General features: G+C 39.7%; 3 protein-coding genes across 3 annotated transcripts; 1 reads left to right on the top strand and 2 right to left on the bottom strand.

Moving 5' to 3' along the window:
• Nucleotides 1-16,567: 16,567 nt before the first annotated feature.
• Nucleotides 16,568-17,209, top strand: LOC133534119 (uncharacterized). Its single transcript, XM_061873208.1, has one exon. The coding sequence runs from the start codon at nt 16,568-16,570 to the stop codon at nt 17,207-17,209; it is 642 nt and encodes a 213-aa protein (XP_061729192.1).
• Nucleotides 17,210-40,627: 23,418 nt separating this feature from the next.
• Nucleotides 40,628-44,168, bottom strand: LOC133534118 (uncharacterized). The gene is made up of 3 exons (XM_061873207.1): nt 43,091-44,168; nt 41,424-41,547; nt 40,628-40,835 (listed from the first exon to the last, which is right to left on the bottom strand). The coding sequence occupies exons 1-3, from the start codon at nt 44,166-44,168 to the stop codon at nt 40,628-40,630; spliced, it is 1,410 nt and encodes a 469-aa protein (XP_061729191.1).
• Nucleotides 44,169-46,586: 2,418 nt separating this feature from the next.
• On the bottom strand, nt 46,587-47,974 carry LOC133534117 (uncharacterized). Its single transcript, XM_061873206.1, has one exon. It carries the CDS (start codon nt 47,757-47,759, stop codon nt 46,632-46,634), a length of 1,128 nt encoding a protein of 375 aa, XP_061729190.1. The 5' UTR covers nt 47,760-47,974; the 3' UTR covers nt 46,587-46,631.
• Between the last annotated feature and the right edge of the window lie 24,115 nt (nt 47,975-72,089).

Here is a 72,089-nt window from a genome sequence, read left to right as displayed (position 1 = left end):
ATATGGGTCCAAATAGTATGTATAATTCATTCTTTCACACTTTTATGGATCATTATAATGCGATATTTACTTCAAAATCGGTCGTAGTTAGTGGTGCATCAGTTTTTAGTGAGTGGGCTACTGCGGACTTACATCAACGAAGACGTGCACTGTATGCCTTGTATGAGGAACGGCGGTTTAACACGAGTGATGAATTTAAAGAACATGTCAAGCAATATTCGAAAAAGTTTAAAATAGATTGTCATATAGCTAAGCGAAATTATCTAAGTCAAAGAATAAAAAATAGTCCCAACATTATTAAAGCAACCTGGAAAGTAATCAATGTGGAGACTGGTCGCTCGAAACACAGAGTGAATGATTTTAAACTAAATATTGATAACAAAATTATAGATTCCAATTTAGAAGTAGCTACAGAATTTGAAAATTTTTTCACTGACGTACCAGTTTTCACAACTAAGGATTTAAATTCATCACCCTCATCCGCTGTTACTCTATTAAAAGATAACGCTCCAGAGTGTTGTGGAGATTTTCATTTTGAACGTGTTTGTACCTCCGATGTAGTAAAGGCGTTTAATTCGGTTAATGTCAAAAAAACGAATGACCTCTGGGGAGTCTCTGTCCATGCTGTCAAATCCTTAGTAGAAATTATAGCGCCTGACTTAGTAATTATATTTAACAACAGTGTTGATTGCGGCGAGTTTCCTGATTTAATGAAACATAGTAAAATAACTCCTTTATTTAAATCGGGTAGCAACTCTGACCCCACTAACTTTAGACCGATATCTGTGCTACCAACGTTCAGTAAGATTTTTGAAAAATTAATTCTTTCTCAATTAGTACGACATTTTAACGTCAATAATTTAATGCATAATAAGCAGTTTGGTTTTACACGGGGTCGCTCGACAACCGATGCTGGTGTTGAGCTAATTAAGCATATCTTCGATGCCTGGGAGGAGTCACGAGATGCTATAGGTATCTTCTGTGATTTGTCTAAGGCCTTCGACTGCGTTTGTCATGAAACATTAATCAGGAAACTACACTATTATGGAGTTAGAGGAGCGGCACTGGATTTACTTAAGTCCTACTTAAATGGTAGAATACAAAGGGTCGATGTGAATGGACAGCGATCACCGGGGTCATTGGTCTCTATGGGTGTACCACAGGGGTCAATATTGGGACCTTTCCTGTTCCTTATCTACATAAATGACTTGCCATTCTTTGTAAAGACCCACCATGATATAGTATTGTTTGCAGACGACACTTCACTTATTTTCAAAGTCAAACGACAGCAACAAGCTTACAATTATGTAAACGATGCTATTTCAAAAGTAGTAAATTGGTTCAATGTTAATAATTTATTGTTAAATGAGAATAAGACTAAATGTATTAAGTTTGTCACTAGTAATGTAAGGCATGTAAAAACAAGTGTCATTATGAAGGATGAGGAATTGGAATTAGTTGATAGTACAGTTTTTCTTGGTATAACTTTAGATTCTAAACTCCAGTGGGGTCCCCATATTGCTACTCTTTCGAATAGACTGAGTTCTGCAGCTTTTGCAGTAAGCAAAATCCGTCAGTTAACTGATGTCAAAACAGCTCGATTAGTATATTTTAGTTACTTCCATAGCATTATGTCATATGGTATTTTACTGTGGGGTGGTGCTTCAGATATAAATACCATTTTTGTTCTGCAGAAGAGGGCTATTCGAGCAATATATAAAATGAACCATAGAGACTCACTGAGAGATAAATTTAAGGAAATTGACATCATGACAGTGCACTGTCAATACATTTATGAGAATATTCTGTATGTGCATAAAAATATTGCCGATTTTAAGAAAAATTGTGACATTCATAATATTAATACTAGAAATAAACATAAGTTCGCCGTGCCCTTCACTCGGCTCCATATAATTAAAAAATCATTCATGGGTAATTGTGTGAGATTTTATAATAAACTTCCAAACCATATTACTGAGTTACCAATTAATAAATTTAAGAATCATGTAAAGCGTAAACTTATTTCTAAAGCTTATTATACCACACAAGACTACATGAATGATAAAACAACGTGGGATTAATTGTGATTCGAAATGATTAATTATTTATTATATTTGAATAATGATGATGAAATGGATATTCCAATGCATGTATTTCCTTTGTTGTTTTTATTATATTTGTTTGACATTTAGAATTTATTCTAGAAACAATCTAGACTAGTATTTTTTATACATTTTTTTTTGCATGACTATATTTTGTGAAAGTTTTAGTATTAAATTTGATCTATGAATTATATTCATTAGTATTATATATGGAATAATATTTACAACATCAATAAATTGCTCTGATAATTAGATTAAGATAATTATATGTAATACTGTCTTACTATTCATAAGTGCTTGTTGCTAGGCCTACATGAATAAAGTATATTTGAATTGAATTGAAAAGGTATTTACTAGCTATATGAGTAATCTTAATGTAAAGTATTAAAAATATATATATATATATATAAAAAAAACAAAAATATTGCCGGTTTTCGAACCAAAATAAAATAATAGGGATTTCTAAATAAGAAAACAAGAAAAATAAACCATCTTCGGTTTTGTGATGTATTCTATTTTTATACTGGCAACCTACCGGTTGTCACTGTTGCCGCTAGAATGTATGTAATCTGTCATAGGAGAGATCGCAAGTAAAAAATAGCATTATTTCTGGAAATTGTGTTTTTATTTAAGAAGACTTATTATTGGCGACGAGATGGCTTTAATAGGAAGTATAGAGCATTTTAATCCTGAAAAAGACTTTGCCGATTACAGTGAAAGAATGGAGCAGTTTTTCATTGTAAATAGTATTGAAAATGATATGAAGGTTCCGATGTTAATAACCTTAATCGGGCCAGAAACCTATAATGTATTGAAAAACCTCGTTTCACCGGAGAAACCATCGCAGAAAACTTATACAGATTTAATTGAAGCCCTTACTAAACATTATGTTGTCAATAAATCTGCAATAGCTGGCCGATACGAGTTTTACATGTGCAAACAAAAAGAGGGCCAAAGTGTTAACGAATTTGTAGTGGAAATAAAAGGGAAAGCGGCTTTATGCAAGTTTGGTAGTTTCTTAAATGAGGCATTACGGGACAGGTTGGTGTGCGGATTAATACAGGAGCATTTAGTAAAAAAATTGTTAACGGTGGGAGATGGCTTATCATTTGCAAAAATTGCGTCAGCTTATGAAAGTGCAGAAAAAGAAACCAAAAACATTCAACCGGTAGGAAGTGTGTCAGCAATCAAGAAGCCAGTCCCAGGACAGAGTCGCACACCAGTGCATGTAAATGTACGTCCTCCAATGAAATATAGAGACAACATGCAGGGAAATGATAACAGAAAACAAAACATAAAAGAAGAAAATCCTCATTATGCCAGAGAATGCAGCCGTTGCGGGGGCAGTCATACTGCGGACAGATGCTTTAAGAAGACTTGGACCTGTTACAATTGCCAAAGGCAAGGGCATATTGCTACTAAGTGTCACTTCCGGCCGGCGGGGGAAAGGAATGTACTGAGACAGCTGGATGAGCAGGACAATGCGGACAAAGACCAGGATGGAGAAGAAGTCATTCTAGGAAGCATTCAAAACATTGACAGTGGAGATGAAGAAGCGGCATGGTTACCATTGTGACTAGGAAATCGAATCTCTCTTAAGATGCAAGTGGACACAGGAGCATGTAAATCAGTGATACATTGTAAGGATTTTAAGAAGTATTTTGGTGAAAGTGATTTAAGAAAATGTAATACTAAATTAAAATCGGTATCAGGGGAGCCATTAAAGGTTTTAGGAGCTGTGAAATTATGGGTGAAAAATATAAAAAAAGGATTGTTTTTAATAGTGATTGAATGTGACAAATATTTTGAGCCGTTAGTTGGTAGAAACTGGTTAAGAGTTATTTTTCCGAAATGGCAGAGGTATTTTGAGATTAAACGGATTGAATTTGATGGTATGGATAAAAAAAAACTAATTCAAGATATTAAAAAGAAATATGCAAAAGTTTTTGAGAAAGATAGATCTTCTCATATTTTGAAATTGAAAGCAAGTCTAAAACTTAAGCATGGAGCAGAACCTATCTTTCACAAAGCTTATACTATACCTTATTCAAAGAAAATAGAAGTTGAAAGAGAATTATTAAGTTTAGAAAAGGCTGGTATCATAGAAAAGGTAAGGCATAGTAAATGGGCTAGTCCAATTGTGGTGGCACAAAGAGCTGACAAAAAAATACGTGTTTGTGTTGATTATAAAGTGACACTAAATCAAGTACTGGACAGTGAACACTATCCGTTTCCAATACCTGAGGACATTTTTACTGAATTGTCTGGAGGTAGTGTTTTCTGTGTTTTGGACTTATCGGGTGCATATCAACAGTTATTATTAGAAGAGGCCTCTCGTGAATACATGACTATTAACACCCACTTAGGCTTATTTCGACCAACCAGGTTGCAATTTGGAGTTTCAAGTGGACCCTCTGTGTTTCAGTGTGCTATGGATCAAATTTTAGAAGGATTAGGGAATGTCAAGTGTTTTATTGATGATATTGTAATAAAGGGCAAGAGTCTTTTGGATTGTTATCAGAATTTAGAAGAAGTGTTGAAACGTTTACTATGCTACAATGTAAGAATCAATTTAGAGAAGTGTCAGTTTTTCTCAAATGAAATTAAATTTCTAGGCCATATTATTAGCAGAGATGGGGTTAAACCATTACCAGAAAAAGTGGATGCTATCTTGAAAGCACCAGAACCCAAAACAGTCACTCAGGTGCAGGCTTATCTTGGTTTACTAAACTACTATGGGAAATTTTTACCTAGGTTATCTGAATGCTTGACACCTATCTATAATTTACTAAAAATGACACTCCATTTAAATGGACAGAGAGTTGCCAAAGAGCTTTTGAAAATAGTAAGAAATTATTACTAGAAAATCAATTAATAGTACATTATGATTGCAATAAAGAATTATTTCTAACATCTGATGCTAGTAAATATGGTGTGGGAGCAGTACTTAGTCATAAAATTGATGGTGAACCAATTAGTTTTGCATCTGGTACCTTAAATAGTGCACAAAAAAATTATTCACAAGTGGAAAAAGAAGCATTAGCCATTATTTTTGCTGTTAAAAAGTTTCATAAATTTTTGTATGGCCGTAAGTTTGTTTTGGTAACTGATCACCAACCTTTGAAATTCATTTTTGATCCTCTAAAGCGAATACCAGTAACTGCTAATGCTAGGCTTCAGAGGTGGGCTCTTTTATTGTCGGGTTATAGCTATGAGATTAGGTATAGAAAGGGCACATTACTGGCTAATGCTGATGCATTATCACGCTTACCCCTACCTGAAGTAGCCGTGGCGACTGAAGAAATAAGCTATTTGAATTTTTCTGATGATTTACCTTTAAACTTTAAAGAGATTGCATATTGTACTAAGACTGATCCAATACTGAGAAAAGTTTGTGAATACGTGAGTACGGGGTGGCCCAAGAGTGTAAGTGAGGACTCACTAAAACCTTATTTTGTAAAGCGAGCTGAGTTGTGTGTAGAGCAAAAATGTGTATTATGGGGTAGTAAAGTAATAATTCCATTAAAATTAAGGTCAAAAGTACTAAGTAATTTTCATGAATCACACCAAGGGGTGGTACAATCTAAGATGATTATGAGAGAATTCTGCTGGTGGCCGAATATGGGTCAGGATATTGAAAATTTAATTTTGAGTTGTGACATCTGCCAATCTTCTAGAAGTTTTACTAATGCATGCTCACTAAGTTCCTGGAAGCCTACAGAGAGTAATTTTGAAAGGGTTCATATTGATTTTTTTTATGTTAAATCGACTACCTATCTATTGATTGTGGATTCTAGATCTAAATGGTTAGATGTACATATTATGCAGGGTACCACAGCCCCACAAGTTATTGAAAATTTATGTGAGACGTTTGCCTTTATAGGGATACCAGCCCAATTAGTTAGTGATAATGGTCCCCCTTTTAACTCTAGGGAATTTGTAAGCTTTTTAAAAGCTAATGGATGTGAAGCACTCAAGACTCCTCCGTACCATCCTCAATCCAATGGATAAGCGGAACGGACCGTTTTTACGGTAAAAAAAATCTTAACTAGATTAGAAAACCTTAATCCTAAATTATCTAGAGAAGTGCGGTTGCAGAACTTTCTTTTTACTTACCGAAACTCACCTAATGCAACTGGAATGTCACCTAATGAAATTTTATTCAAACAAAAACCTAGAACAAGATTTGATTTAATGAAGCCACATAATATAATTTCTAGAAAAACAAAAAAAGAAAATAGAGAGCGAGTAGTAATTAACTTTAAAGTGGGGGATAGAGTATGGTGCAAGGAGTTGAGTAAAGGAACGGGTTGGGTCAAAGGAATTGTTTTCAAGCAATTGAGTGCGGTTAGGTATGTAGTAAATGTTGAGGGCATTCATAAGTATTACCATGCTTCCTCCTTGAGGCTTTGTTTTAGCCCGAGTGTAGAATACGAATCAGACATATCTGTTGAAAATGAAACTAGACCTGAAACTTTGAGTGAAGAGCCACCAGTTCAGCCTTTTATCGAAGATAATTTTGAAAATAGAGAGGAAGCTCTAGATGCCAACTCCAATGGTGAAAACGCTAGAAGTGCAGTACCAGAGGGTAGTCCAGCTGCTAGAGAAGTAGAAGAGGGAAGGAATGTTAATGTGGAAATAACAGCCAGCCCAACTTTAAGGAGGTCATCTAGACCGCGAAGAGCACCGGATAGGTTAAATTTGTAATTAGGGATTAAGTTAAAATTTAAAAAGGGGACGAATGTGATGTATTCTATTTTTATACTGGCAACCTACCGGTTGTCACTGTTGCCGCTAGAATGTATGTAATCTGTCATAGGAGAGATCGCAAGTAAAAAATAGCATTATTTCTGGAAATTGTGTTTTTATTTAAGAAGACTTATTAGGTTTAGTGCCGCATTTTGGCCTCTGCTTTGTTCTCGGCAGTCTGGCGACTCCTCGCCTCTGTCTCTTTCTGTGGACACGTTGCAGGGTGTCCACCTCAGCCGCCTCTGGTTCGGCCAGTGTTTGGTGCTGGCCGTCGCCCAGCATCTCGTTTATGTAGGCTGTGTACTCGGCCTCATGCTCTGCCCAGTGCCTCAAGGAGTCGAGCGCCTGGACCAGCTCCTCCTTTTCTTGGGTACTGGTGGGTTCCGGTGGGACGGCTCCCTCGCTGGGTTCCGAGTGGACGGGTGCTTCTTCGCTTTTTATGTGCATGAGTCCATGGGTTTTCTGTCGCACTGCTTTATGCTTCTGGCATACGTCGCATTTCTTCACATAGTCCACTATTTGTTTTCGCATCCCTGGCCAATAGTGTCTTTGTGCTATTTTTTTTATGGTTTTGGCCCTCCCTAGGTGGCCTGCACTCGGTACATCGTGGCTTTGTTTTATGACTTGTATTCTATCTTGCTCTGGTACGCATATCTTCCATTCTGAACTCGGATCTGTTTGTTGATATGCCTGGTTGTGTACCTTTTTGTACAACTTGCCGTCCTTCATGCAGTAGTCTTGTGATCGGTCCGTGCCTTTCTCTACTTGCATTCGTTTCCTGTTGTACCAGTTATTTTCCTCTGCTGCGCATATAGGGTTCCTGGACAACTCATCGGCGATACGGTTCTGTTTTCCACTTCGGTACCTTCCTTTTGGTGACTTCTCGCATTGTTCTGATTCTCGTTCGAGTAACGCATTTAATTCTTTTTTTTATAATTCGGTTGCTTTAATTGCTATGACTTCTGTGCGGGTATTTTCTGGTGCTGTGGTGGTTTGTTCCTCGGTGTGTTTTTTGTTGTATCGCGGTTCTGAAGCATTTTCCCCGCTGGGTTCGCTTTGAGTACTTTTATGTACGTCGTCGTCTCCGTTTTCCCCGGCGGAGTTATCACCTGCCCACGTAACTGTCATGCCCGTTCGTCGTAGAACGTCCATTCCTACGATAATACACGAAGCTGATGGCAGGACGCGAATCCAGTGCTTGATTCTTGCGCCCACCAACACGTTTTTCTTTACATGTGCTCTTGCACCGTTTGCGAGTGTCACTTCTCTTTGTACTTCCTTTTCCATCGCACCGTTTTTCATACACTCCCTGTATGTCTGTTGATCGATGTATGTGTTTGTTGAACCTGTATCCACTAGGCAGCGATATTCTTTACCCATTATCTGGACTTGTTCGTAAATTCGGTTATCTTCTCGGTCACTTGCAGCTCCTACGGCTTCGTTTTTCCCCCACTGTTTCTTCTTACAGCAATTCTTGCTCAATACACCCAATTTTCCACATTCACTACAAAATATACTTCCACTTGACCGGCATTCTTTGGTTGTATGTCCCGACCTCCCGCACGACCAACAGCACGTTTTTGCATCGTATCTGGGGTTTATCTTTGTCTCGCGGCCGCATTCTTTTGCATAGGCCTGCGACTGGCGAAGATTCACGGATCTCGTTGTGGAACTTGATTGTTCTATTAGACGAGATGCCCCTTGTTCGTCCTGCGAGGTCATGTCTTGGTCGGTATTGTGCGACTTTCTGTCCATAATAAATTGGCTGTCATATGTTGCCATCGTTATGTTTTCGTACTCGTTAGCGAGTTGTAGCAATCCGGACAGGTCTTTGTAGTCTTGCTTCTTGATATATAGTTTATAGTTTCTCTGCATGTTTTCGTGGATGCGGTGCAATTTTTCCTTTTCTGACAGGTTTCCATACCTTCTCATTAACGTTTGTAGATCTGTGAGGTAGTCCGTGAAGGTCTCTTTGTATCTTTGTTTTCTGGCCACGATTCTTGTAACCAGGTTCTCTTCATAATTAACAGGAAAATAGTAAAGTTTAAACAATGCCATGAACTCCTCCCATGTGTTCCATGTATCGACATTATTTCTATACCACAGTAAGGCTTTCCCTTGTAGTATCCGGGGTAGGGCGGTTAGCACATCTTCTCTCGCTATATCACTAGCCGATATTAGTTCTTCTAACCTTTCCGTAAATTCGACGGCATCGTTGGCCCCGGGTTGAAATGTGAGGTTCCACTCCCTTATTATTTTCCCTATGTTCTTGGATCCGTCCTTCTTGTCAGGTGGGTCCATCTTCACGGCTTGCTTTTTGTCCGGTGTTTTAAATTCGTCTGACTTACTTTCGTCGGCTTCCTTCACGGCTTTTTTTTTTTTTTTTTTAATTTATTGAATAAACAAACAATTTACAGTCTAGAATTTAATACAAGACCCATCGTAGGCAAAACCTTGAGGAGGTTTGTGTGCCGATGGGGAGTTCAGAGAACAATACATATATTAATGTCTTATGTCTAATCTAAAAAAAAAAAGAAAACATTGTAGGATTCTTAGTATAAGTAGCTTGTGTCGTTTGATTTCAATAAGTGCGTTTTAATTAAATTTTTTATATGTTTACCATTTAAGTACTTTACACGAACATCTTCTGGCAAATCGTTTAATATTTTAGGTAATATATATGTATACAGCCTAGTGCCATATATGTTATTATATTTGGGTTTACAATATTTGTTTTGTCTCTGTAGACTTCTTAGTTTTGTACATCTTTTGTTTACTTTTAGTTTAGTAACATAGTGATATTCTTCAGTTAGTATGGCTAGTTTACACTTATTTTGCTTCTACTAGTAACTTTCTTATCTGCTCTACTGTCAACCCTCGGTTTGTATATTTCTGTCGGCGGCTTCATGGACTAACTCTGGTTTCTTTAACTGGTAGATCCAGGCTGTTGACATTGGAGCGGTGTTTTTACGGTTTGGTGCGGTCGACGCGTCGGGATAACTAGGTCTTACTGACCAGTGCTCTCGCGGACCGGGGGCGGTCTAGGATAGCGGCTTCGACTTACCCCAGTGCTCGGTACGGACGGGTTTGGCTTTCTCGGTTGCCGTTGCTAAGCTGGCAGACGGTAGACGGTGGCTAAGTGACGGGATTATTCTGTAAAAAAATATTACTTACGCCCTACACGGGTGGGTGGGACGCGTCGTATATCAATCTGTGTCTTAAAACTATCCTCCTAAGCTAGCCAAAAACTCCTTTAGTGAGTTTTTTCGTTGGGCGCCAAATGTGATGGTTGTCGCTGAGGGCGAACCATACATATCCTTCAGCCTGAGGGGCTTAGTGAAGGTTTCCAGGCTAACTCAGGGTATGGAGGATAAACTGATAGCAAACACAGGTTACACTTAGCTAAATGGCGTCTTTCGCGCCCTTTATTATTATCAAGAACCTTATACTTAACTAGCAAGCTATATATACACGGATATCATTAAATAGAACCGGCGTTACGCGATCGGCCCGCTGGCCCTGGATACGGTGGGAGATCGGAATGTTCCCCGGGGAACGGGGTCAGGGATAAACCTGCGGCTATCTACGCGAGGACACGCGCGGCCTATTCAGGTTTAGCGGAATCGGGGCACTGGGGATAACCTTCCCGGCTAACTACGCGAGGACACGCGCGGCCATGGAAAGCTATACTACGGGGGAAAGGAAGGAAGAGTCCTGCGGCTATCTACGCGAGAACACGCGCGGCCTATTCAGGACTCGGCCCTACGGGAAGCCCGGGACGAACGCGAGAACGCACGCCGCCACACCGGGCTGAGCAGCCGTTGTTTCCAGCGCGGGCTCGAAACATCGACTGGCTAACGCTTCATGGTCCGCGCCGCTTATATAGGTGCGCGGCGCCAGTGTCACGCGGCAGGGGTGTGATCGCTGCTCTCTGCCCGCCGCGCGTCGCGCCCCGCCGTTGCGTTGTGACGTCGCCGTGACGTCACAAATTGTTAATACGTACTTATAGTTATAATTATCTTTTTCTAAGGGTCCTAAAATATCTAAAGAAACTCTTTCAAAGGATGAGCTTGGTGTTGTAGTTATCGCCATTGGCTCCTTAACGTATTTATTTGTGTGTTTGTTGTGTTGACAATGTGCACATTTTTTTACGTATTCGTATACATTGTGGCTCATTCTTGGCCAGAAGTAATGTTGTTTTATATTATTAAGCATTCTATTAACCCCCGCGTGGCCACTGGTGGATCATGGAAATCGTTTAAAATAACTCTTATTTCCTCTTTATCATATACTGTTGTTTATATATCAAAATAAGTTTAAAATATAGTTCCTAGCGCCATCTAGTACAGGCATGTAACAACATATGTCTATGCTAATCTCTGCTCTTATGAAATAAAATCCCGTTACTTGTCAACCGTCATCCGTGTGTTTCATTACTTTCTTTAGAGGTTATGGGCGTTTTCCCGTATTTTTAATAAAAAATATTAGTAATTGTTAGTGTTTTTTTCGTGTTTAGTGCGTGAAAATGAGTTCTAATTTTCTGACGAACGTGCCGAAGCTTAAGGGTTGCGAAAATTACGACGATTGGGCGTTCGCAGTAGAAAATTTGCTGATACTTGAAGGCGCGAACAAGTATCTGAAAGAAGAACCTCCAGCAGACGGGACTGCAATAACAGCAGCAGCAGACACTGCAGACGCAAAAGCACGAGCGAAACTGATTTTGACGATTGATTCATCGTTATTTGTGCATATAAAGAATGCAAAGAACACGAAGCAATTGTGGACAACGATGAAGACTTTGTTCGACGATTCAGGATTTTCGCGGAGGATTATTTTGCTTCGTCATTTAATATCCATCAGACTGGAAAACTGTGAAAATATGACGAATTATGTAACACAAATAGTTGAAACCTCGCAGAGATTATCCGGTACAGGTTTCGAAATCAATGATGAGTGGGTAGGTTCATTGATGATAGCTGGTTTACCAGAACGATTTATGCCTATGATTATGGCTATCGAGCACTCTGGAATCAGTATAACGGCAGATTCAATTAAAACCAAATTACTCGATATGGAATCAAGTCAAGTATGTGAAACTGAATGCAATTCAGCATTAGTTACAAAAAGTTATTTGAAGAAGAAGTGCAGCAACACTAGCATAGCAAGTAGGGATTGCAATCCGGTCCGGCGGATCCGGTAATCCGGCCGGATCCGGCACTTTTCAGGAGCTACCGGATCCGGTAAAAATCACCGGATCCGGACCGGATCCGGTCAAATAAAAAAAAACGCCTAAATACAGCACGCACTGTGCGGTTTAGATGAGGAAAAGGCGACGGATGAGATACATCAACTTGAACAGAGCATAAAACGAATGAAAAAGTTTAAATTTAGTTAAATAAAAATATATTTATTATGACGATGACTGGGAACAGAAGTTGCCTTTCATGTTGGTGGCACGATACGACGATTACATAAATACTGTAATAGAAGGAAAAATTAAACGATGGAGATGCCATGGAAGGCATTTGTAATTTATGCTAAAGAGAAGAAAAGAGTGTCATAATGTTGTGATAGGAGATTAAAAGTAAACAAATGAGCAGGATTAAGTCGGCGGAACTCAACTGACTAGAGTTGGGCTAATCAATATGTGTTACATGTGTGAATGAATATAAGATTGTAAGTTTGTATTGAAAATGAATGTATGAAATGAAATGATAACATTGATAATCTTTATTTTACATCGATTATATATATATATATATATATATATTGTTTATTTTCTATTCAAATTTGAGAGAGAATCTTTTGTATTTACAATTTCATCCAATCTTATGCAATTTCCTTAATGGTACATGCTACTCTACGTCTAGCCAATTCTTTATTTGATCCATGTAACTTTTCTTAAGGAGTCCCTTTCCGCGATGGATTTCAATCCTACACTCTATTATTTTTCGCATGAGATCGTCGTGTCGTGTTCCATTCCCTATAATTTGACCAATATACTTTTCTGTAAATAAAAAAAGGTATTTTTTTTAAATCATACAGACTACTATTTTCTTGGGCAAAAATGAGGGAAAATTTAATATCATTTTGGTTAATAGTAAAATATCTTATTTTCTTACTAGAATGGATGTCAACGTTACATAGAATTCAATCAAGGAACAGTTACGAAAACTTGTCATTTCACGGAGTTCCAATTCCCACCCCACATCCCATTACCGGGCTTTGGAAACTAATCAAATTTATAATTGTAAACGAAAATTTGAGCACTTGTGAATGGTTATATATGTTATAATATAAATGACCGATCTCATATTTGGGTTTTTAAGTGATATTGACAAGGTCACACTTTTTACTACTAAGGGTTATTTTATTGTTAAGAAGTTATTTATTAACTTCAAATTATAGATTTAGGAATACGTATTACGCAAAAAACTAGAAAAATATGTCATTTAATTAATTTTGATATCCCTATACCAAACCGGATCCGGTCCGGCCGGATCCGGCCGGGTTATGGTCAAAATCCGGCCGGATCCGGCCGGATTGAAAATCAATCCGGTTTGCAATCCCTAATAGCAAGCATAGACAACAAACCTCTCAAACGTCAAACTCAAATGTAAACACGAAGAACCTCACCTGTTATAAATGTAAAAACGCAGGCCATTATCGAAGCTAAATCCACTGTTAAATGAAAAAACAGAAAAGAAAAAGCAGACTAACGCGTTTAGCATCGTTTTTCTTAGTGGAGACTTCAATAAAAGCGATTTTTATGTGGATTCCGGTGCGAGTCAGCACTTTACGGCGAATGAAGCTTGGCTGCAAAATAAAGAGTTTTCGCCGGATATTCCAGACATTATTGTAGCAAATAATACGAAAGTACCTGTTTTGTGTTCCGGAGATATGGAAATTACGACAAGTCACGAATACGAAGTGAACGTGAAAAATGTCCTGTGCGTGCCAGTTATAACCTTTGAAAAGTACTGGTACACGGATATCAAATAAACTAAACAAGCACTATCTTAGTAACCGAACACCTGTCCTGTTCACGTCAACACATGCTGGCCCTGTGAGAACCCCGCCGACCGACGTTGGCGGACGGTGCCGATAACTCTGGCGCCACTGTGACAGTATGCGTTGGCGAGGACTAGAATCGTAACAACAATTCAACTACTTATTTAATGATTATCAATATTATTATATTACCAAATCTATGATAAACTGTAATAAATAAAACAGTAATGTAACGATTAATTTAGTTAATAAATTATCTATAATTCTAACAATATTTCTATGCACCTTCATAAGGCTAGGCCATAGGCTAGTCTAGTAAGTATTTAAGTCGTCGATAGGATTTCAACATATTCAGTGAAGACGAACTGCCTACTTGTTAACATTTACAACTTATAATAAAACCAAACTTCTGGTGATGGGTAGGACATCAATTTCAAATGAGTTTGTAAAAGTACCTCATTCTCAAATGATGAGAAGTATTAGTATATTTTCTGCACCAACTGTTCCATTAACTCCAATGGCAACAATAAATATTTTATTTATGTATATATTCATGTATTCCTACCTTACCTTCTAAATATTTAATTGGAGTGCAATTGTTGAGGTTAAGAACAGTAATTTAACAACAGAAAACAGATAAATTGAAGAATCAAACTAAGGACTGAAAGTACCTACATTAGGATGTAACTACATACTCACGTATCCAGCAACTTTAATTTGATGCTTTTATGAAACTTGTTCTAATTTAGCTGTTCATTATTTTTATTGTTAAATTGTTCAGTATCAATGCAAGCTACTCGATATTATTTTAAGTTTAATAGTCATATTTCAATAATTAAAATAATAATTTTGGTCACTTAAATTATGGATTACTGAGCAAGCTTCGTAAATGCCCAATCAGTACAGTGACTTGGTTGACATTCCAATCGCTTAACAAGTAACCATTTGACCGTCCAGTCTAACTACCAGTTGCACCAGCCACAGTTGATGGACTGGCTAACATCACTCAGTAGTAATATTGCGACGACCGGTTTTGCCTAGTGGGTAGTGACCCTGCCTACGAAGCTGATGGTCCCGGGTTCAAATCCTGGTAAGGGCATGTATTTGTGTCATGAGCATGGATATTTGTTCCCGAGTCTTGGGTGTTTTCTATGTATTTAAGTATTTATAAATATTTATATATTATATATATCGTTGTCTAAGTACCCTCAACACAAGCCTTATTGAGCTTACTGTGGGACTTAGTCAATTTGTGTAATAATGTCCTATAATATTTATTTATTATTATTTATTTATTTAATATAATAAAAGTATAAGTAACCTATGAAAGCCATACAATAAAATTTGAGTATGGGAAGCCATACAATAAATTTTGCGAACACTTTAACAGTGACAGACGGTTTGGTGCAACCAACCTTCTTGAGGTCAGGTTATACTGGTTTGTGCGTTAGTACAATAATATTGATAGCTAACAAAATTGTACATAGATCTTTAATCAGCTGCCGAGTGTTGTTATAACGTTAATGTGAATATAACTCGCAAACGTAGACATGTCACTGGGTGGAATAAGTACGTGCGGGGTGCTCACGAGAAGGCTCGGCTTTGTTTTGGGAGTTGGTTAGTGCACGGCAGACCGAACTCTGGACCCGTGTACAGGGAGATGTGTGAGTCCAGACGTGTGTTTAAATCAATATTAAAGTGGTGCCAGAATAATCAAGAACGTATAAAAATGGACATTTTAGCTGAACAACACTCAAATAAAAAGTTCCGTCAGTTTTGGAAAACCACTAACAGATTAAACCCTAGGTCGAGCCTTCCCGTGAGTGTAGCGGGAGTGTGTGATCCCGTCGGCATAGCAAATGTGTTCCGCTCTCATTTTAGTGTCAAATCTCCACTTGGGACGGCGACGCCGTGGGTGCCTAGTGCTGAGGCTGTCAGTGGCGATCTGAAAGTGGTATTTACCGCGAAGGAAGTGAGCGAGGTCATAAAGGGAATGGTGCGAGGCAAGTCGCCGGGCCATGACAGCCTCAGCATTGAGCACCTGCAGCACGCTGGAGCTCATCTGCACAGGGTGTTGTCAACGTTTTTTACTTTGTGTCTGAGCCACTCATATTTACCGGAAAAGTTGATGCGTACTACAGTGGTTCCTATAATTAAAAATAAAACTGGTGACCATTCTGATGTTAATAACTATAGACCAATTTCTCTAGCCACTGTCATTGCTAAGGTGCTTGATAGTCTTCTTGGTAAGCATTTGGATAAGCACATTAAACTCCACGACGCGCAGTTTGGCTTCAGGCCAAATCTTTCTTGCGAAAGTGCTGTCCTGTGTCTCAAGGAGACTGTGAAGTACTATACTAGTAGAAAGACACCAGTATTCGCCATTTTCCTTGATTTGTCAAAAGCCTTCGACCTTGTTGCCTACGACGTACTATGGAGGAAATTAATGACGGAAACTACCTTGTGTACCTGGAGAAATAACATCCTTGTTTATGCATTGGTATTATAATCAGAGCAACTGTGTAAGATGGGCACGCTATTTCTCCGATGAGTACAGGTTGGAGTGCGGGGTGAGGCAGGGGGGGCTAACCTCTCCCACGCTCTTCAACCTTTACGACAACGCGCTGATCGAGGAGCTCAGCAGTACCGGTATCGGCTGTCATATAAATGGAGTCTGTGTAAATAATATTAGTTATGCGGACGACATGGTGCTGCTGAGCCCCTCGAGTGGCGCACTGAAGAAACTGCTCAATATTTGTGAGTCCTATGCGGTGGCCAACGGACTCAGATACAATGCTCAGAAGAGTGAGTTTATGATGTTCAAACCAGATAAAATTCGTTATACTGATGCTCCTGAGTTTGTACTTACTGGTGTAAAACTACATAGGGTAGACAAGTTCAAGTATCTGGGTCATTGGGTCACCGCGGACCAAAAAGACAATGCTGATATAGAGCGGAAGAGCAGGGCGCTGTCTGTCCGATGCAACATGCTGGCCCGTAGGTTTGCAAAATGTACTGAGCAAGTAAAAATTACACTATTTAAAGCTTACTGCCAGTCATTCTATACATGCAGCCTATGGGTTAACTATACGCAGAAGGCATACAGCGACCTGCGAGTACAATACAACAACGCTTACAGAGCGTTGTTGCGGCTGCCGCGCTACTGCAGTGCTTCTGCGATGTTCGCAGAGTCGCGCACGGCGGGTTTCGCCGCCATTATGCGCGCGCGCTGCGCCTCCATGATGCAGCGCACACGCGACAGCCGCAACACGCTCCTGTGCGCTGTTGTTGATCGCTGGGACTCGCCAGTGTTGAAGAGGTGGATTGGGCTCCATGCTCTTACATAACATTATTTTTATTTCTATGTTATACACTAACACTAGTTTCTATGTTTTTTTTTTATGCTTTTATGTAATTACTAACAAAATATGGATCCTTGGTCTGAATTAAAGATAATAATAATAATAATAATCAGAATATTATTTTGAAGCAAATATAACTACTACAAGAAATAAATAGTTAGCTATTTATATAGACATCTCCATAGTTTGTAAATTGCTTGTCACAATCAGACTACAGAGCACTTACCTAGTTCCATTGCACGGGACTAAAACCCTTAGGTATACTTCTCAGTTCTCATCACTATTTTCCATTAGTCAAACTTATTCCAAATTTCCAAATTTCCTCCAAATTTACTCTCAATGCGTAATTAACGATCTACCTAAGAGTATCGGCTCCATAAATCGGGACTTGGAACACATTTCCAGTTGGAGCAAACGCTATGGGCTGAAAGTTAATCCGTGTAAGTCGCAAGCTATAATTTTAGGCAGCTCTCAACTCATTTCTCGGATTGACTTTCTTAACTTACCTTTCATAGTGTTTGATGGTGTCCCGGTTCCATTATCGAGCCAGGTAAAAAATCTTGGAGTTATATTTGATCGCACACTGTCTTGGGTACCACAGATAAGTGAGATCAGTAGGAAGATGTTTGCTTCTCTGGGGTCACTTCGCAGGCTTCGTAGCTTCTTGCCGCTCGCTACCAGAATTGCGCTTGCTCAATCTCTTCTTCTCCCTATATTGGATTATGCCGATATTTGCTATCTTGATCTTACAGAGGACCAGCTAAATAAACTTGAGCGCCTTCAAAAACGTCTGTATAAGATTCATATTTGGATTACGCAATATGACCACGTCTCTGAATTTCGTACCCAGCTCAAGTGGCTCCCTATTCGTCATCGCCGTAACTCTCATATTCTTGTACTTCTTTATAACATTCTTTTCAACCCCTCCACCCCTCTATATCTGAAAAAGCGTTTCAACTATCTTTCCTCGGTCCGCTGTGCGGAGATGCATCTCCTTGCTCCACCACCTTCATCATCAAAATTTTATAGCAACTCTTTTTCTTTTCGTGCTGTTCGGTTGTGGAATGCTTTGCCATTAGACATTAGACGTGCTAAATCCCTTCCCGTTTTCAAAAATCTTTTGAAGACTCACTACCTTTCGCTGCCTTAACTTGCCTTTATTTATGATTGTATAATATATAATGTATGTATGTATATATGTATTTATTTTATTAGTATGTAGGTATGTATTATATTGTTTGCGTCTTCATTTTGTTGAATTATATGTATATCGGCACTACCCGTTCAATGTTATAAGTTCATTGTTTCCTGCTACCCAAAGGTTGTCTGGAAGAGATCGCTTCTTAGCGATAAGACCGCCTGTTGTTACCTAACTTTTACGTGTTTTTTCATTTCATGTCTATTTTTAAATGTATGGTGCACAATAAAGAATATTTACTTACTTACTTACTTACTTACTTATTTGAAACATTTTATTTTTAAACTTTTCAAGTGTAGCGGTCAATTTTGTCCTTAGTTCATCCCGTGTGAACTTTACACAATTACTCACCAGCCAGCACAATGACTGTGTTACTTGTATAGGCCAATTGTCCATCACAATGATATCTGTGAACATAATGTAAGAACACACACACACACAACACAAAAATATTTATTTGATAACAGTAAATCACCATACTGAATATACTGTATTACAATAGTGCATGAATAAAACCCTTATACCTACATCTCAACCTACTTTCTTGCTTGTAAAACTCATTTGAACAGGTAGTGGTCAATTTTGTCTTTATTCCTCTTCTGGAACCAACCAGCCATTTTCATTTTGCTTGTATAGTTACACAGGTGATTATTCCATCCTAAATTATATTGTACTTTCAGGGGGGTACACTATTCCCTTAATACCAGTCATTTAAATAAATGACAATGTAATAAAATCACTTTTGTCACTAAGAAATACCGGATAATTAATTAATTAAAACTCAAATGGGATCATGACAAAATTACTGTTCAATATTCAATCTAGTCTAGGGTGAAGGCTTCAGTGGGTACACCAGCAAAATCACTGTGCCACAGTAGGTATCAAACACTTTGCTTTAAACTTAAGGGCAGTTCATCATGCATTTCTTACCATTAAGAAAATTCCTTAAATATAATTTGAAAGACACACCAATACTTTCCAATTGATAGGCCTGAAGCTGAATGACCTTATATGACCCCGGTGGAACTTCAGGAATATTACGCTTATATAACCTTAATGGTAACTAAAAAACTAACTCAATATATATCATTACTTGTTTTAATCATGATTTGATATTGAATTCAGCATTTGAACAAGATGCCAAGTACATTTATTGTACAGCACAAATAAGAATATCAAATTTGAAACTGCCAAGCCTGGTTTCCTGACTTGACATGTCATGTTATACAATTCTGATTACTTATATACTTTCTCAACTGCACAAACTAAACCATGCGCAATCTCATAAATAATCCTATTACGCTTCGCACAGTTTAAGTGAACATTCACTACATATTCAAATTAATTCTCAGTTCTAAATATAATAAATATCTCATAGTATTTATTACCTGTTTTGCTATCATAAACAAACCACTCTCCTGTATTGTAGACCAACATCATGAGTTGTGATCGAGTTTTGTTTGACTCGCCTTGTTCACGGAGCTTACCGGCAGGTCAATGACCGGTAGGTGATAATATTGTACTTCTCCGAATTCATATATAATTTATAACAATTCACACGTGTGTTAACTAGGTTTTGAACAATACATTGAAACACTTCGCGACCCAAAACTTAGTGCATTTTCCCAAAGTAGGTACGTGCCCATTATAAGCGTAATAATGCTACTTCCAAGTCTTCCAACATTACGATTTCGTACGAGAATCAACTTATTTAACTGAAATACTTTGTGAGCATGAATGTTTAAGATCTCACTTCTGAAATGAAAGATATAAAACGCACTAGGTCTTGAGTAATTGATTTATTTGTGAATTAAGTACATGATAATATTAAGTCCGACGACCGATGCTCACGTTGGCGCGGGAAGCTCCCTTGACAGCCGCGCCCATGACAGCTGGGCTGTCAGTTAGGGCACGTTTACAAACCCGGACAATATAAATATTAACAACTAGTATCAAAATAGAAATAGTTTGATGACAGACGGTGTTTTCCAAATAATAATGATATAAATTATCTTACATTTCTAACACTATCTATGTCTTTACAGCGGCTGTGTAGTTGACCAATACCAGCAAGAAGTACAAGCGGACCTAAAAAATATAGTCCGACATCTATCGAAGCCTCATCAGGGATAGCGCGTCGTTTCATGTGTGAACATTTAGTAATCCAGACAGAGTTGGTCCCTTACATACTTCGACCACTTTCTCAGCATCCTGTCGAATAGATGCCAGCAAATATTCGACCCTAGATCCACGACAGAACTCTTTTTGAAATCCACGAGATAACAACCTTATTCTTCGTTTACGTAAAAATATCCTCAAATCAATCGTTACAATAAATGCCCCTTGTGACTTAATTCAATTACTGATCATTTTTGGAACAAGTTATAAACCCAATGAAATCTTCTCCGATACTACGGGAACAGCGCCTCTCTCGTAACGTCGGAGGTAATTTTAAACTAAATCTTACATCACTGACTCCCGTTGTAGTAAATAACTTATAAATGTTATCATATCTTTTACAAAGCTAAATACAAAGATAATCACCAAACCGAGATAATCGAGTTTAGCCCTATGGTTGGCTGGTAGAGAATGCCTTTAGGCATTAAGTCCGCCATTTGAATTTTTTTTTGTGCAATAAAATTTAAATAAATACAAAAACGATTTTGATTTTATGACGAACAGAATAAATGTATTATCCAAATACATGATGTACTTCTTCTATTTCCTTAGACTCATTTTCCGATGTAATCAGATTCACTTTTTACCAGTCTTTTGGCGTTTATGAAATTTGTTATCATTTTGGTTGTTTTCAAATTTCCGTTTTTCAGGTTAGCTCCCACAACGCGCAATAAAATGCCCCAATTTCCCACATGAATGTCATTTTTTCCCTTTCGCTGGATACTTATGTTCAGTCGTTTGAAGTACCATTAGACCACATCGTTCACATGTGTTAACTTTCTCTCTATTCCTCGTGTAAATCGTCTTTCTCTTGTAATTTCTATTTCCTCGAATAACTCCTTCCCTTGAATTAAATAATTTCCTGCAGGCCCCCCAACGAGCTTCTAGGTATATGTTCAATGACCTGATCTCTTGCACTTTTCCCAACGAACCGCAACCGTAGCCTTATCTGACTTCATACCTGCAACCCAAACTCTAAACTCTCACAATGTCGGTACATTTTTAGTCGTAAAAGACATATGTAGGGTTAGAGCCGGCTAAGTTCAATTCGACATTCATAAGCACATTGTAAAATGCCTACTTTAAAAATAACTTATATAAAACATGTAATGTAGGCCGATACAGCCGCAACAAATTCAAGTATGGTTCACATGTAATGTAGGCCCATACAGCCGCAAAACAATCACGTATGGTTCACATTCAATGTAGGCCCATACAGCCGCAAAACAATCACGCATGTTTCACATTCAATGTAGGCCCATACAGCCGCAAAACAATCACGCATGGTTCACATTCAATGTAGGCCCAAAGCGCCGAAAAACAATCACGCATGGTTCACATTCAATGTAGGCCCATACAGCCGCAAAACAATCACGCATGGTTCACATTCAATGTAGGCCCATACAGCCGCAAAACAATCACGCATGGTTCACATTCAATGTAGGCCCATACAGCCGCAAAACAATCACGCATGGTTCACATTCAATGTAGGCTCATACAGCCGCAAAACAATCACGCATGGTTCACATTTAATGTAGGCCCATACAGCCGCAAAACAATCACACATGGTTCACATTCAATGTAGGCCCATACAGCCGTAAAACAATCACGCATGGTTCACATTCAATGTAGGCCCATACAGCCGCAAAACAATCACGCATGGTTCACATTTAATGTAGGCCCATACAGCCGCAAAACAATCACGCATGGTTCACATTCAATGTAGGCCCATACAGCCGCAAAACAGCGACATCGCGCGAGAGCGTAACGCCGCCGTCGTCCGATAGATGCCGCTAGCGTCTATGTAGTCGCTCCGCTCCACGCCATGACGTAGTTTCCGCATCCCCTCCCTGCAAACAGAGCTGCCAACGCGCCACGACTCGCCGCCACGCGCCATGTCATTGTTGAGGAGAAGTACCGTCAGAATAAAAAGGCTACCAGGAAAACATTACTCAGATCTGGGACGTATTCAGGAAACATAATAAGAATTTTATTGGAAGGTAAAATTCTCATATTATGTGTTCCGTTTTACGTCCGAGACCTTAAATTGAGACCTGTTTATTATCTCCTGGTGGCGAGTCAGCGGGCGTGCAGGCGTTAGGGCTACAGCTACTGGCATAGAAAGAATAAATACGATATATTATTTCGACCCATGAAATCATAGTAACACGCTATAATTATGCATTACTTATAGGAAATTGAAAATTTAAACTGTAACCCGCATGCAACAGCGCATGTGTGTGTCGTTCAATATAACTAGTATTTCGCTCGCAAACGATAGGTATCGTTTCCAAACCGCGTGTGATTTATTGCAAAGTCTGAGGAGCGCTTAATTGATAGATTAAAGTCACCATAGAAATTAAAATATCCTGTACCTATCTGTGCTAAGCCGTAATCTTTCATGTAAAATAACTAATAATTATGTTATTTTAAATTTATTTTATTTCGTCTTTCTCTTGCTACATAAGTCATAAATAATACATGAGTAAACTGAACATTGATACCATACTCTACTATACTTTCTTACAAACATGATTACCAGAATTGCAAGACCCTTCACCAATAGCTACTTGCCCTTCGAGGAGTTACCAGGACATACCTGGTAACTCCTAAGCTCCTAACCCCTTCTTGATCGAGCCTGCTCATAATATAATAAATAAGAAGCGGTAAGAGCGTGCGACTTGCAATCCAGAGGTCGCGGGTTCAAACCCTGGCTCGTACCAATGAGTTTTTCGCAACTTACGTACGAAATATCATTTGATATTTACCAGTCGCTTTTCGGTGAAGGAAAACATCGTGAGGAAACCGGACTAATCCCAACAAGGCCTAGTTTACCCCTCTGGGTTGGAAGGTCAGATGGCAGTCGCTTTCGTAAAAACTAGTGCCTACGCCAAATCATGGGATTAGTTGTCAAGCGGACCCCAGGCTCCCATGAGCCGTGGCAAAATGCCGGGACAACGCGAGGAAGAAGAACACGTTGATCCAATTCCATTTCCATTACAATTAGAACAATACACTAAATTTATTGCGTAACAAACTATCCTCTGATAGCTCAGTTAAAAAGCGGGTGGAAAACGCATGCGCGAGGTTTTGTTTTAATGTTCCTCGTAGGGCGCACATCACGTCACGCCCTACCTTAACGAGAAGGGAATTCTAAAAATGAACTTACGACGTGAATTGCACATGGCTTCGTGCACAAAGTTGTACACTCAAAAAGGCCTGAATATTTGTTTGAGAAAATTGCATGGGCAAAAGATCAACACCATTTTAATACACGTAGCAAAATATTAAACAAGGCAGCCATACCTAGACACAAAACCAAGGGATGTAGAGGCGGATTTAAAGTCAGTGCAGCGGAAATATGGAACAAGCTTCCCTCACCTCTTCATCTTAACATGTTCCAAACATCGTTTAAAGATGAATTGAAAAGTTGAAAACCGTGTTGCTTAAAAGACAAATTGACTTTAATACTCCATATTCAGTGTACCTATCGAAATAATTTTACTAGATACTTATTATTCTCTCTTTTTTAGGGTTCCGTAGTCAACTAGGAACCCTTATAGTTTCGCCATGTCCGTCTGTCTGTCTGTCTGTCTGTCTGTCCGAGGCTTTGCTCCGTGGTCGTTAGTGCTAGAAAGCTGAAATTTGGCATGGATATATACATCAATAAACCCGACAAAGTCGTACAATAAAATCTAAAAATTTAATTTTTTTTAGGGTACCTCCCTTACACGTAAAGTGGGGGTGAATTTTTTTTTTCGCTTCAACCCTAGAGTGTGGGGTATCGTTGGAAAGGTCTTTCAAAATTAATAGGGGTTTTCAAGAAACATTTTTTGATAAAGTGAATATATTCGGAGATAATCGCTCCGAAAGAAAAAAAAAAATGTGCCCCCCACTCTAACTTTTGAACCATAGGTCCAAAAAATATGAAAAAAATCGTGGAAGTAGAGCTTAAGAAATACATTAAATTAAAACTATAGCGGACATGATCAGTTTAGCTGTTTTTGAGTTATCGCAAAAAGTTTTCCCTTCATAGTAAAAAGACTTACTTTAATTAGGTACTGAATATGCAAATTTGCCTATTTGTTTAACTCGGGTGAAAGGTACCGTTTCATCCCTTGGTTAACAATTTACTATACTTTAAGCTCCAGTTTAGCTTATTGTGATGGAAGAGTAACTACGGAACCCTACACTGAGCGTGGCCCGACATGCTCTTGGCCAGTTATTTGTAATTAAATTACCGCTTTTTATTATATTTAAATTAAGTAACATTAATTCTGTAAATAAACAAAGTAATAAGTGTGTACTTAGCAACCGCCTTGTGTCAGCGCCTCAACTCAAAGCAAGCTGAAAACCAGTGCTGAAACCACGCCGTACAGGCGGGGCTTCCAGCACATAGCTGAGACTTAAATGTGTCCAAAATAATTGTAATTTAACCTTGTTGATGTTGCAATATTTTATTTATCTATCTAAAAATCAACAAAATGCCGGAACGCGTCCCCACTCCCCAGCCAGCCGTGTGCTCCAATTTGAATGTAAGAACATCGCCTCACTTCGCTCGCTCGTTCGATTATTGCTTTATGGCCAGATATGACATAGCCAACACAAATAAATAAATAAATTATTCGTTGTTTAAGTACCCTCAACACAAGCCTTATTGAGCTTACTGTGGGACTTAGTCAATTTGTGTAATAATGTCCATTAATATTTATTTTTTATTTTATTTATTTATATAGCACGTAACAATGACCCAGTGTAAGTAAAACATTCGATCCTCAATTCTCTATTCATACGCCTCACTTAGTACTTAAAACCCCTAGATAAGTACCAATTACGTACCTACACACGACTCACGTTCTTTCCAGACTTCACACATACGCGAAATGATCGATACATTTTTTAGTACCTACATTAATTCTCGTCATTAAATTCTCATTCTTAGTATGTTTGCTACAATTATTATATTATTTTTCATTTACTAGATTCTTGAATTTCACTGCATAACCTAGGTACCTACGCCTTGCAATAAATAAATTTGTCCATGTGTGTCCACCATGTTCACTTCGCACATTTGGGCCAGGTGACAGTCGACACGGGGCGTAGGCCTCTTTATATCTATGTATAGGTAAGTATCAGATTTTTTTTTATTTTGTTCATTACTTAAGTTTGTTTTTACGTGATTTTATTGTATTTTGTAAAAATCCGACAATTATTAACAACCTTTGTTTATCAAATTTTTACAACATTCATCATTCTTATTCTAGATATAAATACCTAAATAGATCTCTCTATATAGATAGAATCTTAGTCCCAACAATGAATGATTGATAATAGTTTTTAACCCAAAAATCTATTACACGGCAACAACAATGGTTTATAAACATAACTTTAAGTATCTACGCTCCCGCGGTTGTTTATGTTATAGTTCAATAACCTAATCTGCGTGGCACGCTTAGGGAATGCTAACCGGTTAACCGGTTAACCGGTTACCCGGTAATTTGACCAATATTACAGTCGGTAAAATACCGGTAATTTCCAGCCGTAACCGGGAATTTACCGAACGTTGTATAGGCAAATAAAAATGTAACAACCTGTTGAATTAGCCCATCTATGTCTTCGTACTTATAAAAAAAACAATTACTACGGTTTACGATTACGAAGAGACACTTAAAATACTTACTTTTCTGCATCTTATGATCTCGTCGGAGTAGGAACTAGGAAGCAATGTTTTGTGACAAATGAGTGGTCGCTAATCCCTCGCCCTTTCCCTTCTCGCCACACCTACCCGATCCGCCTTACTATGTTCAGTGTCCTTTGTTTTAGTCTGTAGTGTCAGACAAGTGTGGAATGCGAAAGAACATTTTCTACCGCTGGTTACTTATGTTCAAGATATCGTTCACGAATGTCTAAGCAACGTTCTATATTTTATATATAATTAACAGAATGATCTGATGATGACATGTTCCTGATTCCAACTCCTATCTTAAGAGCCCGGTAACGATTTTAGAGCAAAAAATTTAAATTGAAAGATTTAGTCGTTGTAATTGGACACCTTTTGTTACGTAATATCTAAATAACAAGTATTGGTTTCTATTAGCACGTTTTTTCATCTTGCCTTTTAATAATGAGGTCGCAAGCGTGCGTCCCCGGTAATAGGTGACGAGAAGGGATAGTTTTTAAAAATTCATATAAATTATGGTAGTAAATTATACAAAATGATGTATAAGAACAGTTTCAGCAAATGTTGTAGATTGTTTAAGTATCAAAATTACGTTGAAATTAAGTCAATTTTCAGAGAAATGCTCACTTGTTTTGAAGTAATTTCTGGAGAAAATTGATTTCGTCTAACTTTCATTTACACTACTTCAAATTTATAGTAACAAAAATGTAGTTTATTAAAGTTGAAGTACAGGATATGTGTAATACAAAATTACCATTTTTAGCAGTCCAAACTTAACGAAATTTACAAATAAGATCGACAAAATCACTGCTTTTCGCGCGTTTACCTAAACGTCCATCAGAAAAAAAATCATTACTAATTAAGTGAGTCTGTTTAAAAAAAATATATAATGAAAGATAACAAGACGTGCTAATAGAAACCAGTACTTGTTATTTTTAATAGTTAACAAAAGGTGTACAATTTCATGCGCTTAATCTATCAATTTGACATTTTTGAGACTAAAATCGATAACGGCCTCTTAAAGTGCAATTTTAAAATAACTAGTGTTAAAATGATATGAAACTAATCTTGCTGTTAAATATTCTTTTTTCTTATATTTACTAGATTTTAATGAATGTTGATTACGGTTTTAGTTACTTTAATAACAATATTATATTGATAGATGTGTAAATGCAAACGTGTGTGACATTTAAATGACGACTGTCACTTTTTTGTTACCCTTTGATTACTGCGATTTTTAAAGAATTAAAAAAGTTTAATGTTGCTTATTTAATGTACAAGATCATTTCGCTTTGAAATGATACATGTTTGATTTTTTATTTAATATGATTAGTAAATATATCTTGTTTAATGTTTATAGTTTATTTTCATTATTTTGTTTTGTCGATGTTTCTATAACGTGCTGTTGATTACTTTTAAAGGTTACTGACGAAAATAAGGACACAATCAATAATAATGCAAAATCAATGTTTTTTATTTCATAAACGTATAACCGGTAATTTACCGGTTAACCGGTTAGTGGGACCTCGCGTCGGTAAATTACCGGTAATGAAAAACGCCCGGTTATTGCATTCCCTAGGCACGCTAGTTTGTAGTAAATTATCTCTTTTTTAAGGATTTAAAAGCTTTTGTACTTAACTACCTATTGCTCCCAGATTATCTTTTCTTTTTATATATATATATATATATATATATATATATATATAAACATATATATATATATATATATAATGATTTGGTTTTCATGATTGATTTTGCACTAACCTTTACCCTCGTCGCCACTTGTAGTACTCACTAACCACAATATATTACATTCACTGGCTCGATACCACACCAATGTTCGGCAGACGTCCGTCCGTATTTATTATTTATATATTAACTGTCATCAGACTGCCTACCCACATCCGCGTGCTCGAGACAGCGCCACAGCTGTCACTATGTCTAGGCATAGATAACACTACATTTAGTACCTCCTTTAAAAAAAATTGTATCTCACGGTACTTAAAGTTAGCATCAAAAAACAGTACACCCGCCATTCTGACAGTCAGAATGGCGGGTATACTGTTTTTTGATGATATGCTTTTATACTCATAGTGTTGTGTTCCTGCTGGTGAGTAAGGTTGCCAGAGCTCATCGAGGGGGGGCGGGTTTAGGGTCGGCAACGCGCATGTAACTCCTCTGGAGTTGCAGGCGTACATGGGCTACGGAGACTGCTTACCATCAGGCGGGCCGTATGCTTGTTTGCCACCGACGTAGTATTAATAAATAAAAAAATATTTTTGTTTTGGTACACCCGCCATTCTGACTCTCACGCGAGCAGCCTCGCGAGAAAATATCCTTGCGCGGCCGCGTGCTCGTGAAACTTTTGCCTCAGCAGAGCCAATTTGCTCGGCAACATGGCGTCCCTCAGTCAATTGTTCATAATGGTGCTGTACATATTCACTGCCGTGGCTCGTTTATGTTTTATTTTGCTTTTCAAAGCAATCCATAACAAAAAACTAAAACAAACAAGTTGCAGGAGATTTTGGGTGCAACAAATCTATAAATATCAATACGTAAATAATTATCACGATATGTAAACTACGTATATTGACGAAAAGCCGCGGTGCGTCGAATCGAATTTACCATTCAGAGTAAATGTATGGAAGGCGAATTATTGCGAAGGGAGGATCTGTGGTCGCTACTGCGCGAACAACAGTGTTAAATCTTTCTCCTGTCGTTTTATTCGTTTAAAAAATGTTTAAAGTGTTTGTTACGTACTGTGCTATACACCGTTCTGTAGCTGTGAAAGTGACCTTTAAAACGGTGTTTAATTTATAAATAAACTCTAAGTGGTTTGGACGCTATAGCGAAAATCATTTTAAAAATTATAAAGCAACCGTCGAGGAACTGACCTACGACAACTCGCAGCGCGCCAGCGGCAGCGGTGCGTGAGTCATCGTGCGCAGGCCGGTTACATCATTGCGACTGGACGCTTTACACTGCTGCTTCGAGGTACATTGCTTGCTGCATGTCATAGCGTTAATCATATTGATTAAGAAGACATATTTAATTGAAAATGGCACCAAAACTAGCATGCGCTCATTGTAAGAAGATCATTCTAGATAAAGATTTTCTGACATGTTCGCTGTGTGGACGATCTTATGACCTTAATTGTACACACTCAGAAAAACTTTACGACTTGATGGATAAGGAACGCAGAGCATCATGGAGTTGTTCTAAATGTCGTAAACAGAAAGACCAACCAAAGAAAGCAAGTACACCTATCATTACGAAAAAAAAGGTCACCAAACCTATATCTTCAAAACAAGACATAAAAAACTAGAAGTAAAGCCAAAAGAAACATCTCCTGCACCCCTACATCAGAGCTCGATCGAGCCCCAACAGCTCAACTACTCTGTAGACAACGTTACGGTAAGAAAATACAATGTACCTGTGCATAATTCATTTGATTCTTTGACCGACGAAGAATTCAATAGCTCCATACTTCGAAATGACACGCTCAAAAGAAGTTGCCCAGATTTGACCATTAATTATAAAAGCGGCCAAGTGCGAGTCGGACTCGCCCATGAAGGGTTCCGTACCATTTATGGCGTATTAAAAAAAACTAATTACTAGATCTGGTTCAAACCAATTTTCGGTGGAAGTTTGCATGGTAATGTATATCATAGATTTTTTTTAGATTTTTCATTCTGTTATTTTAGAAGTTACAGGGGGGGGGGGGGGGGACACACATTTTTTCACTTTGGAAGTGTCTCTCGCGCAAACTATTCAATTTAGAAAAAAATGATATTAGAAACCTAAATATCATTTTTGAAGACCTGTCCCTAGATACCCCATACGTATGGGTTTGATGAAAAAAATTTTTTTTTTAAATTTTTATGACGTATTAAAAAAACTACTTACTAGATCTCGTTCAAACCAATTTTCGGTGGAAGTTTCCATGGGAATGTATATCATATATTTTTTTTTGATTTTTCATTCTGTTATTTTAGAAGTTAAGGGGGGGGGGGGCACACTTTTTACCACTTTGGAAGTGTCTCTCGCGCAAACTATTCAGTTTAGAAAAAAATGATATTAGAAACCTCAATATCATTTTTAAAGACCTATCCATAGATACCCCGCACGTATGGGTTTGATGAAAAAAGATTTTTTGAGTTTCAGTTCTAAGTATGGGGAACCCCCAAAATTTATTGTTTTTTTTGTATTTTTGTGTAAACATCATAATGCGGTTCATAGAATACATCTACTTACCAAGTTTGAACAGTATAGCTTTTATAGTTTCGGAAAAAAGTGGCTGTGACAGAATCGGACAGACAGACGGACATGACGAATCTATAAGGGTTCCGTTTTTTGCCATTTGGCTACGGAACCCTAAAAATGAAGTTGAAGAGTTAAAGGTAAAAATTGTGCAACTGCAAGAAAAACTTGAATTTGCCGATAGTTATAGTACTAAACTTTTAGTTGAAAACGATAAACTAAATCAACAGCTCTCCGAATGCAACCGGCAAATCCAACAGTTGAAGGAAATCTGTAAATCTACCTCTAAAGTCACAAAACCATCAAAAACCACAAGTAGTGAGAGCAAACAGCAATCTTCGCAAACGAGTTTCAACTGTGAAAAAATAGAACTTGTAGTAGAAAAGTCTCTTCAAGCATCACAAAGTCCACCAATTATACCTCCCACTACTACATCTAGCGCTGATAACGGGCAAAAAATAACGGAAAGCTGCGAAAACTTGCCTGGTAAAATATATATCCTTGGTGGAGGACAAAGCAAAGGACTTGCGATCACACTATTGAAGTCAAGGCAGAACACACCGTACCAAAAATACGAGGTAACGTCCACTATTAAACCTGACGCGCATTGTGAAGAGATATTGAAATCACCAGAAACTTTAAGTGCTAACTGTAATGATGTTATAATTATAAATATAGGTGAATGTGATTGTAACCCATTAGCATTACTTGCAGAGCTCAGCGGGTTCATAAAAATGCGCCCTAAAGCCTTTATTATTGTTACCGGTGTGAAAAAGAGTATACATTTAAATGAATGCACACTGAATAACACAGTGAAATCGCTTTGCAAACATTTTCAAAACTGTACGTTTTTGGACGTCTCAGACCTAACCTATAATATAAACTTTAAGTATAAATTATGTTCAAAAATTAACTTTCTCATTGACTTTCGGGATTATTCGAATAAATATTTGAGTTACAACAATTTAAAGCAAACTAGGAACTGTAACCCGAATACACAGGCTCATGCATCACGTGCGGAGGAGCGGTGCAACAAAGGTACTATTCCTTATTATTTTAAATACTCGTCGCATAATGTTAGCGACAGCAACGGGACAAGGTTAACACAAAGGTATATTAGTGATTACTTCCCAAAAAGCTGTAAACGAGCTAGTACACCACAACTAACACAACAAAAAAGTACAAGATTAACACAAAAATACATTACTGATCACTTTCCGAAAACCTGTGAGCGAGCTAATACACCACAACAAAAAAACAACTCACTTTTTCGTCCCTCAAAGTTAGTTTATTTTCAATTCTTCACCAAAATATAGCAGGCTTTATGAGCAAAATAGAATTACTAGAATTGACACTAGATGAACTGGATGAAAATAATAAGAAGTTTGACGTGTTATGCCTCACTGAAACATTCATTCGACAGGGTAATGAAGGGAATTTGCGCCTGCCTGGCTACCGGCTGGCAGCGTCTTACTCTAGGTCACACCAAAAGAGGGGTGGCGTTTGCATACTTTGCGCGAGTCATATTCAATCGCGAGAGCTGTCACTTGTAAAAGAGTTTTCTGAAAACTACGTATTTGAAGTCTGTGGCATAGAAATACCGTCAATAAAGTCTATAGTGATTTGTATTTACAAAACACCAACTGCTTCCTTATCATCTTTTCTACATAAATTGGAAATTCTGATGAGTAAGTTAAAACATAAATTAAAGTATAAAATAATTATTGCTGGGGACTTTAACATAGACCTACTAAAGACCACAGAGAATTCAACCGAACTTAAGAGAATTGCTCACAACAATAATTTTGTATTACATATACTACGCCCCACTCGTAAAGACTCATGCTTGGATCAAATATTATCAAACATTTCGGAGGCTCCAGGTGAAGTCCTTGATTTAGGCTTGTCGGATCATGAAACTGCCCAGTCCCTAACGTTCAGTGTCCATAATATACAAAAACCGCGCTTGAATTTGTATCACTATAAAAGAGACTACAGTTTGGATAATATTGCAAAATTCAACGAATGCCTTAGTAGTTTGTCATGGTCAGACGTGTACGCTGAAGGTGATGTGACAGTGGCATTCAATAGATTTTATGATACGATTATACTATTTTATAAATTATGTTTCCCAGTTAACAAAGTAAAACCTAAAAATAGTGCGTGGTTCACAAGAGGTTTTAAAAATTCTGTTAAAACAAAAAGAAGATAGATAGATAGATAGATAAATCATTTATTTGGCAGCTGCAAGAACACACAATATAAAGTTTAAATCATCATAAAGAACACAAATTATTACAGGAACAAAATAAAAATAGTACAAAAGAAAATTGAGAAAACAAAATAGGCATAATTAATAAACAATAAAATAAAATAAAAGTACCTACCTACATACTGTGTGCGTTGCAGCAGGACAAAAGGGTCACGGCTCAGTGATACTCTTCACTCTTTCGAGTAAAGCACTGGTTTTCTGCCGGAACCCAGGTCACAGCAGATGTATAAAATGAGGGTATGTGTGTGTTACATGTTTATAATATATAAGTCGTATTTGATAATAAATAAGTCGGCAAGGATGTGAACAGTGTGTAGGCCCCCTAGTTCTCGTGACTGCCATCTCCACCATGTTAGATTCTGAAATCTGCGACCAAAAAGCCGTATGGAATACCAGCGGTTTGTTTATCGAGGAGAATCTTTTTAAAACTATGTTTAAATGATTTTTTGGATTTCAGCTCTCTCAAAGGCGGGGGTATATCATTCCAGCATTTGGTCGCAAGATAACGGAAACAACCGGTAAAAGCAATTGTCCCTATGAGGATGTATGAAAAGAAGAAATATTAATTTTCGAGTGAAGATACATGGGTGACTTGCAATTTATAACACCGAAGAGAAGACAGGCAAGGTGTAAATGTCTGCGTGATACCATATTCAAAGTCGAAGACTTGTTCAAAAACGGCGTGATATGGCTCCTTGGAGGAATTGTGTAGCAATATCGATGACACGCATTTTGAACTCGCTGTATTAGTCGACGAGTTTTTTTGTTGCAGACGAGGCCCGTACACCACATCGCCGTAGTTCACCTTTGACAGTATGAGCGATTCGCATAAGGTCAAGCGAACTTTTTCGTTTAGAAGGTTTCTTACTTGATACAAAATTTTCAGTCTAAAAAAACAAGATTTGGCTAACTCTGCTACGTGTTTTTCAAACCTTAACTGGTTGTCCATTATTATACCAAGATTTCTAGCCTCTTCTAATCGCTCTATCAATGAGCCTCTAATATTTAGTTGAGGGCTACCGTCTAAGAAAATTTGAGTTTTACTTCCCATAATCATAAACTTTGATTTAGTAGGGTTTAGTAACAGACTGTTTTGTTCAGCCCAAGCGGAAATACTTTCAAGATCTTCATTAATTTTATTGATTGACTCGGCAAAGTCACTAGGACGGGCCGAGTAGTACATCTGAACATCATCCGCATACAAGTGATATTGACAATGTTTAATAACGTTAACAATGTCCGCGCTATAAATAATAAGAGTAAAGGACCCAGAATGGAGCCTTGTGGGACTCCGCGATTTAGGGGTCTAGAGTCAGACACCAATAAAGTGCCATCGTTTTTAGCTATTTTAACTGACTGCATACGACCAGCAAGATAACTCCTAAACCACGAGAGTGACCGTAAGTATACACCATAATAAATCAATTTAGATAGAAGCAAGTCTATATTTATACAGTCAAAAGCACGAGAAAAATCCAACAACACTAAGCAAGTACCCTTGCTTGAGTCTTGGCCATAAATAATATTGTCAACAACGTCAATAAGGGCAGTTACTGTCCCCATACCCCTACGAAATCCTGACTGTAATTGAGGCAGGATAGGGAATGCAAAAACCGGAGGTTTTTCAAAACCGGTTTTTTCTTCGGTTTTACCACAAAAAAAACCGAAACCGGTTAAAACCGGTTTCGGTTTTTAGAATCAACAATTCTTAAATTCATCGTCATGGAATAAAGAAAATATTGATTCACGTGTAAAAAACGAATGCTAGTATAGTACGAGGGTTGCTACTTATATATCCGGAAACAAAAAAACAAACGTACACGGCTGAAAATGGTTTTATTGTTTTTCAAAGTATTCCCCTTGATGATCTATGCACTTTTGCATTCGTGTGAACCAATTTTTGAAGCACTTCTACCACTCCGCCTGAGGTACCTTCATAAACGTGTTGTTTGAATGCGTCGACAGCATCTTCAGCGGTCGAAAATCGTTGACCGCGTAATTTATTTTTTATATTGGGAAATAAATAAAAAACATTGGGTGCTAAGTCAGGGCTGTACGGCGGATGACCCGTTCATTCCACATTTTGACCTTCCAAAAATAGAGTTGTTTCGCGTGACGTATGACAGCTGGCATTGTCATGATGAAGAATGATTCTTCGTCGCTGGTTAGTTTTACGAATTTGTTCAAATACTTCCGGTAAGCAAATGGTCGTGTACCAATCTGAATTAACCGTTTTACGGTTTTCTAGTGGCACTGTAGCTACATGGCCATTAATACCGAAGAAACAGGCCACCATTTGTTTCAATGTACTTTTTGCACGAGTAAATTTCGTAGGGTTCGGCTCATTTTGAAACACCCATACCGTTGATTGTTGCTTCGTTTCGGGATCGCATGCAGATCCAGGATTCGTCACCTGTATAGATGTTATAAACGGCCTTTGAGTCACCACGGTTATATTTTTTAAACATTTTATTGCACCATTCAACGCGAGCATCTTTTTGCTCCTTAGTTAAGTTGTGCGGTATCCAACGCGAACAATTTTTTTTTCACAGCTAAATGATCATGTAATATGCTATTAATGCTAGTCATAGAAATAACCAGAGTCGACTCTATCTCGCGGTACGTAACATGTCGGTCGTCCATTATAATTTTCGCACAGCCTCAATATTTTGTGGTACAACGACCGATTTCGGGCGACCTGCCTTAACTTCGTCCGTAAGCATACTACGTCCACGATTGAACTCACTAAACCAGTGATACACAGTTGTTTTAGATGGAGCTTCATCACCAAAAGTTGAAGTTAGTTGATCTATGCACTGTTGTTGCGTTAAACCACGCCGAAAATCATAATAAATCATAGCACGAATATTTTCACGAGTGAGTTCCATTCTTGCAGCGAGATGACATTTAAAACCCGTCAAAAACAAAACACTAGCGTTAAAAAGAAAGAAAAAATATACCGGCCAGTACTTAAACAAGTTCAAATTTTACCATGGAGGTCAAATATACTATTTAAGAAGATTGTAATCCCGGTTTCCGGATATATAAATAGCAGCCCTCGTATATACACGATTTTATCACGAAATTAAAGACAGAATATCTGACTATTTTATTGTATTGTATGGGAATTGTCAAATGACTTAATGTTATTTGTAACTAGGAATAGGAACAAACCAATTATATAAAATTATTTTTTTGGTTTGTTGATCAAACTAACACAACACCACATTATTTGATTTGATGTCGATTTAACCGGTTTAGGACCGATTTACACCCTTATAATGAATAAAACATGCAACTTAGTTAAATAAAAAAAAACGAATAAAACCGAAACCGGTTTTTTCAAATTCTAAAAACCCGGTTTTGGGTTACCGTCAAAAAACCGGTTTTAACCGAAACCGAAAAAACCGGTTTGCATTCCCTAGGCAGGATATTGTTGTTTTCTACATACTTACACAGCTGCTCATAAACAGCTTTTTCTAATATTTTTGACAGAAAAGGTAAAATACTTATAGGCCGAAGATCTTTAGGCTCACTAGGGTTATCTACCTTTGGCAGAGGCGTAACTATGGCAGACTTCCACAAAGAAGGCACCTCACCGGTTAAAATAGAGCGATTGATTATGGCTGTTAATATTGACAAAGTACGAGGAAGGGTAAGAAGCACCATGTCTCTACTAATTCCGTCCACCCCAACTGCATTTGTAGTAACGGACAGTATATATTTTCCCACTTGACCCTCTTCGACAGGTTTCAAATCGAACACAGAATTACAGAAGCGGTTTTGTTCAAATTCCAACATGGTGGTTAAAGAAACCTCATCACTACCAGGCACATTCAAAAAACTATCATTAATTACATTTGGATTATTGAAGTGATCAGGGAGTCGGTCACGATTATTATCTGTATAAACATGATTTTTAATATTTTTCCAGAGTGATTTTGGATCTTTGTATTTTGAATTGATGTGGTGATTGTAATAACTTTTTTTTTTCATTAAATATACTTTGTTTTACCAGTTTCTTTAATTCGATATAATATCGTTTGTGAAATTCGGTTTTAGACTTCCTGTATGCTGAATAAGCCTCGTTACGCTTTCCTATCATAATTTTAATAGTATCCGTGATCCAAGGCAACGAATGGCTTTGCCTAACTGTGACAGATTTGAAAGGTGCATGTGAGTCATATAACGTTAACAGTAGGACATTAAAAGCCTCAACCATATGTTCCACAGAATTAAACGTTAATACTGACTCCCAATTAATAGCATACAGATCCCTATTAAATTCCGCCATGTTAATATCCCTGATGGGTCTATAGGTAAACGTCTTTGGCATTGTTTTGGGTCGTTTTGTTGGCAAAGTAATTATTATCATGGCATGACCAAGAGATCCTGTTATGTTAGAAACGCATACATCGGTAACAGGTGCGTTGGTACAAACAACATCAAGGAGTGTCTCATTGCCAATAGAAAAGTGAGTAGGTACATTCACCACTTGTGTTAAGCTCATGTAGTTAAGAAAACAAGCTAATTTTGTTGCATTACTGTTTGTAGTTTCGAGCATATTGATATTAAAGTCCCCAAGCAAAACAACATAGTCGTGTTTGGAAAAAAATGTTATGGATTCTGTCAGGGCATCCAAAAATGTATCTACATTAATCCAGTTAGGACGATACGCCGTACCTATTATGTAACTTCGACAGTTAATTAATTAATTAATTTCATTTATTGAGAGACCAACTGAGATCAATTATTGTTAGTAAAAAATGTATATCTTAAAATGTATGATTAGTACTATACACAATAATGGGAATGTCAATAAATTAATGATGATTACGAATAAATAAATTAATTGAAATTGAAAAGAAGTGAAACTAAATCAAACAAAATACAATAAAAACAAAATTCGATCAAATAAAAATAAATACAAATACAATTCAACATAGCTATTAATTAATACAGATGTCAAATTTGATAAAATGTCACTTCATACAATTTCGCTATTCTATACAGTTGTCAGGATGTCAGTGTAGATATTTCACATCCCGGTTCAGGTGCAAACTACAACAGCGGTTGAGATATACACAATCTACCCGTTCAGATATCATTCTCAGAATGCTGTTGGTACTGGCGCGGATCCGGCGCACCAGGGATGTCCAACGCTTGCGCATAGTCGCGTGGAAACAGTCCACCCGCGCCTCGGCAAACATCCCTGATGCACTACAGTATCGCGGCAGCCCCATCAGCACCCTGAAAGCGTTATTGAACTGTACACGAAGAGAATTGTACCGTCTTACTGTGTAGTCCGCCCATAGGCGGCTAGTATATAGGGAAGTACAGTACGCCCTGAAAAGAGTGACCTTGACCTGATTAGAGCATTTAGCGAACCTACGGGCGATCATATTAGCTCTAATAGACAATGCTCTTCGTTCGCGTTCAATGTCTGTATCGTCTTTAAGGTCAGAAGTCACAATATGTCCGAGATATTTAAATTGTGACACTACAGTGAGTACCTCCCCGTTTAATTTTATAGGTGGGACATCGCATGGGCATTTGTTTCTAACCCTAAAGACCATACATTCGCTCTTTCTAACGTTATACTTTAAACCGTGACTATTAGCGTACCGCTCACAGACACCTATCAGTTTAGTGAGCCCACAGGGAGAGGCACTCAGCAGCACCATATCGTCGGCGTAGCTAATATTATTTACGCATACTCCATCAATATGGCACCCGATGCGGGTGCTGCTGAGCTCCTCTATCAGTGCATCTACATACAGGTTGAAGAGCTTAGGCGAACTCAATCCTCCCTGCCTTACTCCGCACTTCAACCTGTATGCATCCGACAATGCTCCCGCCCATCTAACGACATTCGATTGGTTTTGATACCAGTACTTCAGAACTTTATTTAAGTCTGGTGGCATGTTAATGTCATTCAGTTTTTGCCAGAGGATGTCATAATTAACCATATCGAACGCCTTCGATAGGTCAAGGTAGCATGCGTATACATTTGTCTGTCGGTCAGTGTAATATTTGACAGTATGCTTAAGACTCAAAATTGCACTTTCGGTCGATACACCCGATCTAAAGCCAAATTGATTGTCGTGTATTCTTAGATATTTGTCAATATGAGAATCAAGCACACTGTCAAACACTTTGCCTAATATGGTCGCAAGCGAAATGGGCCTATAGTTGTTTTTGTCGCTAATGTCACCGGTTTTGTTCTTCACTATTGGCACCACCACAGTCCTCATCATGTCATCTGGCAGGAAAGCGTGTCCTATACAAAATGAGTACAGCATAGCCAATACCCTTGGTAGATGCGGTCCAGCATGCTGGAGGTGCTCAACACTGAGGCCTTCATGACCTGGAGACTTACCCCTTGTCATACACTTAATGGCTTTCTTCACTTCATTAGCCGTAAACTTGGTAGTTATCTTCTGGCCATGAGAGCCAGTATCTACCACCCCTTGCGACTGTGTTGATGCCAAAGGTGATTCGACTTGAAAAAATCTTCTAAACATGTTGGCAATACTTTTATTATCACTGACACCCTCAACAACAGTTAAGTGAGACCGATAACCACAATTGTGCAATATTAGCAACAGGGTGGGTAGAGCGGCGCGCGCGCACGCTAGTTCTTATGTAGAAGCCCACCCCGCCACCACGGCCTCCGCGCATTCCAGTCGGTCGCGGGGCGTTAATGAATTTATATCCGGGGACGAGCGGTGCGCGTTTTTCCTGGCCCTGTCTGATCCACGATTCATTGATCGCGACAATATCGGCGTTAAATTTATTCATAGCAATTAAAAAATCATCATGACCAGTTGCCAGTGAACCCGCATTATAAAGACCTAATTTGAGGTATTTAGTTTTATTGCCGATTACTGGTATAGTTTAATGTTGTCTTATAAGTTAATTCATGCGGCAATAAACAACGCGGCTGTATAACCTTAAACACTGATGCAATTTTACTCGTATTTCTAAAAATGGTGTTTATAAGAATAATATATGTGTGATCAGAAGAGCGAGTGTTATAAAGTGAATCGTATGTGTTGACATAATAAAAACAAGTGTGTATAGTGTACGGTTTCTGATGTCCCACGATTGTATCTGCTACAACGCACTCCAGTGACATATACAGCAGTAATCTGCTATAATCAAAACAGTAACAATTGTAAATTGAAATATGTAGCGGCGGATTTGAGCATTTACAACTTACGTGATCCAGCAGCTCCTGTTGGTGATGGCCACGTGATGATTTTGGCTAATTTGGATAATCCTGTGCTCTTTCGACAGCTACATACATTCCATAGACGCACTGGGTAGAAAGTCACTTTCTTGTCTGGTTTGCACTTAACTCTGCAGCGAGGAACTCGAAATTTTGATTTATTTTAACGGAGTGCAACGACGGCGTGCACTAGCGTAAATCGCAGGCGAAGTTGTGTCTTTTACTTCACTAGGTGGCGTGACAGGGCTTTGAGATCTTGTTAGTTGTCATCTCAAAAGATGCCGCCACATAACACGAGAAATGTATTCTTTCTTAATTGTGTTGCTTTGTACGTACAAAAAATACCTATTCAAATATATATAGAAATTAATTAATACTAATCTGTTCCTCTACGGAACATGCCGCTCACCTTAAAAGCACGTAGTGACTTTTAAAGGAATGTGCGAAAGTTTAACAACATATGAAACTTATGCCTAACTTAAATGCTAACATTAAGAGTCGTAACGATTGTAGGAATTATTCTAAAGGTAAGGGACAGACCTTAACTACGGGTCGCTTGAACAATGTATTCCCACTCTTTAAGGTTACGACACGAATAACTTGATCAGTGCCCGGATGGACAGCATGAATGCGCGCGAGCCTCCACTGTAACGGTGGCAAGTGGTCTTCGCATACCACAACAACAGTGCCTTCACGGATGGCGGGACCGCGATCTTGAAGCCACTTTGTACTCTGTTGCAGTTGATGGAGATACTCACGACTCCATCGACGCCAGAAATGCTGTATAGCCTGCTGTACCCAACGCCAACGCGTAAGACGACTAGGGTTTTCATCGATCAAAGAAACGTCAGGTAGGGCCGTTAAGGGCTCTCCGATTAAAAAGTGAGCTGGCGTAAGGGGCAAGGGGTCAGAAGAGTCTGAACTTAGCACGCAGAGCGGACGACTGTTAAGTACCGCTTCAATTTGACAGGTCAGCGTATGCATAGAATCATATGTTTGCGTCTGTGTACCTATTACGCGGTGTAAATGGGTTTTAAAACTCTTAACAGCCGCTTCGAATAGCCCACCGAAATGGCTAGCATACGGTGGCTGAAAATGCCAAGTTAATCCTTGTTTTAAGGTTTGTTGATTGAGAGCGCTCATGACGGAATCGTTACGCAAGAACGCATATAATTCTTTAAGGTAATTATTACAACCAACAAAGTTACGTCCGCAATCGGTATATATATCTGTACAATATCCTCGGCGGGACGTGAAACGACGCAACGCGGCTAAAAAACCTTCTGTGGAAAGTTCTGAAACTAACTCGAGATGTACAGCCTTAACGCTCATACATACGAAAACGGCAACATAACATTTTATTATTTTTGCATTACGAACTTTATTAGCGCGAACGTAGAATGGTCCGCAAAAATCGCATGCAGTTTTACTAAATACGCGCGCGGGGCGTAAGCGAACCGCGGGTAGCATACCCATGCGAGGTTGGCCGTGACTCGGCCGAGCCCTGAAACATGGGATACAACGATGTACGCGTAGACGCACAATATCGCGACCTGAAATAATCCAATATCGCTGTAAAAGCGAGGTTTGGACGCACTGCGGACCGGCATGCAATTCATTTTTATGAGCATCGTCAATAATAAGATTTGTAAGATGATGTCGTTTAGGTAAAATCAATTGATATTTGGACTCATAAGGTAAAAATGATTTGTGAATACGTCCGCCGACTCGTAATAATCCCTCACTATCTAGAATAGGCGCGAGACGCCGCAAACGTAAGGAAGGGGATTTATTTGACGAAATATTTTTAATATCGTCTTCGAACATTTTTTGTTGCGTAATCAATATAAGTCGCTTTAATGCAAACTGGTACTCTGGTACGGTGATGTATTCAGGGAACGTTTGTTTATGTTTTCTACATATATTATAGAAACGAAATATTAATGCCGTGACGCGAACTAATTTACCTAGCGATGAAAATCGCGTAATAAGGGTATCCTCGTCCAGGGAGGCAGGCAATGTGGAAACACATGCACAATTAACATTGGATGATTCAGTTTTATTACGTTTTTCCTCCGTTGTATTGACTACCGGTTTTTGTATAGGCCAGGAGTCGTGGCCTTGTTGAAGCCATATAGGACCATGGAGCCATAAGTCACTTTGCACGAGTGCGGCGGGCAGCAAACCGCGGGACGCCGGATCAGCGCTGTTGTCGGCTGACGGGACGTGACGCCAACAGCTCGCCGGGACACGGGACAAAATCTCACTGGTGCGATTAGAAACAAACGTTTTCCATTCGTGTGGGGGTGACTTAAGCCACGCGAGGGCGACGGAACTATCTGACCACGCGTATACTTGATTGGGGCGAATACGATCACCGTAAATATGCATTACTCGTTCTATCAATTTTGACAGAATCACACATCCCATTAATTCCATCTTCGGGATAGTGAGGCAAAGCCGAAGTGGAGCTACGCGGGTTCGAGCTATGACTAAATAAGTTTGAACCCTACCGGTATTGTCCGTAAGACGTATATAAACACATGCGGCATACGCAATTTGACTTGCATCTGCAAATCCGTGAATTTCGATTGAATCGAAGTCGTCAGTATTAAAAATATGACGAGGAAATGAAATTTGCAATAAGAGCGGTAGCTCGTTAACAAAACTCGTCCATGAGTTAACTATATCGATAGGTGGTTCCGAGTCCCAAGGAACTTTTGCTAACCATAGCAATTGAATTAAATGTTTGGCAAACAATGTCACCGGAGATAATAACCCGAGTGGGTCGTAAATTTTTGCAATTTCCGAGAGAATTGCCCGCTTTGTACAGGCTTTAGAAGTACTTTGTACCTTGAAGCTAAATGAGTCGGGTCCCGGATTCCATTGAAGTCCAAGGACTTTGACCCCTTTGTCATTTTCCATTTCGGCAAAATGAACATTTTCGCGCCGCTCACCGTGAAAATCTGGCGGTCGCATAGTAGCGAGAATCGCTGGCGAGTTACTTTGCCATTTACGTAATTCGAACCCGGCCGTGGCACAAATACCTATCAGCTCCTGCTGCAGAGCGAGGGCCTCAGCTGTGGTATCAGCACCGGTTACCACGTCGTCGACGAAAACGTCATTTAGTAGGACTGGTGAGGCGAGCGGGAAATGCTTAGCCTCGTCGTACGCCAACTGTTTGATCGTGCGTAAGGCGAGATAAGGGGAACTGCTTACACCGAATGTAACGGTACGAAGTCTATAATCGCGTAAAGGCTCCTCGGGCGATTGGCGCCAAAGGATGCGCTGAAAGTCCCTATCAATTTCACGCACCAGAATATTGCGATACATCTGTTTGATGTCGGAACAAAATGCAATGTTATGCACTCGGAATTTTAGAAGAACGTCAACAATGTCTAAATGTAACTTAGGACCCGTTAACAAGGCGTCATTCAACGAGTGACCACTCGTTGTGCGACAACCAGCGTCGTACACTACGCGTGTGCGTGTGGTTTCGGAAATTTTTGACACACAATGGTGGGGTAGGTAGTAACTCGCACCAGCAGGGGGTTCATCGTCCGCGAGCTCCATGTGGTTGAGATCCACGTACTCCTGGAGGCAAGCATGATAATCCGCCTTCAACTGGGGGTTACGTTCTAGACGATATTCTAATTTATGAAATCGTGCTAGGGCAATTTGCCGAGACTCACCGAGCGGCGGTGCATCGGGCTTGAATGGCAGAGCGACCACGTATCGCCCTGTTTCATCGCGCGTATGCGTCTTTTGAAAAAAGGATTCGCATAGCTTTTCTTCGGGAGTGTAACTCCGCATCTCTGGTACTGACTCCAGCTCCCAAAACTTCTGCAGATTGTCGTTGTCGAACGACGTAAAACAAGTATGGCGTGGAGTCGAAAAATTAGGAGTAAAATTTACTTTACCTCCTAGCAAATAACCAAATACACTGTTAATTGCGGTGGGCGTGCCAGGTTTGCCCCTGACAATGCCATCGCGAATAATATCCATAAGGATGTCCTCGCCGAGTATCATATCAACGGGCTGAGGTTTATGAAATTCAGGGTCGGCCAGAGCGAGTCCCTGCAAATGAGGCCATTCAGCGAGAGGTGCTAGTAGTACACTAGGCATTGGACGGGTTAACTTCGCTAAAATAGTAGCCTCTAACGGAATCTTTGGACTTTGTTTGCCCTTAGGCGAAATTGAGCACACGAATGTACCTCTAGGCTCGAGCTGTATGTCGCCTACACCTACTAACGGCTCCCTTACGTGTTGTCGCGGTAAATGAAGCCGTTGCATACACGCTTCCGTTATAAGAGTCGCCTGAGAACCCCCGTCTAACATACAGCGAATTGTAGCAATCTTATTCCCTTCGTAATGAAGGTCAACCAACGCTGTTGAGAGTAAAACCGTGTTAGGTCGTTTTCCTAAACTACCTACACTTTGTTCGTTCACGCCGTGAACTGCAGACGGGTTATGAGTCGTACTAGTGCTAGTGCCGGGCTGTTCTGTAAGAGCGAGCGAGACAGCAGCAGATTCCGCAGCTTCGCTTATAACCGATCGCGGAATGTATGATTCTAAATGAATTAACGTATGGTGCCTTTTATTGCATTTACGGCACTTAAAACTCGATTTACAATTCCTTAAGTCGTGCCCGGGGCATAAACAATTGTAACACATGTTATTTGTTTGAACAAATGCAAATCTCTCTTTCGCTGATAAGTCTAAAAAATCAACACATTTATTAATTGAGTGAAGTCCTTTACACTTCAAGCAAGATCGAACCTTATTCGCCTCGTCATAAGGTCGACTTTGGGTTGGCGCCGCACTTGCCAACAAAACTCGTTTGTGCGATTGAGCAGAATTTATGTTTATCTTGCTTTTGATGCCCAATGATGAACAGTTTTTAGAGGACTGTGGATTTGAAACTGAAATCATCTGTTCAGCCGAAAGTTCGCGTTCTAAAAACATAATTAAGCTTTGTACTTTAGGTATTTCGCCCGGGTTGGTTAAGCAACGTTCATATTCTTTTCGCGTATTTACGGGAATTTTACGTAATAATAAATTTAACAGAACGAAATCCCATTCTTTAACCGGAAACTCCATGACTTCAAGCGCCTTAATGTTTTCATGATAAACATTAAGTAAATTTCGCATGGTAGCAGCTGACCGTTCGGAACACGATTCAAGGTTAAACAGCCTGTCCAGATGCTGTGTTGCAATAATACGTTTATTGTCATAACGAGATTTTAGAATATCGAGCGCAATTGAATAATTACTTTCCGTTATGGGGATTGATTTAATTAAATTATGTGGTTCGTTTTTGACTGAAAGGAGCAAGTACCTAAACTTTTCCGCATCCGAGTAGGCATTGTTATTATGTACTAGCGATTGAAATAAATCAAAAAAGGCAGGCCAACCAGTCGGTTCGCCGTGATATTCTGGAAGTGATAGTTTAGGTAAATTTCGACGATCACTTATCAAAGTGTCGTTGGGGGTAAAAGCGCGGCTCGCGCGACGTTTTTCCACGTCTACCTCCTTTAGGTTATGTAAATGCGTAACTATCGCGTAATACAAGTCATTAAAATCGTTACGAATCTTAATATTGGCTTCTTTATTGAAGTTTTTCGATTTAATTAACGCTTTTTCGATTTTAGTTTGAATCTTTGTAAACTTTCGCTGATGCACTGTTAAATCTGTAGTTCTTGAACGAAATTGATCTATATTTGTCGCTGCGAACTGTAATGTTCTTTTTAATTCGTCGAGAATTAAATCACGCTCGAATATGTCTTGTGTAATACACGATATGTCGGCTTCAGCATTGCCGTCTGTAGGGTTTGGGACCATTTTGCGAAGCAAAGATGGCGGAAATGGCAATACTAACTTGAACTATACACGTGTCTAAATGAAAAATTGGGTACGTAATACCGCAAATTACAAAAGCAACACAACCAGAGAAAGAAAGATCCGGATCGAACGGATCAAAATAATATATGTAGCGGCGGATTTGAGCATTTACAACTTACGTGATCCAGCAGCTCCTGTTGGTGATGGCCACGTGATGATTTTGGCTAATTTGGATAATCCTGTGCTCTTTCGACAGCTACATACATTCCATAGACGCACTGGGTAGAAAGTCACTTTCTTGTCTGGTTTGCACTTAACTCTGCAGCGAGGAACTCGAAATTTTGATTTATTTTAACGGAGTGCAACGACGGCGTGCACTAGCGTAAATCGCAGGCGAAGTTGTGTCTTTTACTTCACTAGGTGGCGTGACAGGGCTTTGAGATCTTGTTAGTTGTCATCTCAAAAGATGCCGCCACATAACACGAGAAATGTATTCTTTCTTAATTGTGTTGCTTTGTACGTACAAAAAATACCTATTCAAATATATATATAGAAATTAATTAATACTAATCTGTTCCTCTACGGAACAAAATAAATATGTTGAAAACCGACAAAAGTAACAAATAGCAAATCAAATAGCGGTATAGCTTGTTTACTTTACTATTAAAAGCCGTATGTAACGTATAACAATATGTTTTATCATCTAAAATAAAAGATAACACTAAGATAAAATCATATAGGATAAAATCAAATATCAAGTGTGTGTAAAACACGGCTCAAATCTAGCTCCGTTCGAATTCGATGTCGCGGTGATTCCGTACCGGGACGTTGACGCACGTAAATCCTACCATCGCGGGTCCATACATATCGCCAGCCGTAGTATTCCTTGAGCTGCCTCGCCTTCTGGAACAGCCGTCGATTGACAAAAGTGAGCCGCTCGTTGACGTAGAAGCGGCAGTCGGGGCCCGGCAGGCCTGTGCCCTCCGTAGTCGCGCCGCGACGTACCCGCGCGACCTGCAGCAGCCGGTCACGCACGGCGCGGCGCGCCAACCGCACCACCAGCAGCCGCGGGCGGGCCGGCTGGCCCTGGGTGCCCTCGTCTGTTCGCGGCGCCCGCCCTACGCGAGTCGCATCGACGATGTCATGTTCCGACAGCGTAACTCCGAGCTTCTGGCCCAAGGTAGATACTATATGCAACGTATTTTCCCCACTTTGTTCCGGTACATTAGATAACTCGATATCGTTGAGTAACATATCCTGGTCACGATCGTTTAACTCTAATCTTAACTGGGCTACGGTGTCCGCCAGTAGAGCCTCCGTGTTTTTGTCGACACTAAGACTTGTGGTATTATTCTCCAGAGCTTCAACACGGGTACATAGTCTGTCGACGCGCCCATCACATGCGTCAATTTTTGTTGTCAGGGTGGCTACCGTTACGCGAAGAGCCTGGATATGTTGGCTCATCGCCCGCATTTCTTCCCGGAACAAACGAAGTTCGGCTACCAACTGTTGAATGTCGGAGGCCCCAGTCGTGTCGAGCCTAGTGGTGTCGTTCAGGTACTGGTTGTCCGTGAAAGACACTTCCATGACCGAGTTGTCAAGCTCGTTGGACACTGCCCCGCGAGGGCGTGCGGCTCCCCTATGCATGTTTACATTGTCACTGACGCCGCGCACTGGCGTATTTGTGTTATCCGACTTAGGTTCGGCACTTTTGCACTCAACACACTTCCATGAACACCTTTGCACGGGTCCCATAAACTTAAGGAATTCCTCAGTGTAGTTAGTACAGTGGAGACAGTATGATTTTCGGCAGTTATGGCAGTTTAAAAATCTCCCATCGGTTATCTTGTTAAAACACCCAGCACAGTCTGCCATTGTAAATTGTGTTTAATGTGTTGGCGATAAGGTGTAATTTGTAGTGGTAGTCACTGACCCACTTCCAATGCGCGCGCGCAGACTCTCACAGCTGATTCGTTGACAGCCGGTTAGCTGACCCGCGCAATGGACGTCCGGTTAGGCGACTACACTTCAATTTTACACTGTGATTTCCAACTACACGGTAACGTTAACGCACTAAACACTATTATTTTCTGGTTCTAACGGATAGTCGCTATTAAATTTTACATAGTTTGCGTTTACATACGATTCACAGACTGGTTTCTCGCTCGCCCCCGCCAGTGGCGGGGACTCGCTCCCAGTCCGCGCTCCGCCGCCACACGATGAGGACGCGCGCACGCTGCCTGCTACCACTTGCAATGTAACGAATGACGCACCGTTAACACGTAAGATTGTGATTTGTCAACAAAACGTCCAATCTCTTAACAATAAAACGGAGAGGTTGGAAGTGCTATTGAAGACTGACCTAAAGTGTAGTGACATATTGGCTTTTACGGAGCATTGGCTGACGGACGATAAAATTGCATGCATCCATTTAGATGGTTATTGTTTAATATCGCATTTTTGTAGAAAACAGGCCATTCACGGTGGTTCGTGCATTTTTGTTAAAAATTCCGTCAAGGCGGTCGAAATAAGAGACATACAGCAACTGTCAAACGAACTTTATTGCGAAATATCCGCGATAGAATTACTAGACTTAAATCTAATTGTTGTGTGTATTTATAGAACAAATGTTATAACCGCTAATGAATTTATGACTCGCTTAGAAAGTGTGCTCGCTAAGATCGCGGACTACGATAAAGATTGCATTATTGTAGGTGACATGAATATTGATTTTTTGAATGATTACTCTACAAAAAATAATTTGACTGATTTACTAGCTGTATATAACTTTCGATGTATCGTAGATTTTTATACTAGGATTAGCAACCAATCGGCCACGTGTTTAGACCATGTATATACTAACTGCCAGCCCGGTGTAACGCATGCGTCTCCTGTGACCACAAACATTGGTGACCATCTCGCGGTGCGCTGTGAGGTGGTGTACCAGGCTCGCCCGCCACCGGCACCGGCGCGGCTGGCGCGCGCATTTACTCATGCCAACCGAGCTGCCTTCATAGAAGCATTATACAGTATAAACTGGAATGATTTGTGGAATCGCCGTGGACGCACGGCTGCGCAGATGGCGTCATCCACTATAAATATTATTAAATATCACTTTGACATTTGTTTTCCATTTAAATTGTATAATCGTAAGAATCACTCCTGGGTATCAGATGACATTTTTAATTTAAAACTATTTTTATTTGACATTATTAAAATTGGCAATGTATTTCCAAATAATGAAAGCCTTAAACAAATAATCGATAATACACATAAGAAGTATAACGAGCTCGTTAGGCAGACTAAATACGACCATTATAAAAATACTATAAAAAAGAGCCAAAGTGCCTCCAAATCCATGTGGCAAATTGTAAATAAAGAACGAGGCAGAACCTCACGGCCTCTGGCAGATTTTTTTGATGTTGTCGTAGACTCAGACGGGACCAGGTTCGCGTCGAAACAGGATGCTGCGAATGCCGTGAACCGACGTTTTGCGTCCGCGGCGGCGGCATGTGGTGCGCCGAGCGCAGACCTGCCGCAGGTGCGCGCCGCGCTGAGCCTTGCCAGCGCGCCAGCCGATTGTGGCCTGCTCCTCCGTCCGTTCTCCGCAGATGAGGTATATCGAATAATCACCAAAAACATCCCACACAAAGCTACTAAAGATCTATACGGCATTTCTATGGACCTCATATATACCGCTGCCGCTCCCCTGTCACCTGTGCTGGCGGATCTGTATAATCAATGCATTTCCGAAGGAGTTTATCCCTCCTCCCTTAAAACTAGTAAAATTTCTCCTGTGTTTAAGGGAAAAGGGAAAAGAGAAGACATTGATGGATACAGACCCGTCTCCATAATACCAGCGGTGGCTAAGGTGTTCGAAAATGGCCTCTGCTCGCGATTAACAGAGTTTCTTACGGCTACCGAGGCTCTGTCTGCACGACAGTATGCCTACCGCGCGGGCCACTCGACTTGCGCGATGACGCGCGAGCTGGTGCGATGTATTGTGGGCGCTCGCGAACAGGGCCAACAGGTCGCTTTGTTGTGCTGCGACCTGTCGAAGGCGTTTGATGTTGCCGACCACAGCGTGCTCTCTATCAAACTGCGACACTATGGCATAAGAGGTAAAGCTCACGCACTCCTAACAGATATGCTTCATGGTAGGTCCCAGGCAGTGGTTGCTGACGGAGGTACAGTGAGATCGGAGCCGATATCGACGGCAATGGGAGTTCCGCAAGGGTCGTCGGTATCGAATATACTTTTCTCGCTGCTTCTGAATGACCTCCCGAAAGCAATAACAGCAGGAGAAGCTTATATGTATGCCGATGACGTCGCTGTTGTAGTATCGGCAGCTAATATAGATGAACTCGAGCAGCGCCTAAATGAAGTTGCTAGTCAGGTGTCGCAGTATTTTAGTGTGAACGGCTTAGTACTAAACCTAAAAAAGACCCATTTCCTGCATTTCCAACTTGGGGGAAAAGATCCTAGGGAGTTAATCGTACTCGTGGACCGTGTCAAAGTAGGTCAGGTCCAAAACACCGCATTTCTGGTTATTGAACTTGATAGGGGCCTCCAGTGGGGAGCACACACTATTAAAGTTTGTAACAAACTGGCAAGTGCTTGCTTCGCATTGCGACGCCTGGCAAGGGTGGTGTCCAGGGATGTGGTAAGGTCTTGCTATTTTGCCACTGTGCACTCGATCCTCCAATACGGCGTGGAGCTGTGGGGCCGCGCTGCCGAATGGGAGCGTGTCTTCCGAGTGCAAAAAAGAGCTATCCGAGCGATTGTGCAGGTAGGACAAAGTACATCTGCAAAACCGCTCTTCAAGGACCTCCAGATACTCACGCTGCCCTCCATGGTGATATACCAAGTGGCCGTCTATGTGCGATGTCACCTTAATGAATACGCGAGAGGAGCTGACGTCCACGGTCGTAACTTGCGGAACGCCCACAAACTCTTGGGTGTTCAGCATAGGTTAGCTAAGTCAGCGAAACTAACGCACGTGATGGGGCCGACTGTGTACAACCGACTGCCGGGTCATGTCACGAATGCGCCGTCATTAATTAATTTTAAAATGCAACTGAAAAAATGGCTTATCGAGCACACTTTTTATAGCTTTAATGAGTTTTTAGAGTACAAAACAAGTACCTAAAAACTTAGATTTAATATTAATTTTATTTTTTTATTATTATGTAAAATGTTACAAATCATGTTTTGTAAATAATTAATTTTAAATAATATTGTGACATATAATATGAATTATTATGAATAAATATATGAATATGAATATGAATATGAATATGTTTATAAACCAACTTATTACCGGATTTTTAGGCAAATATTACGGAGCGAACGACACATACGTGTGACAGTTATGACGTCCGTCACGTGACCCCAAGAAGACTGCGCTTCAGCTATTACAGAACACCAAAAAACCATGCAAGCGTTTTGCCAAGTAAAATTAAATTAATAATTGATGATCAAACGAACTTCTTGAAGTGAAGTTCGATCGATATTATATGAGTCACTTCATTTGAAGATATAATTTTATATTAACCATGTAGTTTCCCTATTGTACAGATAGCATCGCACACATTTAAAAGTAACTATTTTGATTAAAACTGTGAAAACCAACATCCGCCCACTTCCGCTTACTGGTTACCTGCGGGCGGCGACCGCTGCGCTCTTCATTATTTTTAGAGAAGGCAAGAACCAAAACTTATATCAGGGTTCTAGGGTGGGTGGGACCTTATATTATATCTTCAAATGAAGTGACTCATATAATATCGATCGAACTTCACTTCAAGAAGTTCGTTTGATCATCAATTATATTTCGTCACTTCATTTTTCAGATATAATTTTATATTAACCATGTAGATGTTTAGAGATATAAGTTTTGGTTGAAATAAGACAAAAGCTTTGGCTGTCTGAGTGCCTAGTTTAAGTTAAGACGTTCCTCCTAACTCCACACACCACATAGAAAAAAAAAAACTTCTCAATGTATATTATGCCATGCCAATGACCGCAGGATTTTTATTTTAATTACTGTACGTTACGTATACACCGTACTAACATTAGAAATATATTATTAAAAAACATCATAGTGAGACACTAAAAACATATATCTATCTTAGTCCGAAGTAAAATAAGTCATTCGGGTGAAATTTATTTGTTAATGTTAACCATGGTGATAACCCGAAATGTTTTGTATTTCTTTTTTTTTTTTTTTTATCTGACCTACTGTATTTGCAGTTAGTATCCTTGGTATGAGATATAATATAGTTCACGTTTCAAAATCAAGGTGATATTTAAACAGTTATTATAATAAACACAAATGGGTGGAAAAACAATTAAAAACTTATAAATAATTATTATAGTTTAATATTTCAAATTATTAGATTATATAAGTTAATAGCAAGAATTTATTTATTATCAGGTGCTAGGGATTTATTTTGATCTGAATTTATTTATTTTCAATTTCTAGGGATTTATTTTGATAAGTTGTATTAAGTTAGTGTCCCAAATGTACCATATTTTGATGTTTTGAGTTATATGATTTAAAACCGTATTTCAGCAGTCGTTTAACTTTAACCAATTCTGTAATAAAAGAAAACAATCTGATGATCCTTTTTCATGAAAACACATGATACTATTTTAATTGACTGCTAAAGAAATCCAGAAGTATGGTAAATTAAACTGAACCAAAATTAAATCAATGCTTTAGCGAACAACTGTCTAACGGGTTGTGTTTTAAGCCATCAAGTAATTGAAGTTATTATCGCTGTATCCCACCTGCGCAGAGTAGCCCACCTGCGTAGACTGCAGACCAAGTTCAGGACATAACATGTGTACTATACACAAGTATACTGTGCCAATTGAGTTATAAAGCCTTGTTTAAAAGCATAAAGAAAGTTTAGGTATGTAGGTTGAAAATAAAAAGTACATATTAGGTATATACACATGATATATATATATATTGTATCACGCCTATTAGGATATCAAAACAAAGCCTAATAATCACGTTTCAATTTGTTGTTCACACTGAAATATAATTCACTAAGATTCTATACACTTTGTGGTCTACTTTACATTTAGTTTAATTCGATTACAAAAAGTAGAATTAATTCATAAAACGTCCTTTTATGAATGTGTGAAAGTTCACTAGCGGTCCTTGTCTGCGATACGGAATTAAAGAAGACAGGCGGTACTACTATTGATATCAACTTTAGACTCGTCTAAGAGTAATAACTAAAATAAGACCTAATTTATGTTAACGATACAACCCAGCATTACCTCCAGACAGGGTGGGATACGCTGTGTTCACTGAGCAGCTGGCGACAATGAGAAAATTCAGTTATTAGGCTCATGCACACGCAAGTTGGCTTACAGCAGCTCCTGCTGAACGAATAGTGATACAACGGCCTACAAAGACTTACGCGGCCTAGCGCGTTTTAAGATTTTTAACTTAAAAATAATAGTTTTTTATTTTACTTTTCTCCAAAACGTGTCTAACGTCATTGAAATTCGTTAAAATCTCTGATCTATTCAAGAAGAAATATACTTCGGATATTATCAAATGTAAAAATCCATCATGTTCTTGAAATATAAGAAATATATGAATGTGCATAATTCCATATGCTTTCGGTTAAGTTATGAAAAAATAAATTTATAAGGCTACTATAACTACTACTCAACTTTCGAAGTTATTTCTTATATAAGATTAGAATATACCCAAATTCAAATGTTTATTATTGCGCTCATATTGCATACAATAAAATAGGGCAAGGGCCAAGGCCCATTAATGACATCGGAATATATTTATAAATTAATTTTATATACCTTATGTATATTCGAGCTACTCGTATTACGGTGCTTAGTTGTCCAGCTTTGGCCTTGTATTCTATAAGATTTTCTCGTATTTACTGTGGCAACATCAGCTCACAGTTGGAATTTGAATATTGCTCTGTCATAGACACGTCAGTGTGTCATCAACCTACCACTAGTTAACATCGTATTTCGTCGTTCTCGCTAATTTTCGCAACTTATTGAAAGCACTACTGCCAATCACGTCTCTAGCATTTAGACTCAGTGTTGTGTGGACGAAGGACACCAGGCACATCCGCGAAGTGGAAAATCCGAGGTCTAAGTTGGACGACTCAAGGTAACGGTTCTGAGCTTACTTCTAGCTGGCGACAAGGACAGCCAGAATCACCACCAGCGGTCTTCAACGGCGACCAACGATTCAGCCCCACAACTCCCGGACTGAAAGGTAACTTCGCCCTACACTATTTCACATTTTAGTTTTAATTTAACATTCTAATCTTAATATCTCACAACTTTCTTGCTCAACCGGCCCCTAAATTTCATTCCCTATCGCCCCCCTTTTTCGAATTACAGTCCACTCTCTCGCTATTGAACATTTTGGCCTTCGATCCGCATAATTTGAAAAGTGACCTTTGGTTTTTCGTTTCTCGTTGTTTGTTGCTTATTCAAATTTGTTTGGTCATATCATTTGTTTAATTCAAAATTTAGGGTACACTTATAAAAAAGTCGAGGGTAAGCAAGAAAGTTGGTGGCCGTGTAGTAGTGCTTTTAGTAAATCATTCGTTCAGTCGTGGTTAATATTGCTGGCAACATTCTCATAGTTGTCAAGGGTTAACGTCAACTGTCAATGTCACTAGTGTCAGTCAGTAGTACTTCGTTGTTATTGAATTAATTTTGCAATTAAGTTTGAGTTTTTCGCCGTTTTAGTGTTTTTAATTGCACTTAAAACAATATGAGTGTACATGGTGATAGTGACACGGATCCCGCGACAGTAGACATGTTCCATGTCGCGCGAGGTTACGCCATTTTTCGGTTGGAAAATATTGAGGGTTCCGACTTGAAAGGGTATGATGAATCAGACATTAAGGATATAGAAAAGGACTTTCACAAAGCACAACTACGGATTTTACGTCCACTGAAACCTGAAAAACGTGTGGAGGAGTATGAAGTCACCAAGGAATTTGAAAGTAAGCTAAAATCCGTAAAATGTAGGTTGAGACAAATGGCTAGAAGTGAAATAAGTGATAAGCCTGAAGTGAAATCTTTAACGCTTGAGAATAATTTAGCTAAGCTTCCAAAAATATCGATTACGCCTTTTGATGGGAAACTGGAAAGTTGGGTGTCTTTTAAGGAGCTTTTTGATTCCCTTATACATAGTCGGAGCAATATTAGTAATGTGGAGAAATTGCACTACCTTCTATCAAGCGTTCAGGGTTCCGCACATGATTTAATAAAAAGTTTTCCGTTGTCAGGTGACAATTACAGCAGTGCATATGAAACACTGTCCAACTATTATGATAGGAAGAGGCAAATTGCTGTCATGTACTATGAAAAACTGCTAAATTGTGAGCCAGTCAAAACCAAAATAGATTTGGAAAGGGTTTTTAGAACTTTTAATGAGAATTTAACTATTTTGTCAAAATTTAACCTCCCCGACAAGAATTTTATGTTATATTATTTGCTTTGGGCAAAGTTAGATGTCGCTACCCGAGAAGCATTTGAGTTACAACTCGCTTCCAATACTGAAGTTCCAAAGTTTGAGGAATTAAAAAACTTTATTGAAAAGCGGAGCAGGGCTTTGGAAAACTCCAGTGTTAGTGTTAGGCCTCAAGTTCAGAATGTTAAACCGTTAACCAAAAACAAAACGGCCCTTGTCGTTTCGACTACATCAACACCAAGTTGTGTTTTTTGTTCGGGTCAACATAGTCTCGATAAATGTAACAAGTTTATAAATCTCAATAATGATGGCCGGTTTAATTTTGTTAAGGAGAAGGGTTTGTGTATTTTATGTTTCTCAAATGCACATAGGGTGAAAACTTGTCGAGCTTCTCGCTGTAGTGTGTGTAATCGCTCGCACCACAACTTATTGCATTTCACAAAGAGTGTGGAAGCTCCCACGGGCACAGAGATTGCCACTGCACCGTCTAGCAATGGCATGAGTAGTAGTACTAATAACACAGTTTTAGCTGCTATGGCGGGAGATAATACAATCTTCTTCGCTACTGCCCAGGTGTTAATTCGGGACAGTTCTGGTGTCTTCCGCCCAGTGCGGGCGCTCTTGGATGGTGCTAGTGCATGCAATTTCATGTCAAAATCCTGTGCAGAAATGCTAGGGTTTGAAACTTCTGGACAACACACTGTGTTTGGCATTGGCAATTCGCCATATCAAACATTTGGCGCACTATCATGTGAGGTCAAGCCAATGGGAAATGAACCCTCTTCACTGAGTACTAAACTCGAAGCTTTCGTTTTGTCGCCGGTATGTGCCGACCAACCTCCTCAACCTGTCGATTCGTCGGGGTGGTCGCACATCAGGAATTTATCGCTGGCTGATCCTGGTTTCGCCCGTCCGGCGCCGGTGGACCTGTTACTTAACGCACAGGTCTTCGTTTCGTCGTTGTTGCCCGGTATACGGCGCGGGGAGCCTGGACAGCCTACTCTGTTGAAAACCATCTATGGATGGGTCGTTATGGGTGAGTGTGACGGGAGTCAGCTCACAACAAGCGCTCTCGTATCGTATCGTAACAATAAAAATCATTGTTTTTTCGTGTCGAGTCCTTCGCAGATTTTGTCGCTTGATGATTCTATAAAAAAATTTTGGGAATTAGAAAACGTTAGTTCTCCGACTAAACCTTTCGTATCTGAGGAGGACCAACGCTGCGAGGACTATTTTCTTGAAAAATACTATCGCAATGAAGAAGGCAGGTTCGTAGTTCCACTACCATTTGTCGATCCCGCGAACAAACCTACCTTCCTCAATTCGCGTGAAATTGCTCTCAAGCGGTTCACGTCGTTGGAACGCAAGTTGAACTCCAACCCCGAGTTCAAAAGGGCGTATGTGGAATTTATGGATGACTATGAGGCTCGTGGTCACTTGGAAGAAGTGGAACCTCCTTCCACAAGTGAAGGCCACTTCTATTACATACCTCACCATGGAATTCTGCGCGATTCCGTCACCACTCCTCTTCGCGTGGTTTTCGACGCAAGCGCTAAGGACGCCAACGAGGTGTCTTTGAACGCTACTCTTCTCGCTGGGCCCAAGCTTCAGACCAACATCTTCGATCTGCTCACACGTTTTCGCTGGCATGCCGTCGTCTTCACAGGTGACGTGAAACAGATGTACAGGCAGATCCTGGTCTCTGATGAAGACGCTGAATTTCAGCGCATTTTGTGGCGCCCTTCTGCTGTCGGTCCTGTGCGCGACTACCGTCTTAAAACGGTAACCTACGGGGTTTCTGCTGCGCCATTCCAAGCTCTTCGTACAATGGCTCAACTTGCCAGTGATTCTGCAGCCGCATACCCAAGTGGTTCAACTGTTCTCGCTCGTGACATCTACGTCGACGACGTCGTCACCGGAGCGGATTCTGTCGAGCAGGCGCGTTCGCTTCAGGCGGACCTTACGAAAATATTGTCGTCGGGGGGTTTCCACCTCAGGAAGTGGACCTCCAATAGTAGTGAGTTCTTGGAGAGTCTTCCGTCTTCTGATCTGTACTCGGAAGACTTTAAACATTTCGAAGAAATGACTGATATTTCTCTAAAGATATTGGGCTTGCTATGGCAACCTCAATCAGATTCTTTCCGGTTTCGTGTCGCCGCTGCTCCTAACGGTCGGTGCACCAAGCGCACCATTCTGTCGGAGATAGCTAGAATCTTCGATCCATTAGGTTTCCTCTCGCCTGTAACATTTCTCGCCAAGTATCTGATGCAATTGCTTTGGGTTTCGGGCGTTTCCTGGGATGGAGATGTCCCGGAAAGCATCAGGCTGGAATGGCAGGAATTCAAAACTCAACTCTCGTCGCTGAGTGCTGTAGCTGTGCCACGCCGTTTAGTCGGGAAATTCGACGTGCTACATCTCCACGGATTTTGTGACGCGTCAGAACGTGGCTTCTGTGCCGTAATCTACTGCCGTACAGTAACTGAGGAGGGTGACGTCGACGTACAGCTCGTGTGTGCTAAGTCCAAGGTCGCGCCATTACGTAAATTGTCAGTGCCGCGTCTCGAATTGCTCGCAGCGGTTCTGCTGTCTGACTTGATGGCTTCAGTCGTGGAGGCTTTGAAGCCTTTCCACTCGGTAGACAGAATCTTTGCATGGTCGGACTCAAGTGTGACGTTGACCTGGATTAAGTCGTGTCCGTCCAGGTGGAAAACGTTCGTGGCCAACCGTGTGAGTCATATCCAAGACGTTATTCCTCCCGATTCTTGGCATCATGTCAGAACCACTGACAATCCAGCCGACTGCGGATCGCGTGGTTTGCTTCCCCAAGATTTAGTCAACCAAACTTGCTGGTGGAACGGGCCTGATTGGCTCAGGCACCCCACTGAGAGCTGGCCTAAGTCAGTGCTGATGCCAGATAGGGACGTTCTCCATGATGAGCAAAAGATTACAGTCCTCGTAGTGTCCAATGACAATGCATTAATCGACAACCTACTGGAGAAGTTTTCGTCGTTAAGAACACTTCAACGTGTTTTAGCGTATTGTTGCCGCTTCGCGAACAACACGAAGAACCGAAAAACGTCCGGGAAGTTGTTACACGGTCCTTTAACATCTTTCGAAATAAAGCAGGCACTCATGGTTCTTGTACGTTTCGTGCAGCAGCGCAGCTTCGCTCAGAAAATCGAAATCATTTTGAAAAATCATTCGAACTCTCTCCCAAAAGCGTTCAGAAAACTGTCCCCATTCGTGGATGACGCGGGTCTCTTGAGGGTGGGCGGTCGCCTGTCGCGAGCTTCTCTCGACTTCGACGTGAAGCATCCTTTGCTTCTACCTCGCGACAATCGGCTGACCTTCCTTCTTATTGATGATTATCATAAGCGGTTCATGCATCCAGGCATCCAAACACTTCATAACTTGCTAGCGCAACATTTCTGGGTTATGTGTCCGAAACGGGCTATTTATGCAGTCGTATCGAAGTGCATGAAGTGCTTTCGGGTTCGGCCACCGGGTGCTCCTGCGCCATTCATGGGCGACTTACCATCGTATCGAATATCCCAGCTGAAGGCTTTCTCGAGCGCAGCGGTTGACTTTGGTGGGCCTTTCGACATCGCTCTCGGTCGCGGACGTGGTAACAAGACGTACAAAGGTTATATTTGCGTCTTTGTCTGTACCGCAACAAAGGCCATTCATACCGAGCTCGTCACCGAGTTGTCCTCGGATGCTTTTCTCGCCGCACTTCGGCGTTTCGTCGCTCGTCGTGGTCGGTGCAGCCGGTTAGTGTCTGACCAAGGTAAAAATTTTGTCGGTGCGAACAACATCCTGCAACGCTTAGTGAAGGATGCTGCCGCACACCATACAATCAACTTCGAGTTCAACCCGCCGGGTAGCCCACACTTTTCAGGACTCGCTGAAGCTGGAATTAAGGCCGTTAAAACACACTTGTCGCGTGTCGTCGGGAACCAAAGGTTGACATACGAGGAGTTCTCGACGATCTTGGCCCAAGTCGAGGCTTTACTCAACTCAAGGCCACTAACTCCTCTCAGCACCGACCCCAACGACCTGTCGGCCTTGACACCGGGTCATTTCCTCACCACGGAACCCCTATCGGTCGTACCTGAGGAAGACTTCTCAGACGTTCGGGTTAGCCCTCTCCAACGCTGGAAGTTGCTTCAGAAGATGCACCAGGACTTCTGGAACAAATGGTCGAAGGAGTATATGCATACTCTCCAGCAGCGGATGAAGTGGCACGACAGACACCCTAACGTCCAAGTTGGCACACTTGTGCTCGTTGTAAACGAGCAGACGAGCCCAATGAAGTGGCCCCTGGGTCGCATTATCGACACACACCCCGGATCTGACGGGATCTGTCGTGTGGTTACTGTGCGCACTGCCACAGGGTTGTACAAACGGCCTGTGGTCAAGCTGTGTCCACTACCTGCGTAGTCGCTTTAATGCACTACATTTGTGTCGTCCCTTCTTCGTTTAGCTTTAATATTATCGCACTTGTTTCACTTTTACTGTTCTTTTCGCTTAGTCAAAATACAAATGCATTTTGGTGGGCGGAATGTCCAGCTTTGGCCTTGTATTCTATAAGATTTTCTCGTATTTACTGTGGCAACATCAGCTCACAGTTGGAATTTGAATATTGCTCTGTCATAGACACGTCAGTGTGTCATCAACCTACCACTAGTTAACATCGTATTTCGTCGTTCTCGCTAATTTTCGCAACTTATTGAAAGCACTACTGCCAATCACGTCTCTAGCATTTAGACTCAGTGTTGTGTGGACGAAGGACACCAGGCACATCCGCGAAGTGGAAAATCCGAGGTCTAAGTTGGACGACTCAAGGTAACGGTTCTGAGCTTACTTCTAGCTGGCGACAAGGACAGCCAGAATCACCACCAGCGGTCTTCAACGGCGACCAACGATTCAGCCCCACAACTCCCGGACTGAAAGGTAACTTCGCCCTACACTATTTCACATTTTAGTTTTAATTTAACATTCTAATCTTAATATCTCACAACTTTCTTGCTCAACCGGCCCCTAAATTTCATTCCCTATCGCCCCCCTTTTTCGAATTACAGTCCACTCTCTCGCTATTGAACATTAGTTAATAATAACCAGTTAAACCTGAGTAGGTAAAGTCAGCGTACAACAAACATGATCAGTAAGTCTTTTCATTTGAATAAAGATAAATAAGATGAACTTTTTTTTTTTTTAAATATTAATGACAGCATGACACGTTTGACCATATTTGCACAAATATCGGTGCTGTAGCTGCTATTCTCTCAGCGCAAACTAAACTAGCACAGCAATCAACCACGATAACAATAACAATCCACAGTATTTCAGGTATTAAGCATCAAATCTCAAATGCCCTCTATTTTTATTTTATCCAAATATTCGCTCTGTCGGTAACGAAAGACTGAGACGTAATGTTGTATATTTTTATAATGTATTTAAAAAAATACACTTATAGAACTGACATAATAAAATAGAAAATGTATTTGCTGTATTGCTACTGTGGTTGTATTGTGAGTTTACAAAACAAATATTATATTTAGTGATTCGGTCTTAATTTTATGAATGACTATATTAATTATGATACTAAATGTATATGTACATATATTTCAAGTGTTTTAAGTCTAGTGAACGTATTGCATAGTACCATCGCATTAATGATGGCTGAAAGAGTACCGCTACCGACACATGAGAGTTGAACCATACATTAATTTATTAATTTTATACGATTTCTATTACCTATTTGATAACTTAGTTATTTAAGTAGTAATCTGATGGGTAATCCTTTAAAGGATAATCAGAGGGTAATCGTCTTGTTGTTTTAATACAATTAAATAAATATATGAATAGGTATTTACCTAGTTACCGATTATTTACAATCATAAAAATAAACACTCAATATCTGTGAGAGATGCGAACAAAATTTATTAATAAGTGCAACTCGCCAAAATGAAGAGAAAACCGCTTTCTGATTAAATCAGATGGATGGTACTCTAGTGGTGCTTGACTTGACACTGAGTTCTTGCAAATTGTTCTAGTAAATTGTGATGAAAAAACTCGTTTTCCTCTAATTCAATTGAAGTAAGTGTACTTATTATAATTTAATGATTCAATTGAATTAATTATCCAATATAACTTTAAGAAAAAATCTAATTTTCAAACAGATAATAAGTACTTACTGGCATCGCCTATGAGCGACCAGGACAATTACTCATTTATTATCAAGTTTTGTTATATCTTATTCTGAGAAATAAAGATTCTTAAAGCTGATATTATAAATAGGTATATTTTTATATAAGTATTCATTTGGTTGACTCTTTTTTTATGCGATTTAATATAGGAGTAAACCAAAGCTGTTTCAAGTTTTATCGCCCATAACATTATTGACGTACGTAGCCATATATTTATAGTTCGATTTATGAATGTTTCTGCATATCATAATCATTTAAAAATCGACACCAAAATGTAAGCACTCTCAGGGCACCACTATACATATTAACAAGATATTTTATCAAGATTAAGTTTAGAAATTGCTTTCAAATTCACTACACGTCTTTTATAACATATAAGAGTTTAAATATTGTACGTCAGAAAGAATATACTTTAAATAATACTGTGACGTGATGTAGGTACACGTAGCAATTCCCACTTTTAGAGACAAGTTATACCTACCCAATGTATTAATATTATATTTTTGTGGGTAGTGTAGTATAAAAACAATGTACTATTGTGTTAAATACAACATTTGTGAGTCGCTTGTTGATTTACATTCAACCTATGGGCGGGGATTCATACTTCTTTTTTCATTTAATACCGCACTATGGGTTAGGTGTGAGTAAAATTTGGATATATTTTAAGTGTTGGGCCATCTAAAACCAAATAAAAAGAAAGCCTCCCTCGGCTTTATAACACAACATTATTCCCATTTTTAAGGCAATAAATTTCCCACAAAATATATGGGTAATATGAAAAATGCACCAATATGAATGTCTAGGCCCTTTGTTTCGTTGTGCGTTGTGCATTATCCGATCTTTTGGTTCACGACCAATCGCCGCGCCGGGCGAAATCGGTGTTCGAAATACGAACAGACTTTCCTTCGTGTTGGTTCACTACCAACCCCCAGGATGATTTATTCCTTTGTTTCGTTGTGCGTTATCCGATCTTATACCTTCGTGTTGGTTCACGACCAACCCCCGGGCGAAATCGGTGTTCGAAATACGAACAGACTTTCCTTCGTGTTGGTTCACGACCAACCTCCAGGATGATTTTTTCCATCGTGTTAGTTCTCGACTAACCTCCAGGATGTATGTATGTCCTTCAAGTTGAAGGATTGCACAACGATTATAAAAACAAATATATGTATATTGCACAACGAATTCAATGAAATCTCACAGCTAATACCATAGTAGGCATAGGCAACGAAGATCGTTATAAAAAATGTGGTCTTGTGCCGAAGTGTTCGGCAACTAGACCGAGGTGTGGACGCTACCACGCACAAATAAAGAATGAAGAGCGCAGCGGTCGCCGCACGCAGGTAACCAGTAAGCGGAAGTGGGCGGATGTTGGTTTTCCCAGTTTTAATCAAAATAGTTACTCTTAAATGTGTGCGATGCTATCTGTACAATAGGGAAACTACATGGTTAATATAAAATTATATCTGAAAAATGAAGTGACGAAATATAATTACTCTAAACTTCTCAAGCGTTGCATAAATCAAGCTCAAAAACCTGCGAATATTAAACATATACATAGATCCAAGAACATTTGTAAGGCAACATGGGATGTAATTAAAAACATAACCACTAACAACGTAGGTGGGACAAACATTGAGAAACTGGTCGTCGAAGGTGATTCTATTTCAAATCCAACTGACATTGCAAATACCTTTAATGACTTTTGTATAAATCTGACTAATGTAAATAATAATCATGAACCAAAGCCTGACATCTCACTAATCAATTGTAATAATGCTAATATGTTGTTATCACCGACAGATGAATATGAAATCCGCAAATTTATTGACACTCTAAACCCTACTAACTCAGTAGGCTATGATGAAATTCAAACTAAAATATTAAAATGGTGTAAACAAAGTATTGCTACAGTCATAAGCTACCTAGTAAATTTGTCATTCACTAGTGGAGTATTCCCGGAGCCTTTAAAACTTTCTCTTGTTAAGCCGCTTCACAAAAAAGGTAGCAAAGAATGCGTAGAAAACTACCGACCCATTTCGCTAGTACCTATTAGAGTGTGTGTGTGTGTGTGCGCTACAAATAAAACGTGTTAAAAAAGCTCTTGGGCATTTAAATTGGATAGCCCAGTAAAATGGCCAAAACCGACTGTAAAAGTGTACTAGACGAAGCAAAAAGAAAGTTGAATTCGTTAGCTGAAAAAATTGCAGTGCAAACATCCCTAATTTTGGAACAAAATAAGAAGATTCGTGTTCAACAAAAGCTCATCGAAAGCCAAAAGGAGGTACTTGAACAATTTTTAACGAGTGTTGATATATCCAGCATGTCGATGTGTGCGGCAGCGGACAAAAATGGCGAAGACTTATCGGCAACTACAGCGAGTAGAAAGAGCATGACAATAACTTCTACGACTGTCACCGACCGTACCCGAAGAGCAGCTGAACGTGCAAGCAGGACAACTATTAACAACAAGCATCAGCCACCACAAAAACCGATAGCGCCGGCAATGAGTGCGAAAAGAACAACAATACCACCCACTGCACCCGCACAAAAGCAGACCGCAGCACCTGTACCGGTGAAGGCGCTACTAGATGTGGGGCCACTAAAACAACCTGAATTAGCGACGATCAATGATAGTACACCGCTGACATCGCGATCTGCCAGCGACCAGTCACCTGAGATTGAAGAAGACGAAAATGCCGGAAAATGGCAAGTACCTCGACGTAAAACACGGAAATTTAAATCGGCTGTTGTTATTGGAGTTGGCAATATAGACAATAATTTGCAATCTGCAGAGCGATTTAAATATATTCAAGCCTGGAACTTCCAGCCAGATACCACTACCGAGCAAATTTTGACTTTTCTAAATAAAATTCATAAGTCGACGGAGTATACTGTCGAGAAAAGAAACATAAAAACCGAACGGCATGCTGTTTTCATAATCGGATTTCCCGAAAGCATATACGAGCTGTTAAAATCGCCGACTTCGTGGCCGAACGGCATACGGTTTTACCGACTGGTTTCGAGTCCGTCCCCGCTCCGAGCGGGGCCCCACCACCGAACGACCCGAGACAGCAGCTCAGTGACTGCGCGGCTGCGCGTGCGACTACTACACACACACAGGATGCATCAAGTATGCGGATTATTGTATGCCATCAAAACGTGCAATCGCTCAACAACAAAACAGATAAGTTGGAAGTGTTATTAGGTACTGACTTAAAATGTGACGTGTTAGCCGTTACTGAACATTGGTTATCTAATGAAAATCTTAAGTGCATTAACTTGAACAAATACCTTTTGGTTTCTTCTTTTTGTCGGAAGCAATCTATTCACGGTGGGTTGTGTATATACGTTAAAGATAACATCAAAGCCGTCAATGTACCTGAATTTGTTGACCTATCAAAGGAATTGTTTTGTGAATTATCAGCTGTTCATTTGTTAGAGTTTAATCTTATTGTAATATGTTTGTACCGAACTAATTTAATTCCAACCAAAGACTTTTTGACCCACCTTGAGTGTGTGCTCGAGAAGGCCAATGCGTTCAGTCAACCCTTCGTTATTGTAGGCGATATGAACATTAACTGTATTGGGGACAAAACAGCAGATCTGAGATATTTAGAGGATTTATTGATGTCGCACGATTGTAGGAATGAAATAACGTTTCCCACTCGAATAAGCGCTCACTCATGTACCGCACTTGATCATGCCTATACTAATGTAGATGCAGGCTTAGTGACAGCATCCCCCGTCGTAACTAACCTCGGGGATCATTATGCTGTGCGTCTAGAACTTTCAAGTAGGAGTAAAAGTACTATGTCACAAACTCGCGTAACCAGAGATTACTCTGGAGTAAATTGTGTTAACTTCATCTTGGCGATGGAAAGCATAGATTGGAGAGATTTTTTGGCCGATAATATTGCTGAATCACTATCAACTCAATTAAGTAGTATTTTATCAGAAAAAAAACAACTTATGCTTTCCCTTAAAAAGAAGGTGTGGCTCTAAAAATAGCGAATCGTGGGTAACTCAGGATATTTTAAATATCAAATCATTATTGTTTGAGTGCATTTATTTAGAACGTAAATTTCCTACGAATCTTGAGTTAAAAAATCGCATTAACAGTTTAAAAATTAGGTATAACTATGAATTGCAACAGTGCAAAACGCGTTTCTACTGTCAAAAAATGTCTATGACTCAAAATTCGTCCAAAACAATGTGGGAGGTCGTTAATAAAGAGAGAGGGAAAACAAGACGTCTCGTCGTTGATTTTACAGATGTAGTGGAAAGTCCAGAAGGTGTAAAATGTAGTTCAAAAAAAAGAGGTAGCCGACTCCATGAACACCAGATTTGTACGCGCTGCATTAGCTTGTGGTGCGCCTCGCGCCGACCTTGACCGCGTGCGCCACCAGCTGAGCGCAGCGCGCGCACCTGCGGACCGCTCCATTAGGCTCACCCCTTTCACCGTCAAAGAGGTTCACAATATAATCGCGACGCGTATTCCACACAAGTCTACGAAAGATATTTACGACATATCGATGGATTTATTACTTTCTATTGTTCATACCGTCACACCCGCCCTAACGCATTTGTACAACACATGCCTTAAAGAAGGATCCTACCCCAACCCTCTGAAGGTTAGTAAGATCTCTCCACTCTTTAAGGGCAAAGGGAAAAGAGAGAATATTGATGGGTACAGGCCAGTCTCTATTATACCCTGCATCGCTAAAGTGTTGGAGAACGGATTATGCTCTCGGTTAACAGCGTTCCTCGATGCAACAAACGCATTATCCGATCGACAATACGCATACAGATCAGGACGCTGTACGACCGACTTAGCGCGCGAGGCTGTGCGCAAAATCTTCGACGCGTTGGAGGGGAAACAGCAGGTTGCAATGCTTTGCTGTGACCTTTCCAAGGCGTTTGACGTGGCAGATCACGGCGTAATTGGCGCAAAACTACTGCACTATGGTATATGTGGCAATGCGCACGGCCTCTTCACTGACATTCTCCGGGGCAGATCTCAAGTCGTGGTAGGGGACGGGGGTCAAGTCAGGTCAGATCCGTTGGCTACATCCATGGGTGTCGCCCAAGGCTCGTCAGTGTCTAATATTATTTTTTCATTATTACTAAACGATCTTCCCGAAGCGATAACATCCGCCGACATTTTAATGTACGCGGATGACGTCGCTGGCATTATATCAGCACCAAATATAGACAGCTTGGAGACACGCCTCAATGATGCTGCGGATCAGCTATCTAAGTGGTTTAAGTCGAATGGTTTGGCGCTTAACCTTTCCAAAACGCACTTTTTGCACTTTCACGTTGGAGGTCGGACGCCAAGGGCACTTCAGATCCAAGCTGACGGCATCAAAGTGGAGCAGGTTGAGTTCACTACTTTCTTAGGGTTTCAAATAGACCGTAAGTTAATCTGGATGACCCATATCGACCAGTTGTGTGGTAAACTGGGTGGTGCATGTTTTGCCCTTCGCCGCCTGGCGCGGGTCGTACCACGGCATGTCGTACGAAGTTGCTACTTTGCGACAATTCATTCGGTGCTGCAGTATGGCGCGGAGATATGGGGGCGCGCCGCGGACTGGCAGCGCGTTTTCCGTCTTCAAAAAAGAGCCGTGCGGTGCGTGGCACAGGTTAGCCAGGATACCTCCGCGAAAGCGTATTTTAGAGAACTAGGTATATTGACTTTGCCGTCAATAGTGATACAACAAGTCGCTATTTACGTGTATACCAACCTGACTCTATATAAAAAACGCGCCGACTCTGCCCGCACGCTGCGTAACCCTAAACAACTTGTCCCGGTAAAACGTAGACTTGCAAGGTCTAATAAGGTGACCCACATAATGGGTCCAACTGTTTACAACAGGTTACCGGAGACAGTCACCTCGTCACCGTCGCTGCAATGTTTTAAGGCTAGACTGAAGGCTTGGCTTCTCGAACACACATTCTACAGTTATGACGAATTTTTGAATGTTGAGCTTTAGTTAGTTATTAGTTGTTGATCTTTTACGAATGTACACTTATATACGAATTATTATTATTATTTCTTATTATGACATGTAATATTATAAATATTGTGAATAAATAATATGAATATGAATATGAATATTATCTCGAAAATATTTGAGAAGGCGTTTCACGAACGTCTATTGACATTTTTAAATAAGTTTAATGTATTGAAATCGGAACAATTTGGATTCCAAAAAGGCAAATCAACCTCACTAGCTGCCTTTACACCGACAAACAAGATTTTAGGTTACTTGAACCAGAGCTTGCCAGTAACAACAATATTCTTCGACATGACTCGAGCTTTTGATTTTGTGTGCCACGAGACACTCCTGGCTAAATGCGAGCTCTACGGTATCAGAGGTGTAGTTAGTGAATGGCTCCGAGATTATTTACGCTCGAGGACTCAATTTGTGGAAATATCTCAAATTAACTCTGTCAACACCATTGAGGCTTTCAGGTCTTCCACGAGAGTAAACAAGGTCGGCGTACCGCAGGGGAGTATCCTGGGTCCTCTGCTCTTTTTACTGTACATCAATGACCTACCGAATGCGATTAATTTTGAATGCATACTCTTTGCGGACGACCTGTCGGTCGTCATACCATGTAGTGATGATAAAACCTACAATAGTGACATAAATAAAACAATCGCTGATGTAATAAACTGGTTGCATAGGAACAATCTTCAAGTAAATATATCGAAAACCACATTTGTTCAGTTTATAAACAGAAATGGCAAAAAACAACAACTAACTGTAACTTTCGCCGATCAGATGATAGCGGAATCAAGTCAAACAATGTTTCTAGGTATTTGCTTAGATGACAAATGTTCTTGGGGTGAGCATATTAATAAATTATGCAGTAGAATTAACTCGTTTGCTTATGCACTTTGGAAATTGGGTAAGATTAGCACTAAGCAGACCGCAATACAGGCTTATCATGGCTATGTTTGCTCACTGCTCAGATACGGCGTTCTCCTCTGGGGAAATTCAAGCCATGCAAGACGCGCACTTTTAGCACAAAAACAGTGCGTCAGGGCGATCTGTAACGTAGACGTCTTAACATCTTGTAGGCCGCTATTTAGGGACCTGAATTTATTGACTGTGCCATGTATTTATATATATGAAGTTTGCTTATTCGTCAAGAATCACCCAGAACTCTTCAAAAAATTCAAAGACATATGCAACTTTCCTACAAGGTACCCAAATCGCCTTGCTGGTCCTGGCCGTAAGACACAATTGTACAGCAATAACGTTTACTGTAAGTCCATTGACATTTTTAATCGCCTACATGATGACATTAGACAGAACTGGCTCATTCAAGAATGTTTTTACTCTGTTGAAGAATATTTCGATTACTTTAGTTAGACATCTTACTTGACACTTAATGGTATAGTTAGTTATTGAATCTGTATTGTAGTTATGTACATATTAGTAATATAAAATAAGGTGACTGTGGGCAAGACCGGCATACTTTATTTATTTTTTACATTGGAGTATTCTAGCTCCGTTAATTATTCACTTACGTGACCGCTTGTAATCACATACGATGAAGAATTTCATATATAATAATTAAGCTATAGTGACAGATCATTTTAATCATTAATTAAGCAAAAAAAATAGTATTTTTAAAAATTCGGCGAGTAGACGGACTTCCCGTGTAGTTTAAGGTAAGTCCGTCTAGTAACGTTATCAGCCATACTATGGGTGCTTATGTGTTCGTATTAGAATCCTTACAAAGAATGAAACCAGACAATGAAAAGTGTACTCTAAACTTGTTAATATAGGGTTTAGATTCGAAATAAACACAATTTTTCTTATTAAAAGGTAAGTCCGGCATATACTACGTAAATGGGGTGGTAAACCTTTTTTGGAAAATAATTATACGTACTTATTTTTTTTTTCTCAAATAAAATACCAATAGTCATTTTAAATTTACTCGATGTTTTAAATTTACGGAGATCAAAGAGGGTTACATAAATAAGCTCATAGGAGTAGCAAGTTTAAATCAAATAGTGATTGGCAAATCAAATTCCATAACACAAGTAGGTACCCTACATACGTAAATTTTCAGGATAAGTAAGGCGAAGAACCCACGTCACATAGCGGCGTGGCACACGCGGTACAGCGTTGGCGTGGCGCGTAACCTTGTATCACGGTGTAGGCAAATCGCCTAAATCACGATAAGTACAATAAATGTTCCGAAATAAAAAATACGTATGGACTCGTATGGCTTCAGTGATTTTAATCTTCAAAACTATCAAAAAAATATGACTGTACAACCGTATTCTAAAATTCAAGAGGAGTAAAAAGGGTAATAATATGTATCATAGGTATAATAATATAACATATGAAGGCCCGAATCCCGGTAGGGGCATTTGCTTGTATAATCTACACAGATATTTATTCATTCAGTCATGTTTGTTTTTTATATATTTATCTATATGAGTTTCTGTATGTCGTCGCCTAGCATCAATAGTAAAAGCTAAGCTATGCTTAGCTTGCGGCCAATATTTATTCATTTATTTACTTAATAGGTTTTTTCTTATTTGTATTTTCGGTTACATAGTGCTGAGGATAAAGAACACATTTCTTTACTAGTTTCGAGATTAAAATTGTTAATAAATACAAAACACAAACATCATACGCAATGTCGTAAAAATGCGTATCTGTAGTAACCTTATAAAATCGCAATAAATAATATTGAAGCCATTTAACAGTTGGTAACCTCTGATTCAAGGAAAGTCCGATATGACGGACTTGCCTTGTGCATAGTAGACGGACTTTCCAACTTAGCAAAATTTTAATGTGATGAATGATGGAACGTATAATTACAAAACTAAGCCAATATCTTATAATTTAAACACATAATAAAGATTGCCGGGTCTTATATTACTTACGTAGTCGAGTTCTGGTGCAAAATCTGATCACAAACTATTTTTAACAATTTTATTTGCAAAGACTGTCGCACTATCACTTCGAGTTCCATACACGTAATGACTTGTTTACGCGGATTGCTCTGAAGTTCGTTGTCACAGCGCCATCTGTTTTAGAGTGAGGGAACTAGCGCGAAAAACTGACTTATAAACTCGACGCCAAAGCGGCAAACGCTTTCTAATTCAAGAGTTATAATGTGTTGACGGACTTGCCTTGTAGACGGTCTTGCCCACAGTGACCTTAATTGTAATTTTGATAATTTTGACATTTTAGGAATACGTTACATTTAAGTGCATGAATATTAGATTTAAGTACTCTAAATGCGTACCGTTGTATGTTTTTTTTATATATTTAGGTACTTTTATAATAATTTTGCATACCAGTTTCTGGTGGAATGTGTGTGACTACTATATATTTTAAACATCTTTTGTACCACATTTTAAAGCGAAATAAAGATATTTGTATTTGCGATTCGATTCGATTCGCCTCGGCGAGCCTAGTGGACGCCATCCTTGAGGCGCCATTGAGCATGCCGAAAAATCGACACCGAGCGGCTCGGCCAAGGTCGCACACGCCCGAGGAAACCGTGCGCTCTGCCTCGACCGAGGCACGTCTGGCCGTGCGAACCAAATTTTAAAGTTCTTGACCTAAAGATTTTTGATCACACTTACTTGTCATAGCTTCAAATGCTAATGCAGGACTTGTTCGATCTATCTCTCTGTGCCTGGACACATTACCGCCGCCAGACCCTCGAGTTGCTTCCATCTTCTCCACAAGCTCCAAATCTTTTTCTCTTTCTCTGAACTATGAGTGATAGTTTTCACACGACTCTTACGGTAGATAAATTTAGGTGATTTGCTTTTCTAATAGCAAATTCGAAGGAACCGTCTACATGAGACCCACCCCACATGAGAATTCAAACTAGCAGTGTTGCCAGGGCTCTGGAGTCATAAGCTACGTTTCGTTTTCCTAATAGTCACATTTTAGGGTTCCGGGGGCCTGCTGCGAAAACCGAAATTCGCAAATTGCAGGGATCTTTCTCCTTTACTCTCACTAAGATGTAATTATAGTGACAGAGAAAAATGCCCGCAATTGACGAACTTCGATTTTCGCGGTTATTGCTAAAGGGCCAATTATTTATACATACAGACTTCCCGATTTCGGGCCTGATAATCGTTTTGGTTTCACGGAATATCAGCACATCGTTAACTTAATTTGAAATGTAAAAAAATACTGGCTCTTATTGCCAAAAATGTTCAATATTTGATATTTTTGCATATGAACCGTTTTTTTAACATTTCAAATATTGTAAACAATGTGTGTATTTGTTGAAACGGAAAAATATTTTTTCTCAGGCCCGAAATCGGGTCTGATATCAGGACTGATAAAGTGTGATATTTGAGCGGTGTAAAATAAAAAAGCGGCCAAGTGCGAGTCGGACTCGCGCATGAAGGGTTCCGTACCATTTAAGACGTATTAAAAAAAAATCTACTTGCTAGATCTTGTTCAACATTTTACCACTTTGGACACACATTTTACCACTTTGGAACTGTCTCTCGCGCAA

The sequence above is a fragment of the Cydia pomonella genome, unplaced genomic scaffold, assembly GCF_033807575.1.
Source record: "Cydia pomonella isolate Wapato2018A unplaced genomic scaffold, ilCydPomo1 PGA_scaffold_58, whole genome shotgun sequence".
NCBI lineage: Eukaryota > Metazoa > Arthropoda > Insecta > Lepidoptera > Tortricidae > Cydia > Cydia pomonella.
The sequence above is the reverse complement of the archived record's forward strand: the minus strand, read 5'-3'. Positions and strand labels throughout refer to the sequence as shown.

Coding starts and splice junctions, on each gene's coding strand:
- LOC133534119 (XM_061873208.1), top strand. CDS start 16,568: ATGGTGCTGCTGAGCCCCTCGAGTGGCGCACTGAAGAAACTGCTCAAT.
- LOC133534118 (XM_061873207.1), bottom strand. CDS start 44,168: ATGCCTAGTGTACTACTAGCACCTCTCGCTGAATGGCCTCATTTGCAG. Junction 41,548..43,090: donor TCTGCAGCAGGAGCTGATAG/GTATTTGTGCCA, acceptor CCCATGTTTCAG/GGCTCGGCCGAGTCACGGCC. Junction 40,836..41,423: donor TCTACGTTCGCGCTAATAAA/GTTCGTAATGCA, acceptor CGTTGGGTACAG/CAGGCTATACAGCATTTCTG.
- LOC133534117 (XM_061873206.1), bottom strand. CDS start 47,759: ATGGCAGACTGTGCTGGGTGTTTTAACAAGATAACCGATGGGAGATTT.